Raw genomic sequence first — 72,089 nt, 5'->3', positions numbered from 1 at the left:
AGCACCAGCTGTGTGAGTGGGCTTGACCTTCTCTAACTGCAGGCTCATTCCCCAGTTTACAGGAAGAAGGGAGTGTGTGTTAGTACAAGAGGTGTGCTGTGATAATCATTGTTGAAGAGTTTGAATGTTGTGTGCAAGTTGTGAACGAGGGGCTGCATAGTGGTGTGTGTGTGTGATGTCAAATGTGCTGTTATTGTTGGAGATTGTAGCAGGGACAGGCGTGATGCAATAGGTAAAGTTGCAGCTGTCAAGGTGAGTGGACAGAAGTGACTTGTGAGCTATTTTCTTTTATTGATAACTTTTTGAAACATTTCAGCTGCATCCTTGAAATTCCTGACACCGACCCCTCTCTATACCTTCAACCCACTGGCTGTGGAGGTAATGCCTGAAGGCTTTATGACATAGGCAGAGGGCGAGTGAATCTCTCTCCTACTAAAACCTGGAAGAACTTGGTTATAATCTCTGTATCTCTTCTAGCCATTTTAATCCTTTGACAACTCTCCTTTAAGAGGCAGTTTGCCATTTCAGTAAAATTCGCTTTCTCAAACCCAACACCTGCTCAAATGTGTATCTAATGGGTGCTACAAGTCCACATGCAACCCAGTTTTACAAGCTCCTGCAAGAATGTTGGCTTGTTTTCCTTTCCATGTGAACAGGTACTGGCCCCTGTACTCTTTTCAGAAGTGTCTGAGTTTCTGGACTGCAAACCCCTGGGGTACAGTAAATCTGCAAGAATTAGTGTTACCTATTTCATCGGTCTGTTTCTTGGAATATGAATCAGGGAAGCAAATCACACCCAGCATTTAAAATAATGATTCAATTCCTTTTTAAATTGTGAAGCTTCAGTGCAGGTCTTTGGCTGATTCTGAGGGATGTCACCATGCTGGACAAGTGTAGGAGAGAAGGTAATACAGATCCCGCAGTCACCTTTAAGTGGCACTCAGTTTCCAATTTCAAAAGGCTGTTGATTGCCAAGTTGTAAAACAAAGTTTCTGCAAATTCCCAAGAAGGGCTGAAGTAGAATGAGAGATTGTTAACGGTCTATTCCCCATAATCATACTCAAGTGTGGACAGCCTTTCAGCATTCTTCAAGAAACATGACTCTCATCTTAATGCAAGTTGTTGCCTGTTAATGTTGACCAGCAACCGGTACTCAACAAACTCCGTGGTGAGTTTGAGAATGTGAAAATGATTCACATAAATGTAATCTTCTGAATGGATTAAAAGTTTAAATATTCAAATTAAGTCAATTTAAAAGTGTTTCAGGTAACCAGAGAGTAACTTAAGGATGGACATAACCCACATGTCCCTCATTTACAACTACAAGAATTGAGTATCAGGCATGAACTGCTAGACTGTTGGAACTGGAGTATATATTTCCCACATGTACAAACATGTGTACATAATCATCAACTGCGGGAGTAGGCCATTCAGTCCCTCAAATCTGCTTCACCATTCCATGTGATCATGGCTGATCTGTTTGTAACATAAAATTACATTTCCACCTACCCTGACTACATTTTAACTCTTACTTAACCAGAATCTATCTATCTCCACCTTAAAAGTATTGAAGGATTCCCCCTCCACTACCTCTTCAGGAACAAATTTCCAAAGACACACAACACTGCATGAGAAAATAATTGGCCCAATCCCTGTTTTAATGGGAAACCCATAGTTTGAGATTCTGCCATAAAAAGAAACATCCTTTCCACATTGATCCTATTAAGACACTGTAAGATTTTATGTATTTTAATCAAGCAGTTTCTTACACTCTTAAATGCAGTATATATAATTTGGACCTAAATGATCCAAACTTTCCATATACGACAACCCACCCATTCAAGGTATTAGTCTGGTAGACTTTCTCTGAAAAGCCTGTAACACATTACCATCATTTCTTAAACAAGACGACTGCACTGTGTGCAGTATTCCAGATATGATCTCAACTGTGCCCCAATTCCTCGGGGACAATTTCCCCATCTCCAGTTATTCATCTTCAACTCTTGGGATATCAAGCCAGTGCTGTAACTCACCCTGCATTATCCCCCAAGGTGTTCATTCTTCGTGTGAGTTGAGACATGAGTCAGTTGAGTCATGGTAGTCAATGGCAAGACCAAACTAAATCCCTTTTCTCACCTCTACTCACACTGCCCATCTTTTGACAGCATCATTCAATAGCAATCATCAGCATGAACTCAGGCTCATCTCTTTCATAGAGACACAGAGATGTCCAGCACAGAAACACAATCTTCGGTCTAACTCGTCCATCCAACTAGATATTCCACACTAATCTCATATACTCATTCAAAATACTTCTGAATGTTGTAATTGTACCAGCCACCATCACCTCCTCTGACAGCTTCTTCCATTCACACACCACCCTCTGTGTGATGAAGTTGTCCCTTAGAGCCCTTTTAAATCTTTCCCTTTTCATCTTAAACCTATGCCCTCTTATTTTGGACTCCCCTACCCTGAGGAAAAGATCTTGACTATTCACCTTATCCGTGGAAAGCATAGGTAACTCACACAAAGCAAGGATCAAACCTGGGATCTTCCAGCTCAATATGGATCAATACCAGACTAGATACAATAGTGCAAAGGTAATGTTGTTTACTTTCACCCTGTCTTATTTCCTTTGCTTCAGCCTCTATTGGATTATATTACTTCAATAATATAGCTTTATATTGTGTCTGTGCCTCCCGCTCTATTTATTCTCTTGAAGCAATATAAGCTGTTGTGGTTCTGTTTGCCGAGCTGGAAGTTTTTGTTGCAAACGTTTCATCCCCTGGCTAGGCGACATCATCAGTGCTTGGGAGCCTCCTGCGAAGTGCTTCTTTGATGTTTCCTCCAGTGTTTATAGTGGTCTGTCCCTGCCGCTTCCGGTTGTCAGTTTCAGCTGTCTGCTGTAGTGGTTGGTATATTGGGTCCAGGTCGATGTGTTTGTTGATAGAGTTTGTGGATGAATGCCATGCCTCTAGGAATTCCCTGGCTGTTCTCTGTCTGGCTTGCCCTATGATAGTAGTGTTGTCCCAGTCGAATTCAGGTTGCTTGTTGTCTGCGTGTGTGGCTACTAAGGATAGCTGGTCGTGTCGTTTCATGGCTAGTTGATGTTCATGTATGCGGATTGTTAGCTGTCTTCCTGTTTGTCCTATATAGTGTTTTGTGCAGTCCTTGCATGGTATTTTGTACACTACATTAGTTTTGCTCACGTTGGGTATCGGGTCCTTCGTTCTGGTGAGTTGTTGTCTGAGCGTGGCTGTTGGTTTGTGTGCCGTTATGAGTCCTAGGGGTCGCAGTAGTCTGGCTGTCAGTTCTGAGATGCTCCTGATGTATGGTAGTGTGGCTAGTCCTTTTGGTTGTGGTATGTCCTCGTTCCGTGGTCTTTCTCTTAGGCATCTGTTGATGAAGTTGCTCGGGTATCCGTTTTGGCGAATACCTTGTATAGGTGTTCCTCTTCTTCTTTTTGCAGTTCTGGTGTACTGCAGTGTGTTGTGGCCCTTTTGAATAGTGTCCTGATGCAGCTTCGTTTGTGTGTGTTGGGGTTATTACTTTCATAGTTTAGGACTTGGTCTGTGTGTGTGGCTTTCCTGTATACCTTTGTGGTGAATTCTCCGTTCGGTGTTCTCTGTACCATCACGTCTAGGAATGGGAGTTGGCTATCCTTTTCTTCTTCTCTCGTGAATCGGATTCCTGTGAGTGTGGCGTTGATGATCCGGTGTGTTTTTTCTATTTCCGTGTTTTTAATGATTACAAACGTGTCATCGACATATCTGACCCAGAGTTTGGGTTGAATTTGTGGTAGGACTGTTTGTTCTAACCTTTGCATAATTGCCTCTGCTCTGAGTCCCGAGATTGGTGATCCCATGGGTGTTCCGTTGATTTGTTCGTATATCTGGTTGTTGAATGTGAAGTGTGTTGTGAGGCACAAGTCCAGTAGCTTAAGTATGCCGTCTTTGTTGATAGGTTCAGCGTCCAGTTTTCTGTTCTGTATGTCCAGTAGGTTGGCTATTGTTTCTCTGGCTAGGGTTTTGTCAATCGAAGTGAACAGTGCCGTCACGTCGAATGATATCATGGTTTCTTCTTTGTCTATGTGTATATTTCTGATGATGTCCAAGAATTCCTGTGTTGATTGTATAGAGTGTTTGGATCCGCTGACCAGGTGTTTCAGTTTCTATTGTAGTTCTTTGGCCAGTTTGTATGATGGTGTCCCTGGTAGTGATACTGTGGTTCTGAGTGGGATGTCTGGTTTGTGTACTTTAGGTAATCCATAGAATCTCGGGGTGTTGTTGCTTTCCGGTTTCATTCTTTGTAGGTCAGCTCTGGTTATCTGTATGTTTTTTTTGTAGATTCCTTAGTGTGTTATTTATCCTATTGGTGAGTTGTGGTGTGGGGTCAAATTCCTTCATTTGGTAGGTGTTGATATCTGCAATATAAGCTAATTATTGCATAGCACCAGGTCCAGTTGACCTTAGGAGAAAGTAACCAATAGGAGGTACTATAAATTCAATCTTGTAAACTAAGCATTTAATCTGCGATTAGTAAGTCCAATAATAGAAATGCAGATTTTCCCATTAGTGTGGGAAGCTTGGAAGTCATACAGAGTGACATCAAAGAAAGGGCATTAAACACTAATTAAAGCATGGGGTTTGAGGAATTACAGGAGCACATGACAAGTGCAATGATGTTACATCTCGACTCTGCAGTGACAGCCAAAGATTATAGGTTTACGTCTCATTTGTTGTTGCTAATTAATTAACTTTGAAAGGCCTTCAATCACAAAATAATTGATTAAGTGAGCTTAATTTTCTGTGGCCTCGCATGCGACTGTTCCGTCAGATTATTGGACAGGATTATCTGGTGAGTGAGAATGTCTGTGTCAGCAAATTTGATGCTGGCACTGTTTTTATTGAGATGCTGTTTCCAGAGCACCAGTTTTTCTGGCGGATTTGTTTGCTGAGTTTCTCATCTACTTCAGTCGGCATGTATCTCTTCTGTCTACCTGGGAGAGTATTAGGTCTCAAACCACCTAAAATTAGTAAATGCTGGTCGGTATTGGACAATCATCAAATTGCACTTTTGATTTGCCCATCAGCAGATTTTTTTTTCCCTCTGGTTTTGCCCATTCCTCCCTATGGGAGGAATTGTACCTCATGCTGACCTGTTTCAGATTTGCACTGTGAGTGCTATAAACATGATGGCAATGATGAAAAGGGAAGCCTGTAAATTTAGGCAATCAGAACTAATAAAGTGCTGGGAACGCATGTCTGCCAACGTCAGAAAGAGGAAAGGGAGCCTTTTATTTTTGGTGTGCTGCAATGAAGGTGAAATGCAGCTTGACTAACGTTCCACCCTCAAGCCACACCACTAAATCAGATTAACAGCTGGGAAATCTCACTGCTCTATGAGGGATCTTGCTGTGCACAAAATGGCAGAATTGTGGCTCAGTGGTTAGCACTGCTGCCTCACGGCATCAGGGACCCGGGTTCAATTACACGCTCGGGTGACTGTGTGGAATTTGCATATCCTCCCCGTGCTGATGTAGGTTTCCTCTGGTTTCCTCCCATAAACCAAAGAGGTGCAGGTTAGGTGGGTTGGCCATGCTAAATTGCGCACAGTGTCCAGGACTGTTCAGGCTAAGTGGTTTAGCCAGGGGAACTGCAGAGTTACGGGGATAGGGTATGGAATGGGTCTGGATGGGGTGATCTTTGGAGAGTTGGTGCGGACTCGATGAACTAAATGGCCTGTTTTCACACTGTAGGGATTCTATGGCCTAACCTCTATAACTAGTCTCTGTGTGTCAAAATAGTTAATTGCCTATGAAGTAAATTCCTATAAATGCAAGTCTTCCCAACACTTCCAGCACTTTTGTATTTTGTTTTGCAAATTAGCAATTTCTTTCACTTAAGACCATAAGACATAGGAGCGGAAGTAAGGCCATTCGGCCCATCGAGTCCACTCCGCCATTCAATCATGGCTGATGGGTATTTCAACTCCACTTACCCGCATTCTCCCTGTAGCCCTTAGTTCCTTGTGACTTATCCATCTTTGAACACAGAGGTCAATATGCATTCATTCTTCACAAATAAGAAGTTTTGATTGCTTCTGCTGGCTGTTCAGTGTCTCTATTGCCATGATGTCATTGGGCATCAGGGCGACTTGACTGTCTCCTGGTGTCTGAACTGAAATTGGTACAGTGTCCAAATTTAAGTTGCACATTTCAAGGGTATCAATGAAGGAGCGCCTGTCCATTCTATAATCATAGGGGTTTCTATGAAGAGACAGACTGATTTAGCCCTGAAGATTTATTTATTGAGAGGTTTTCCAGTTGTAAGTGAAACAAACAGGGCATGGAACATGGCCAGTTAGCACATTTAGTCACTTGGAGTGATTTGTCAAGAGTCAACTAAAGTTCAATATTGCACAGGAGAGAGAAATGCCAAGGTGCCTGAGTCAAACATAAAAGTTTAATTTAATCTTGGTCTTGAGGGATGAACTAGCAACCCATTAAGAAATTTAAATTGTATAACATGTTACAAAAAATGCAGAGGATTGTTGCACCTAAAAGGGCTGCTGTGGCTCTGTTAACAAGGTAAGATTCATTTAACATCTTTCTAAAAACATGTTGAAATATATATATATGTGTGTTTTTTAGTTATTTAGTTAACACTGTGAAAAGTAAGGGATTTTGGGGCAAAATTCCTTAGTTCCTGTAAAATGTCAATGTGACCTTTGAAGTTCCACAGTGGGTGATTTTCAATTTCAGAGCCATTGTTAAAGTAATGAAATCTATACACAAAACAAACCTGAAAACAGATTTCATTTGAAAGCTGGAAGGTCTTCAGATAATGAAATGCAAATCAAGATTTATTTATGGAACGACTGATTGTGTCTGCAAGGAAGACCAAGATCACGCAAGGGTTGAGAAAAAAAATACCATTTGCCCCATTCATCAGGCTCCTGATGGAATATTGCACAGAAATGATCCTAGGCCTCAAAAGATCCTCAAAGGAAACTCCAAAACCCTCACTCTTCATTGTTTACCATTCAACGTTCTCCATGGAACAGGAATAGTTATGTCATGTGGAAATTTGGGCAACATGAATTATCACCAAACCCAATTGCAGCACAATATTTATAAAAGACTTAAATATCTCAAATGTCAGCTGTTACACTTGATATTGTACTTCTCCCTAGAACAATAGCATAATGCCATCCAGTGCATTGATCCACCAATGGTACCAAAGGAACACTCCATTATCCGTCTTCTTATTTTCTGTTCCATCATTCTGTGTGACAATAAGTGAGAGGATTGACTTCATTTAACTTTCTGTATGGGACAAACCTCATCATGAACTTTCAGGTTCGGATCTGTAGATGTGAGCTGAAAATGTAAGCTGTGTGTATCAGAAATTTTGCACAACAGCTGATCTTCGTCAATGGTCCAAAGTGATTATTTGATTTCTCGGCTGTGCATAACAGGGAAATGACCAACAATACAGCAGTTGCTAAAATAAAACCTAAGAACTTCAAGAATAAGAGCTGAAGGAAGCTTTTCCATAATCTGGTTGATCCATAATCTCAACTCTACTTTGCCATCCAAATACCATATTCTTAGAGTTCAAAAATCCATCAATCCTAACCTGAATGTTCTCAATGGTTGAATATCCACAGTCCTCTTTGGTGGAGCATTCCAAACATTCATAACCATCTGAGTGAAATATTTCTCCTCAACCAGCAGTGTATCAGTGCTGTCCACTGCTTTTCATCATTTATACAAATGATTTGAATGTGAATACAGGAGGTATGGTTAGTAAGTTTGCAGATGACACCAAAATTGGTGGTGTAATCGACAGTGATGAAGCACAACAGGACCTTGGGCCAATGGGCTGAGGAATGACAGATGGAATTTAATTTAGATAAATGTGAGGTGTCGCATTTTAGTAAGGCAAACCAAGGCAGGACTTACACAATTATTGGTAGGGCCGTGGGGAGTATTGCCAAACAAGGAAACTTAGGAGTGCAGGGACATAGTTCCTTGAAAGTGGAGTTGCAGGTGGACAGGGTGATGAAGAACCCATTTGACATGCTTGCCTTCATTGGTCAGAATATTGAGTATGGGAGTTGGGACATCATGTTGCAGATATGTGAGACATTGTAACGGCCACTTGTGGAATACTGCGTACAATTCTGGTAGCCCTTCTATAGGAAGGATGTTATTAAACTTGAGAGGGTGCAGAAAAAGATTTACAAGGATGTGGCTGGGACTGGAGGGTTTGAGGTATAGTAAGAAGATGAATAGGCTGAACAATCAGATACTGAGGGGGGACCTTAAAGATGTTTATAAAATCATGAAGGGCATGGATAGGATGAATAGCCAAAGTCTTTTCCCTAAGATGGGAGAGTCCAAAAGTAGAGGACATATATTTAAGGTGAGAGTGGCAAGATTTAAAAAGGATCTGAAGGGTAATCTCTACACTCAGAGGATGGTGCGTGTATGGAAGGCGCTGCCAGAGGAAGTGGTGGAGGCTGGTACACTTACAACATTTAAAAGGCACCTGGAGAGGTATATGAACAGGAAGGGTTTAGAGGGATTTGGGCCAAATGCCGGCAGATGGGATCATGTCAGATTGGACTATCTGGTCAGCATGGATGAGTTGGATTGAAGGGTCTGTTTCTGTGCTGTACGACTCTATGACTCTGTATCAATTTACAATGACAGACCCGATTTCTCCTTCTAGATTCAGCAGCCTGGAGAGTGACCCTCTTTGTATTTATTCTGTTAGCCCTCTTCGAGTACAATCACTTCTTTATGTTTTTCTCGATTTCTGTGATCCCAGTAATTCAATCTAGTGAACTTTTATTACACCATTTCTATATTACTATATTGGCAGTATCATTATTATAGCTTTTGCATGAGAAACATTTCTTCCAGTTCCTCTCTCACGCATTGGATGGTATATGAAGAAAATGTTTTCTAATCGATAGCTAGTCATACTTTTCCCCAGCATCTAACTTTTCACTCTCTTTCTTCTGTCCCTCGATGCTACTACAGTTAGTGAACCTTTGAACGTTCCTCTCTCTGTTCTTCCAAAGGCACACAATCTTCCAGCTTTGAAACAGTCCCATTGTGCTTAGACCATTTCTAATGTATTCTTTTCCAATAACTTGAAATTATGGAATTTCTTCCCTGACATACTTGGTAATTCCTTCCAACTATAAGCCTCAGGTATTTACAAACTGTCCCACAATTAATGTTAATTTCTTCACCCAGATCATCTTCCATTCTACCTTTTAAATGTAAAGGTTTTCTGACAGTCTCCGCTTAACCTGTGACTCTTGGGCTCCATTGAGATTCTGATTGACATACTGTCAGCTCCTCCATATTGATTGTTGTTATTGATTCCCTTTTCCTGCAGTCTGTCTAACAAGCCTTACATGCCATTTCTTCTTGTAGCTTGACAGACATTGTAACTAACCGAAATTCCAAACAGAGAACGCTGAAAATCCTCAACTAAACAAAATACCTGTGCAAAGCGAAACAAAGAGTTTCTGAGCTTTAAACAGAATTGGAAACCTTCCATTTTAAGCAAGTGCAGAGGCAAGGAAAGAGTCTGGGCAGGCAAGGAGAAACCAAGAGGGAAGTTCTGTGTTAGGGTAAAAAGCAGAAGTGATTAAATGGACAACAGCAACCTCAGACAGAATGCTCAGCCTGAGGTGGAGAGAGACACAAAAACCTGCCAATGCTGGAATCCAAAGTACCTTCCCTCGTCCTGAAGAAGGGTTACATCTGAAACGTTGATTCCTCTACCTTCTGTTGCAGCCTGGCTTGCTGTGTTCTTCCAGCCTCCTGCTTGTCTGCTATGATCTCCAGCATTTGTTGTTTACAGTACTGTACAGACTCCCTTCCCAGCCGCTCCCCCTCCCTGCCACTCCTCCCAGCCACCAACCGGATCCATTCCTCCCACTGACCAACCAGGTCGTACCCTCTACCTGTCTCCACCTATCCCCACTTCACCACCCTGCCCTCACCACCCCCTTTACCTGCAGCTCCCCCCACACCCAACCCCAGTCCAGAAGAAGGGTTACACCCGAAATGTCGCCTTCTCTACCTCCTGCTGCTTGCTGTGTTCACCCAGCTTCCTGCCTGTCTGGCCAGAGGTGGAGGCGAGTTTGGAGTTGGGTGTATCAGCAAATTCCTGCCGTTTGCCAGCCTGCCAGATGCGCTTGCCTCCAGTTAATTTTCAAGAAAAAGCCTCTGCAAGTGGAGGGTAGGACATTGACAGCTTGCCCATTGCCAGCAACAGGCTGTCACTTATGTCGATTAGAGTGCCAGTTGAGGTCAAACCACAGACCACCCAGATGACCCCTCACAATCCAATATGCTGCTACCTGAAGACAGAAGGCTATCACTGGGGGCTAGCAGAGGACATCCTGCAAACCAGCCCAGTGTAGACCTGCCAGGCTGTAAGGGCACAAGGCTGGCATGCTCCCCCCCCCCCTCTGCTATGATGAATGTGGTCCCAGCACATTTTGAAGTATTTACAGGTCTTTGCAAGGCCAACCTTAAATGGACAGAGCTCCTGAAAGGTGCCTCATTTGTCACACCTTCCTTGAAAACCTCCTCCAGAGGTCCTGCCACAGCCACCAGTGGGCTCCCAACCCTGGAACCATACACAGCATGAGCCATGAAAAGGTGGAGGAAATGGTCATGATCTGACATTTGTGAATTTAACGCCGACTTTGGAGGTTTGAAAATGTCTTGACTTTGCATTGTGTTTCATTGAAGCAGAGTTAGACTGAGGACAGAGAGGTCAGAATGAACTTCCCAAGTGAAATTGGGATTTATTTGTCCTTTCTAAAATTTAGTTAGAGTCAGCACAGAGTCCTACAGCATAGAGACAGTCCCACTGGCCCAAACAAGTCCATGCCAACCAAAATGTCCATCCACACTAAACCCATTTCCCTACACCTGGCACGTATCCTTCTAATCCTTTCCTAAGCATGTGTTTGTCCAAATGCCTTTTGCTGTAATTACTGCTTACAAGGTAGTCTCTGCAGCACGAGGAAGACCCAAATGAAGATTGGGCAATCACTTTACTGAACAGTGAGAGACAATAGGGTAGTGGTACTGTTGCTGAACTAATAATCTCAAAGTTCCAGTGTAATGCTCTGGGAGCCTGGATATAAATCCCACCATAACAGATACATGTTGAGGGACGTGCTGAAGCTTGGGGTAGCTGCCGCCACGGTGGGAAAAGACCACCGTGTAACATCTGCCTGCCTAAGAAGAACAGATAGCCCACCCAGTCATTTGGGCTCCACTGACGCCTCAGCAGAAGAGCTGGATAGTAAATGTACAGACTTATATATAGGAAAAATACATTTCGATGTCTGTATGTAAAGCAATGTAATGTGTGCACAAGAAAGACATGACCAATTATATAGAGATCCAAATAATTTTATGAATAAAGTATATTTTTGAAATAATTAAAACTAAATCCTACCATAACAGATTCAATCAAAAAAATGTCTGGTATAAAAAGCTTGTATATTGGCAACCATATTCTGGGAGGCCTGGTGTGGACTCAATGGGCTGAATGGCCTGCTTCTGTGCTGTAGAGATTCTATCATTCTGTATAGCTATGGTTCATTGCTGTTAAAACCCATCTGATTCACTAGTATCCTTCAGGAAAAAGAAATCTGCCATCCTTGTCTAGCCTGCATCTAACTCCAGAACCACTGAAGTATAGTTGACTCTTAACTATTCTCTGGGAAATTAGCGAAGGGCCATAAATGCTGGCCTTGCCAGTGATGGCCAAATCCCATGGATGAATAAAAAAGGTCTCCTGCTGTAACCCAGAACTTCCAGTTAAATGCCATATTAATTCAGTCTGCTCTCTCTCTACAGATGCTGCCTGTCCTCAGAAATACTTGCACTGCGTTCTCAGATTTCCAACTTTCAGTATTTGGTCCAAAGACATTTGTATGAGAATGTCCAGTTATCCAACTACATTAAAGTGCTTTCTATACAGTGCCTGAAATCTGTGGGATCAGGGTGAGAAATAGTATACCTTCTGAACCAAACTGATTGAAGCAGCGTTAAAGACAGCACGAGTCTGACTCAGGAAATTACAGTGTCAAATCAGATACAGGAAGGGAGATAAAGGCAAAGAAAAGATTGATTAAGAATGAGATAGCAAGAAAAATTGCATTTTAAAAAAAAATCCCTCACCACAATTATAATCTAAAGGTGCGTGACGCCCTATTTATTAAACTTAATTTTCATGACCTGAAAAGGTATTTGGCAGGAAAGAAAAATGACCATTCCATTAAAAGTGCACTTACACTGTAAAAGATTAGTCCCAACTTTTTTCTGTGCGTTTACTGTATGGTAAAATCACTATTGTTCCTCAGGGCCGATCTCTCAGTAGAGAAAGACAACTGAGGGTGTCCATGCCTCAGGCAAGTGGAAAGGTTGAGAAGACAGGACCTTCCTGATAACCTCAGCTGGAAGAGGAATTGAACCTGCACTGTTGGAATTAGCCTGTGGCACAAGCAGGTGGGATTGGTTTAGCTTGGTTTAGAATGGGAGGCATGGACTGGTTGGATCCAAAGGGTCTGTTTCTATGCCTTGATGAACCTGTGTCTCTACTGCAAACCAGCCACTCAGCCAACCTCCAAATGTATAAAGCAAATTCAAATCTTTCCTGTACTTCAACAGTGAGTCTCTTCGATTGTGTTGCAGCCTCTGGACAAGATAAGCATCGAGAACAGCAACTTGCTGATTTATGCATTTAATGATGTATGTGCAGTCGCTTAAAGTCAATGTCCAGTTTATACTTCAGTAACAGTGAGTGCTGATTGCCTTGCCTGTTTATAAACCAGGACGTCCAGACAATTAAGCCTTTGTTTCAAAAAGTACACTCATTTTAGGATCACTCCATCATTTGCAACAAAGCATCACAGTTGATCAATCACAACCACCTCGGCCAGCAACTGTCTAACCTGCTGCTCTACAAACCTGCTTCGACATTGGAAGCTGTTTTATAGTGAATGTTACATGCTACAACTGGGACTGTTGCCCTTAGTAATGTTACTGGATCCAGTTAGAAGCAAGATACTAAGTAGTATTAGTCCCAACGGTGCGGCTGTCAGATGTATTTGTACCATGACCCTTCCATCGCTGTGTCAAGTTCCTGACTTAATGAGGTATGTTCGTTTTGCAGTGAATCATTCGTGTGAGACTTGAATGATGGCTTTCCAGTAAGGTTCCATTCTAGTTATTTTGTTCACTCCTTGAATTGCAAGAAAGACATTTAAATCATTTAAGGACAAAAATAATTTCTTGTTCTTGGCATCAAGGCCCTGGTGAGCCATTGCCGGGGGATATTTGCTCTCATCAACGCAGGTATGTTCTTTCTGAGTGCATTCTTAAAACTGGACATCAAAACAGGGTTGAAGTATGTAATTAGCTCGCTGAGCTGGAAGGTTTGTTTTCAGATGTTTCGTCACTGTGACTAAATAACATCATCAGTGAGAGTCTCCAGTGAAGCACTGATGGTATGTCCTGCCTCTCTATTTAGAGGTCTTGGTTTCTTAAGTTGGGTGATGTCATTTCCAGTTCCTTTCTTCAAGGGAAGGTAAATGGGATCTAAATCAATGTGTTTATTGATGGAGTTCTGGTTAGAATGCCATGCCTCTAAGAATTCTCATGCATGTCTTTGTTTCGCTTGTCCTAGAATGTGTGTGTTGTCCAGTCAAAGTGGTATCCTTCTTTGCCTATATGTCTGGAAACTAGTGATAGTGGGTCGTGTCATTTGGTGGCTAGTTGGTTTTCATGTATCCTGGTGGCAAGTTTCCTGTTAGTTTGTCCGATGTCGTGTTTTTTTTGTTCTTGCGTGGTATCTTGTAAATGACGTTAGTTTTGCTGGTAGTATCTAATGGTGCTTTAGGTTCATTAGTCGCTGTTTAAGTGTGTTGGTAGGTTTCTGGGCTACCATGATGCCAAGTGGTCTGAGTAGTCTGGAAATCATTTCTGATATGTCTGTGATGTAAGGTTTTGGTTGCGTTGTGTCTGCTTGTTTGAGTTTGTTTCTGAGGAATTGGCGGATTGGGTTTATTGGGTACCTATTTTTCTTGAAAACGTTGTATAGATATTTTTCTTCTGCTGTGTGTAGTTCTTGGCTGCTGCAGTATGGTGTAGCTCGTTGCAGTAATGTCCATTTGTGGGTGTTGGGATGATTGCTTCTGAAGTTAAGTATTTGGTCTGTGATTGTTGTTTTTCTGTAGATGCTCATTCGAAGCTCTCCCTTGACTGTATGTTCAACTGTCATGCCTAGGAATGGGAGTCTGTTCTCGTTCTCCTCCTCTTTTGTGAATTTTATGCCTGTCAGGATATTGTTGATGGTGTTGAATGTTTCCTCCAATTTGTTCTGTTTTCTGATAACAAAGGTGTCATCCACGTAGCAGACCCAAAGGTTGGGTTGGATAGATGGGAGGGCAGCTTGTATAAGTCTCTGCATTACTGCTTCCGTTATGAGCCCTGATATTGGTGATTCCATAGGTGTTCCATTGACTTGTTTGTAGGTTTTGTTATTGAATGTGAGATGAGGCACAGGTCCTCTAGCTTGAGGATGTTGTCTTTGCTGATGAAATTGGTGTTGTCTGTGTTTGTGGTCCTGGCTTTCCCAGTAGTGATGCCAGTATTTCTTTGACCAGGTTGATGTTAATTGATGTGAAAAGGACGACAACGTGAAAGGAAACCATTATTTCGTCCTCTTCTACCTTAGTGTCTTTGATGGTGTTCAGGAACTCTTGAGTGGAGTGAATGGAGTGGTGTGAATCTTCAATTAGGTGTTTTAGTTTTTGGTGGAGTTTCTTGGCTAGTCTGTATGTTGGTGTACCAAATAGGGAGACTATGGATCTGAGGCATGCCACTTGGCATCATGGTAGCCCACAAACCTATCAACATACTTAAACAGTGATTAATGAACCTAAAGGATTCATTAGATACTACCAGCAAAACCACCTTAAGAAACCAAGACCTATAAATAGAGAGACAGGGTATACCACCAGCGCTTCACCGGAGACTCTCACTGATGGTGTTACCTAGTCATGGTGACGAAATGTCTGAAAACAAACCTTCCAGCTCAGCAAGCTAACTTACATACTTATCATCAATCTGAGCTACAAATTTTCTCAAAAATCGCTAACAGGTTTGAAGGTTTAGGTTGAGAAGGATTGAATGTAAAGGAAAGAAAATGATGATTACTGTGAGCAAAATAATGGGTTGGGCTAGAATTGAAATATTATATGTCAATGAGGACTCTTCACTGGATGCCATGCCAAATATGATGCCAAATTAAACCAATTCCTTCTGCCTGCCCCTAGTCCATATTCCTCCATCCCTGTATATTGATGTGCTTATCTAAAAGTCCCTTAAATGCCCTGATCATATCTGCCTCCACTCCCACCCCTGTCAGTGCATTCCAGACTCCTACCACTCTCTGTGTAAAAGACTTGCCCCTCACATCTCTTCTGAACTTTTCCCCTCTCACTTTAAATTCATGCTCCCTATTATTAGACATTTCAACTCTGGGAAAAAGATTCTGACCATCAACCCTATCTATGCATCTCATAATTTTATAAACTTCTATCAAGTTTCCCCTCAGCCTCTGTCAGTCCAGAGAAAACAACCTGCAATTTTCTAGCCTCTACATATAGCTCATACTCTCTAATCCAGGCAGCAGCATCCTGATAAACCACTTCTCCAAAGCCTCTACATCCTTCGTGTAATGAGGCGACCAGAATTAAATGCAATACTCTAAGTGTGGCTTAGCCAAAGTCTTATAAAGCTGCAACCTGACATCCTGACCCTTGTACTCAATTCCCCAAACAATACAGGCAACCATGCCCTATATCTTCTTTACCACCCTATCTACTTGTCTGGCCACTTTCAGGGAGCAGTGGAATGGAACCCCAAATTGCCCATTACCAGAGGCATAGACTAATCATGAGAGATTTAACGCAGATTTATTCATGTCACAGCAGGGATGAAAAATTTGAATTATAAAGAAAATCAGCAGGAACTGTTTTCTCTCTGACAATGAAGATTGAGGGGAGATTTGATAGACATTTTCAAAATGATAAAAGAAATAGACATGGTAACAGTATGAAGGAAGATTATTTCCATTTGTAAGTAAATTGAAAGCAAGGGATCTCAAGAACACTAGATACATAAAGCAGGAGACGAGAGGAAAATTTTATTAAATCAGGTTTTTGGATCGGGGCGAAGTTTTGCCGTAGTTAATGCATTGGCTTTTTAAAATATATAAGATAATCAGATATAGATGCATGCAAAAGGTTGTGAGAAGAAAGCAGGGAAATGGGACTGTGCGAGATAAGTTTAAATACATCACAAATTTGAAGGATAGTCTCTTCCTATGCTGAAACTTCTGTGTTTTTAATATCATTGCATATCGTGCTTAGGGCAATTCCTCCTCACAAGTTTAAGATTGGGGTCAACCCCAGTTCTGTTATGTTAATGATAATCATTTTTCAGGAATTGATTAACTCCACAAGCTAGTTTATTTAAAACAGTAAAACATATAATAAGTTAAAAAGTAGGCATTGCAGTAGCTAACTCTTTGAGCAGCTTGCAAATAGAAAGCAAGATCATTAGCTGGCTGTGTTGAAACATTATATTTACACAGCAGATTACTCATAAACTGGATACACATATTGAAAGTTCCACTTAATGATATTCAGAGCACATCTATAAATATTATGATATAGTTTGGGAATCCAATCAGGACTGCTGAAGTTGAACCATCATCTACTTTTTCATCTCGTTTGTATCTGGCTTAGTGTTACAACTTAGAGAGTAGACAAGGTTAATGCAGTAGATGTAATTTATTTTTAGAATCTCAAAGGCTCCTGAAAATGTGCCAGATAATGGATTAATGAATAAGGTAATAGCATGAGCTTAACAGGATACTTTGCAGAATGGATAGGTGGCTGGTTGCAAAATAGGAGGCAGAGCATTGCGTTAAAAAGTAACTGCTCAAAGTAGAGGAAGCTGAAAATTGGGATCTCACAAAGATCAGTGCTAAGAGAATGACTAACAATTTTTATTAATGATCTAGTCTTTGGAATCAATAATAATTTTTATATTTGTAGATGGTACCAAATAATGGGGAAAGGAGGGGTATGTGGGGTAATTGTCCTTTTTAAGATGGACTGCGACAAATCAATAAACTTCCTGACTAGGCATATAATTCTGGATTAGCTCACTGAGCTGAAAGGTTCGTTTTCAGACGTTTCGTCACCATACTGGATAACATCATCAGTGAGCCTCCAGTGAAGCACCGGTGTTAGTGACCCACTTTCTATTTATGTGTTTAGGTTTCCTTGGGTTAGTGATCACCGAAAGCGGGTCACTAACACCGGTGCTTTACCGGAGGCTCACTAATGATGTTACCTAGTATGGTGACAGAATGTCTGAAAATAGAACCTTCCAGCCCAGTAAGCAAACTTATATCCAGAACCTCAACCTGAGCTACAAGTCATCTCAAAACTCACTAGGCACATAATGAGTGAATTAATTTCAATATAGATAAAAGTGTGAGGTTTGTGAGAAAAATGAAGAGACATAAGTTATTTGGAAAGTCTAAATGGAGTAAAGCAGCAAAGTGAAGTGGCAGAAATCACTTAAAGTAGCAATACAGATTAATAAGGCCAAGGATAAGGATTAATGTCCAGAACTGAAAAGGTGAGAGGTTAGATTAAACATGAACTTTGGTTAGATCATACTCAGTTTATAATGTATATCGTACTATCACACGATAGAACAGAAAAATATAAATCCAGCAAAGGGGATGTGGAAACACATGATAAATGATAACAAAATATGTGAACTTGTGCCTTCTGGGATAGATTAAATAGGTTGGATTTCTTCATCATCATTGACCTCCAGGAGGTGAAGCAGTGATTTAATTGAATATTTTAGACCAGAGGAGGTTCACTCAGCTGATCCCAGGTATGGAAGGACTGTCTGATGAAAGGTTGAGTAGATTAGATTAGATTACATTAGATTACATTACAGTGTGGAAACAGGCCCTTCGGCCCAACAAGTCCACACCGACCCGCCGAAGCGAAACCCACCCATACCCCTACATTTACCCCTTACCTAACACTAGGGGCAATTTAGCATGGCCAATTCACCTGACCCTGCACATCTTTTGTGACTGTGGGAGGAAACCGGAGCACCCGGAGGAAACCCACGCAGACACGGGGAGAACGTGCAAACCCGGGTCTCAGGCGCTGTGAGGCAGCAGTGCTAACCACTGTGCCACCGTGCCGCCCATTTCTGTTCTCCTAAAATCTGCTAGAGGTCTTTAAAATGATGTAACTTTGTTTAAGTTGACACAGAGAGAATGTTTAGATTTCTCAGGTTGACTAAGACTGGAGCCATCAAATATGCGATAGATACCAAGAAATTAATGGGGAATTCAGGAGAAAGTACTTTGGCCGAGTGAAGTGAGAATGCGGAACTTGCTACCACAATGAGGGGATGAGGTGAATGGTTTGGTTCATTTAGTGGGATGTCAGATAAGGATTTGACGGACAAGGAAACAGAAAACTCCAGAACACAAGAATTAGATACAGGCAAAGGCAAAGAACCATTGAGTCTGCCCTGCCATTCATAGAACATAGAAAGGTACAGCACAGAACAGGCCCTTTTGCCCACAATGTTGTGCTGAGGTTTAATCCTAATGTAAAATATAGTAACTTAACCTACATACCCCTCAACTCACTGCTATCCATGTGCATGTCCAGCAGTCGCTTAAATGTCCCTAAAGACTCTACTTCCACCACCACAGCTGGCAACGCATTCCATGCATTCACAACTCTCTGTGTAAAGAACCTATCTCTGATGTCGCCTTTATACCTTCCTCCTAATATCTTCAAACTATGACTTCTCGTACCAGTCAATCCTGCCCTGGGGAAAAGTCTCTGGCTACTGACTCTATCTATTTCACTCATTATTTTGTACACCTTGATCAGGTCTCTTATCTTCCTCCTTCTGTCCAGAGAGAAAAGTCTAAGCTTGTGAGCGGCATGGTGGCTCAGTGGTTAGCACTGCTGCCTCACAACACCAGGGACCCAGGTTCAATTCCCACCTCGGGCAACCGTCTGTGTGGAATTTGCACATTCTCCCTGTGTCTGCGTGGGTTTCCTCCCACAATCCAAAGATGTGCAGGTTAGGTGAGTTGGCCGTGCTAAATTGCCCGTAATGTTAGGTGTCGGGGAATGGGTCTGGATGGGCTGCTCTTTGGAGGGTCAGTGTGGACTTGTTGGGCTGAAGGGCCTGTTTCCACACTGTAGGGAATCTAATCTAAAATTATTCAACCTTTCTTTATAAGGCAAGCCCTCCAGTCCAGGCAGCATCCTGGTAAACCTTCTTTGCACCCTCTCCAAAGCCTCTGTATCTTTCCTATAGTCGGGCGACCAGAACTGGACACAATATTCCAAGTGTGGTCTCACCAGGCACTTGTAGAGCTGCAGCAAAACCTCGCAGCTCTTAAACTCGATACCCCTGCTAATGAAAGCCAAAACACCATTTGCTTTCTTAACAACCCTATCCACTTGGGTGGCAACTTTGAGGGATCTATGTACTTGCACAGCCAGATCCCTCTCTTCCTCCACACTGCCAAGAATTCTGTCTTTAATCCTCTATTCAGCATTTGAGTTCAACCTTCCAAAATGCATCAGGTTGAACTCCATCTCCCATTTTTCAGCCCTGCTCTGCATCCTGTCTATGTCGCGCTGCAGCCTGCAGTAGCCCTCTATACTATCGAAAACACCTCCAACCCGTGTGTCATCTGCAAATTTACTAACCCACCCCTCAGCCTCCTCATCCAAGTCATTTATAAAAACTACAAAGAGCAGAGGCACAAGAACAGAGCCCAGCGGGACCCCACTCACCACTGACTTCCAGGCAGAATACTTTCCATCTACAACCACTCTCTGCCTTCTGTCAGCCAGCCAATTCTGAATCCAGATAGTCAAATCTCCCTGTATCCTATACTTCCTGACTTTATGAATGAGCCTACCATGGGGAACTTTATCAAATGCCTTGCTGAAATCCATATACACCACATCCACTGCTCGACCGTCGTCGACCTGTCTTGACACCTCTTGACACCATTGCTATGATCATGGATGATCGTGGGCTTCAGTTCCACTTTCCCACCTGTTCCCTACATCTACTAAATCCCAGGAGACCAGAAATCTCTCCATGGGTATTATAAGGAATAGGAGAGAATTAGCGCCATTTGGTCCATCAGGTCTGCTTCACCATTTGATCATGGCTGATTTGTTTCTCAACCCTATTCTCCTGCCTTCTGCCTATAATCCTTGATTCCCTTAACAATCAAGAACCTATCTATCTGTCTGAAACACACTCAATGACTTGGCCTCCACAGGCGTCTGCAGCAATGAATTCCACAGATTCCACCCTCTGGTTGAAGAAATTCCTCCACATCTCAGATCTAAATGGTAATCCCTTCACTCTGATGTTCTGCCCTCAGGTCTTAGTTTCTTCCACTAATGGAAAAATCTTCTCAACGTCCATTAAATCCAGGCTTCTCAGTACCCTGTAAGTTTCAATCGGCTTCCCAAACACCACTCCACCATGACTCATCCCTCTAAACTTCAAAGAGTACAGCCTCCCCACTGTAAAGAGTTTCAATAATATTTAGATGGTGTTTAGACTCTCAGAGCTGGATGTTAAGAGTGGAATTCTTTTCCTTTTGATGCTGATAAGAGTTTGAGAAGAAACAATGAAGGAATCTCAAATGGAGCATAAACTCTGGAATGGACTTGTTGAGCCAAATGGCTTGTTCCTATGACTTATACTGAGTGTCATTCTATGCAATTATACAGTACAAGGTGACTGAGATAGAGACAGTAACAGTGTGCCAATCATTGCTGTACAGGAGTTATAAAAACACAAGCCCTTCTTTTATTTACCGTTGACAAGGTTTGTGGATAGTTCTCGGAACATAGCTGCCAACCTGTCAACTCAAAAACATAATGTGACTGAAAGGTATTTCAGAATAAAGAGCCATGACTGAAAACATTGCATCCAAATGCCTGATATCTGCTCACTTTCTTCCTGCTAACTTAGATTTCTCGATTCTTGCTGATATTTTGGGACTGTTAGTTCACTTTCTGCTAGGGAATAAAGCAAAATTGTGGCTTTACACACTTTGGAAAGCTCAGATTCATCGAAATGTATCTCCTGAGCTGAGGTTTCCCCCTTTCCTGCAAATACAGTTTTTTCACAATTTCTAATACATTTCAAAAAACTGAAAAATGTACTTTTGGAGCTGAAGACTGTTTATTCAAGAATGTTATACTCAGATAAATTTTAAGTATTAAAATATAGTAAGTTATGAGTTCTTAATTGACTGGATTTTTGCATCATCAGAACAGCCTGAGAAAAATTGTATTAACTCAACTATCATGGTTCAATAAAATAATAACATAAGCAATAATGAATTAAAAGCTTGCAACAACATAAAATTATTGAAGCGAGCATCAAGAACATTATAATGGAAAAAGGCACTGATGTAGAGAAAATAGTAAGATTCATTTGTGCAGTGTTCATCAACTGCACAAACTTGTTACACTGAGTTTTCAAATTAAGATGGAAAAACATATTAATTAGCGAAGAAATAATGAAAAGGTGAAATAAGAAGAAAAAAAAGGAAACCAAGCAAACATTTATACATTTTCAGTCTCTTACTTTCAACCCTGACTGCCTGTTCATAAATGAAACCTGCTGTTTCTCACTCAATAGAACCAATAGCCCCTTCACTACCTCACTTTACCTTTCCCAATTTATTCCTCTTCTCCCGCTTTTCCCCTCCAATTTCATCCTTACCCTCAATCGCATCCTTCTCCTTGCCTTATATTCACCCACTTTACTTAATGCCAATTATCCCCTGTCAGACCAGTCCCAGTCCACTGATGAAACATGGAATTGTCTGCTCTCGTTGGTGGGCCAACACATGGATGGAAAGCGCAGGAAACCAGGTGAGATGATGGTGTAACTAAACCCCATTGCCTTCCCAAGACTTAAGGCATTAAGTTCTGGGTGGGAAAGCCAACAGTGAACCTTCCTGCCTTGGCCTGCCTCCAATTTGTGCACAATAATGGCTGAGTAACGGGATTATGCCAGACGTGTGTGGACCTGTTAGCTGTAAGTACGCAGCCAACTTGTCACCTCTGGGGTTGGGTGTGGAGTCCCTCGATTAGAGGCCCTCAGTGCCTGATTGACAGACTGGAGATTGGGAAAGGTGGGAGGTGGGGGTGGGGAGAGTGCGGTGCCAATCACAATAAAACCTGCATACCCTATCTTGGTGAAATCCCCCCCCCCCCAATTCTACCTTCCCCTTTCTCTCTCCCTCCCTCTGTCTCTCGCAGACGCACTCTTGTCCTTTGCCACTTCCACCATAGCCCTTTGTACAATGGAAGCAGAGTATTTTATCCACTCAGTAGTCACTTCCTCTAATATGGGGAGGCGATGGCCTAGTGGTATTATCACTGGACTGTTAAACTAGAGACACATGTAACTTTCTGGAGATCTGGGTTTGAATCCCACCACGGCAGATGTGGAATTTGAATTCAATAAAAATCTGGAATTGCGAGTTTAATGAAGATTGGGAATCTATTGCCAGTTGTTGGAGAGAAACCCCTCTGACTCACTAAGGGAAGAAGACTGCCATCCTCACCCGGTCTGGCCTACATGTGACTGCAGACCCACAGCAATGTTAAAGACCATTAACTGTCTTCTGGGCAATAAATGCTGGCCTAGTCAGTGACACTCACATCCTGTGAATGAATAATATGCCCAAAAAAAGGGTAGAAATTGAGGCTATTGGTGTTAGGAATGTGTGAAAGTGAGGAGCAGCGTTCTGTAAATTCATTAACCCATTGAACATGGGGAGAGGTGGATGAGTGATGAATAATAATGCCAGTGGTTTCCACTAATAAGTATGAACTAGACAAAAAAAGCTCTCAAAAGAGTTGACTATTGGCTGAGAAAGATCTAAAGGGGAGCATTTATGCTTTGGCTGTGTTTAATATTAAATAATTTACTAACATTGATTCAGGGTTTTTTGATGTTAGAGAGCAAAGATTTATCAGAACAACTGGCATTTATATAGCACATTTAACATAATAAAACACTTTATGGCACTTCAACGAGGCAAAATGCGACACAAAGCCACAAAAAGAAAAATATGATTGCCCTTTGATGAGGGGAGTTTAGAAGAACAAGAGGTGACATCACTGGAGACAAACAAGATTCTGAAGGGACTAAAATAAAGCAAAGAACTGTGTATGTTGGAAATCTGAAACTAAAACAGGAAGTGCTGAAGAAACTGGCAGCATCTGTAGATGGAGAAACAGAGCTAATGTTTCAAGTCCAACGACCCTGTTTCAGAACTGGCACTTCTGAAAAAGGGTCTAAACATTAAATCTGCTTTCTCTCCACAGACACTGCCAGACCTGCTCAGTTTCTCCTGCAGTTTTTGTTTTTGTTTCAGGTTCTTCAGCGGCTTGGTAGCGTAAACAATGAGATATTGTGTCTCCTGCTCAGGGAATCTGAAGCACAGGGGTAGAGTCTCAGAATATGGGCCTGAACATTTAGGACTGAGATGAGGAGAAGGTTTTGTCACTCAAATGGTACAAATCAGAGAAATTCTCTACCCCAGGGAATGTGGATACTCCATGGCTGAATATATTTAAGGCTGAGGCAGACAGATTTTTGGTCTCTCAGGAAATCAAGGTGTATAGGAAATGGGGAGGAAACTGAAGACAAAGTCCAAGATCAGCCGGGATTTTATTAAATTATGGAGCGTGTTCAATGACTGGATGATCTGCTCATATTCTCGTGTGACTCGGGCAGATGGCCAAAAATATGGTCAGAGGGCTGGGTTTTTGGAAGGGTCTTGAAAGAAGAAAGTGAGGTGAAGATACAAAAAGGTTTAGAGAGGAAGTTTCCAAGTGCAGGGCCTAGGCAACTGAAGATTCAGCCACCCATGGTGAAGTGATTAAATTCAGGGGTGCATGGTGAATGCAATTGGAAGAGGACTGTGGGGCCGGTGAAAATTACAGAGATAAAGAGGAGATGCCAGGGAGGGATTTATAAACAAGGGTGAGAACTTTAAAATTGTCACTTTGCTAAAGTATGGGCCGGTCTAGTTAAGTGAACAGAGTGGATTTAATATGGGTTAATACATGGGAACGAGTTTTACATGAACTCAGGTTTATAGAGGGTAGAACATGGCAAGTTAGCTCGAGGAAACATTGGCACGGACAAGGGTTTTAGCAGAAGACCTGAGGCAGGAATAGAGTCAGTCTGTATTATAGAGGTGGGAATAGGGAGACTTTGTGATGACATAGATATATTGTTGAAAAGTTCTCTCTGGATCAAATATGATACAAAGGTTGTGAACAGTCAGGTTCAATCTCAATCAGTTGCCAGAAGAAGAGGAAGCCAATGGTTAGAGATTTGGGTTATGACTTTAACTCTGTAAAAGTGGATGGCTCGTAAGTAGCTTTGATAAGGCCCAAATGGCTTTGATCTTGCCAATGTTTAATGACTTGGATGAAGGAAGTGAGGCCACAAAGAGGCTGCTGAGGTATATAGCCAGGTTAAGTGAGTGAGAAAATAATCTTGGCAGATGGAACATAATATGAGGTAATGCACAAGAAGAATAGACAAGGTGAATATCATTTAATAGAGAAGCTACTGCACAGAAGGAGTTGAATGCTCTCATGCATAAATCATAAAAATCTCACATATAAATTCATTCAGAAAGTAAATAGAATATTGGCCTTTATTTCAATGGGAAATTTTGCGAAGACTATACAAGCCACTAGTTAGACCACACCTGGAATACTGGAAAGATATATTAGCATTGAAGGCAGTCCACTGAAGGTTCACGAGGTTGATCCAAGGCTGCCTTATGAGGAGAGATTGAGTAGCTTGGGCCTGTGAGAAAGTGGGGACTGCAGATGCTGGAGATCAGAGTCAAGAGTGTGTTTCTGTGCTTTCCCAGCAACACATTAGATTCGACCTGTTTTCACTGGTGTTTAGAAGAATGAGAAGCAATTTTACTGAAATATACAAGGTTCTCCTTATGGGAGAGTTTAGGTCCCGAGGGCATAATCTCAGAGTAAGGGTTCGTCCATTTAAGACAAAGAGATGAGGAGGAATTTCTAATCTCAGATCATAGTGCTTTTGTGGACTTGTTTACTACAGAGTGCTATCACGGGTGGGTCATTAAGTACATTCAAGGCTAAGAGAGACAGACCTAGAGGGAATCAAGAGTTATAAGGAAAAGGCAGGAAAATTGAGTTAAGGGTTGTCAGATCAGCTGTGATCTCATTGAATGGCAGAGTAGACTCGATGGGCTGAATGGTCTACTTCTGCTCCTACATTGGATGATCTTATTTAAATTGAGAAAATGTATGCTCATTCAGCATGGGATATAGAATAAACTGTTCACACACTCACATCTTCCATGTTACTGTCTACTTCAACACCTCTTCTATAAAACAAAATATTTATTGGTTGCGGGTCAACACTTCCCCAGTCTTTTCTCTTGGTTATAAGTTATAAATTGTATAAATGAATTGTAATCCAATAACATTATCAGATGAAACCTTATTGATGTTTAAGCACTTACCTTTTAGTTTGAAAATCTAATTTCTCCAACTATTTTAAGGATTTTCTATTTTGTCATTTCAAATCATTAGCAGTGGATTACCTGACAGACTCTGACAATACTGCTGTGACAAATCAATGTTTGTAATGAGAACTGTCACACACCAAGAACTATAGCAATTGGTTAAAAAAGAAAGAAACTGATAAAAGGAATGAAGGAGAGAACAAGGAGTTGATACATAAATTATTGGAGAAACTCAGAAGGTCTGGCAGCATCAGTGGAGAGATAAACACAGTTAACGTCTTGAGTTCAGTCAGACTCTAGTTTATTTGTGGGCGGCACGGTGGCACAGTGGTTAGCACTGCTGCCTCACAGCGCCTGAGACCCGGGTTCAATTCCCGCCTCAGGCGACTGACTGTGTGGAGTTTGCACGTTCTCCCCGTGTCTGCGTGGGTTTCCTCCGGGTGCTCCGGTTTCCTCCCACAGTCCAAAGATGTGCAGGGTCAGGTGAATTGGCCATGCTAAATTGTCCGTAGTGTTAGGTAAGGGGTAAATGTAGGGGTATGGGTGGGTTCGCTTCGGCGGGTCGGTGTGGACTTGTTGGGCCGAAGGGCCTGTTTCCACACTGTAATGTAATCTAATCTAATCTTATTTCAGATGTCATACATTCATGTTATTTTTCTTTTATTAATCTGGGGATGATTGCGAGCTCCAAGGACTATTGTACTGAACTTTGTTGTGGAGGTGCCGGTGTTGGACTAGGGTGGACAAGGTCAGAAGTCACATGACAACAGGTTATTGTCCAACAGGTTTATCTGAAAACACAAGCGTTCAGAGCGCCGCTCCTTCATCAGGTGAAGTCACTTTGTTGACCAGAACTTAGGAAGCTCGAAAGGCCATGGTTTCGTTATGAATCATGTTGATTTTCAGAATGATATAGTCACTTTCCCTCAATTTAAAGATTTTAACATGGAATGAAAGTATGATAAGATAACATGAAAATAAACAAATGATGTGCAACTCCTCTGTTGATGTCAAATTAACCGCAGTTCATTTTTTTATGTGTAGGTTTCACCAAGGACAAATAGATTGGTAAACACTATCAGATTTAGCACAAGACGATGGTAGGAAATGAAGTACAATCATTGACCTGAGAGCTTATGAACAAATTGATTCCAGACAATGTCACTAATGAGAAGGTTTGCTGACCCACCAACTAGTCCTTGATAATCAGTATCCTTAAGGTGAAGGTGGTAAAGAAACTGCAGTTTGAATTAAATAACCTGAGTATGCTGCTTGCTAAATAAGAAATGAGTAACAGCCTTACTGAAAAAAATATCAGTTGTAGATCAGAATCTGTCTAAAACAAGCCTACATAATACAAGGCCTCTGTTCCTAACCTCGTGCCTCACCTTCTTCTATCTGTACACAAGGGGCCATCAAGATAGATGGCAGGAGGACTTATGCCATGACCCTGTACAGTCTGGGATGTCAGAAGCTCCCAGAAGCAGATGGATGCTTTTGACTAATATCCTTCTGAGCAGGCTATGTGTCCATAAGCTCTTCTGATTGCTTGTAAAGAATAGCTGTGAGAATTAATGTCTTAATGCAGGCCACAAGGAGTTCATCAAGTTCCTGCATCTAACCCTTGATTCCAATGCAAGTCACTACCAATGAGTCGCCCTGCTCTGGAAAAGTGCCACACATCGTTCTCAAGAGGGATATTAACCAGTGCGTCTCCATTTGGCTAGTTCCTCCTACAATCTACACAGGCCAGACTCTGAGCTCTGTGAAGATGATGTGCACTGCATCACTCTGCATTGGAGCACACAGATTGTAATACACACTGCACCAACCAATACTGCCTTAGCTTTCACAAAACAAAAGCAATCAGCTTTGTTTTTCAACAGCCGAACAACATAATAGCCTGACATAAACTGTCTCAGTGAGGTACCAGCCAGTGATAGAAAGTTTTCCCAGAGTCTCACTTACAATGTCCAAAGCAAAAGCTTCAAAGTGATTCTCTTTGTTGTAAATATTTGCTTCCTTGCCTGCTTTTTCTGGAAATTAGAAGCAGATCACAGGACTACTTTGCGCTAATTGTCTATCTTTCGCATAATCTCACTCCCATTGTGCTCAGCGATGTTTTAGAATCAAACAGCTTGTCTGAGTGAGTCATCCTACCCATAAACAACTCACAGCAAGAAACACACAACAAAGAACCTCAGCAAGAATTTAAACAGAAAAAATAGGTCCCAGCTTCCGGACTGCACAGACATAAACTATCAGAGTGATGTAATAATAGGCACCTTCAACTTTGGAAGGTGGGATACAGCAAATGATATGTCCAATGATACTGCACTTAAGGCCGGTGAACAACATGTCATTCCTCCTTGTAGAGAGAGCCACTTGAATTAATAAAACCTGCCAGTCTCAGAAGTAGTTTGCAATCATCAAATACACATTAATTGCGAGGGAAGGACAAACTAGTTGCATGTGGACAGCATTGAGCCAGCTTAAATACTGGAAAAATAGAATGGAAATATGTATTTAAAGGTTCTGGCTTCATGTTCTACACCAGGCCTGAGCACAAATGGAGAGCTTTACCCCCATGAAATACTGAAGGAACACGATGCAGTTAGATGTGCCATGTTTCAATTTAAAAGCAAACTGAGGCCTTACTGCTATGGACCAGACAAAAACCCCTCAAATAGATTAAGAATTTAGCCTCAATTCCAACTTCTTCTTATTTAAAAGCTTAATATAAAGTGTTAACGTTTCAGATGCAATTCGATTGGTCAAACTACTCAACATTAAGAAAAACACAATTTAATACAACAAAAGAAAAAAAGACTTCAATGTAACTCTATTGGAAAACTTCGAAGAATAATGGATTGGTTAGCTACTAAACAATAACTGTTCCAATAGAATAACATCTTATAAACACAGGGAGAAGATGAGGAGTGCAAATGCTGGAAATCAGGATCAAGAGTGTGGCTTTGGAAAAACACAGCCAGTCAGGCAGCATCTGAGGAGCAGGAGAGTTGATGCTTCGAGCATATGGAAGTTAGAAAGCCACAACCGGATCAGTTCCATGTTTTACTTCTCTTTCAAGGCATACAGGGGACTCAAGGGTTAAACGTTCCACTACCAAAGAGACTCACTGCAGTATCAATTGCATGTCAATCCTCTTACAGAATAGACAGAACATCTCAGTAGGGAGGAGGCTGATTCTATAAAGAAGGGATCCATTGGAGCCACACATGTTGATTCCTCTGCATCCTCAGCCAAAGGTATTTGTCGTCCCCATACAAGACTGATAGTCTTGGACACAACCCTGTTAAATTGTCTTGTACTCCCATTATCTTGCTTCCCCTATGTATTAGCATAGGTATGTGAATCCCCCATTGAGAACAGGCAAAACACCTCTGTTTTAACCTCTTCCCATCAACACATGATCATGAAGAATACGATAATCAGCCCCTGTATTCCATTCACTCGTTATCACAGGATATCGACATTCACCGGGCCTTGTAAAATTATAATTGCCCATCTTAAAGAATGTAACAACAGTCAACCATATGACTTATATACCTTTTATATTATTCCTATAAAAAGTACTGCCTTTGTGTGTAGAGCAGAGATTCGTAGAGAAGTGTCACCACAAGTAGACACACGACTACTTTTGGGGACATTGAGAATTTCTCGCTGGCTGTCCAATAACAAAGCATCTACCGTTGTACTGAAACTTGTGTCATCTGGATTTGTGGAACAAAATATATATAAGCCATTCATCAGTAACCATTTTATAAACACACTCTTGGCAAAAGACACATTAGAAAATAGATTATCTGACATGCAACTCCATCAGGAAAAACATCAAGAGAAAATTGGGAGACAGTGTAGCATGGAGCAATGTACTACAGCAACAGACCCAGCAACAGCTGCTACTAAAAAACTAACAAGCTATAAATCCTGGTTCTCTGGGAGTTTGACTACACCCATTCAGGCTGCTTCTATTGTTACAATATCTGTGTACCTCTGTCTCAAAGCCTTCCTTTAAAAAAACAACAAGGACAACATGGAACTCTTAAAGCCATGATACCTGAAGTTCTGAAGAAGAGTCACTGGACTCAAAACATTAATTCTCCTCTATCTCTACAGATGCTGCCAGATCTGCTGAGCTTCTCCGGCAATTTCTGGTTGTGTTTGAGGTCCCACCTACCTGTTCAGGTTGATATAAAAGACAAAAACAGAAATTGCTGGAAAAGCTCAGCAGGTCTGGCAGCATCTGTGAAGAGAAGTCAGAGTTAATGTTTCTGCTCTGGTGAGCCTTCCTCAGAAGGGTCCTCAGATATACAGGATCACTGCCATGGTAGATATGACATCTGATGTCAGTATGAATTGGGATGCTATCAGAAGATTGCAGGTTTAAAGTTCTGCTTTAATTGTTTTCCGCAGATGAATCTGTTGAAGAGGTTCTTGTTGTATAAATGGTAGTGTCTTCATCTCTGGTCCAGGAGGTGTAGGTTCATGTCCCACTTGCTCCAGAGGTATACAATAATATCTCTGAACAGGTTGATGAGAAAATATCTATAAATGATCCCAAGGCAATACCGATTATCCGAACGAGACAGGCGGGGAGTATTTTGTTTGGATAACTGATTGTTTGGATAACAGATAACATTTTTATGGGACCTTGAGATCTTGTTCAGATAATCCAAAATTCAGAAAATTGACATTCGGATACCAAGGTTGCTCTGCACTTCAAATAAGAGCTAGGCTATTCCAGTGCCCTGGCCAATGTTTATCCATCAATAACTGTCATTGAAAGACATTAACTGGTCATTATCACACTGAGGGAGTTTGCTGTGTGTGAATTAGCTGTTGTGTTTCCTATTACAACTGTGACTGGACTTCAAAATCACTTTATGGGACGTTAATTCCTTCGAGATTTCTAGTGGTCATGAAAAGTGTGATCAAAATGTGTGTCTTTTATCTTACAGCTTTCCTTGATCAACTTAAAGGATTAGGCATTGTTTCTACAAAACTTACTCTCAGGAAATTAAGGAGACAGTATTGAGTCTGAGGTAGGTAGCACACGTAATGGCTGAATAGCTTATCCTCACTCTGCCTCATTATGTTCAAGTGTAAATAGAGTTGCCAACATTCCAGGATTGCCCAGGAATTAAAGGTTGATGTTGTGCTCATTGCTGCTAGTAACCTGCACAAATATGGTCCCCGGTAGCTGGTCTGGAGTCACATGTAGGGCAATTACCAGGTAAACTTCCCTAAAGTATTTCTATTAGCGAAACAGATGGATTTTTTACAATGATAATTGATGATCGATGTATAAGTCACTATTAAAGCTGCGTACAACTATCGGCTCTGCATCTTATACATTTAATTGAAATCCCACAAACTGCAATTGGAAACACAAACTGATGTTGAGGGGGAAAAATCTCAGTAGATCTGTGGAGAGAAAGTAAAGGTAACATTTCAGGTCCCATGACCTTTCTTTAGAACTTCAGTTGCATTGGGTTTGAGAGGTTCTTCTTTCACAGATACATCTTAGACCCACCATTACATAATGTGGCAATCTGAAATAAAAGCAGAAATTTCTGGAGAAACATAGGTGTGGAGTGGGAAGCACAGTAATAGTTCAGGTCACTGACTTTTCATGGTAATGTTGCCCATGTCTGTTCCCTCAGTGGCCGTCTTACAGCCAAAAGAGAAAATGCTGGAACATCTCAGCAGGTCTGGCAGCATCTGTAAGGAGAGAAAAGAGCTGCCGTTTCGAGTCTAACTGACCCTTTGTCAAAGTCTTACAGGTGCCTTTTGCCTGATGTGGTACTGAGCTACCCCACTGGCTGCAGCAAAAACTCGTGGAACACTGCTGAGTTTCATTGGAACATCAGCTGATCGCCTTGCAGGATGATCTTGAGCAGATCTCATGTGTTTGGTGTCGGTCTGCAGCATCTTGGCATGATCCTTGGCAGTGCGGGCTGGCAGACTCTCAGACAGAAGCAAGGGCACTGGCAGAGGGTTCATGTTCGATGCTAACACTAGTACCCTACCAACCCTAATAAGATTATGCAACACAAATTGCTCGATTGCCAGGACAGACTGCAAAACCCTTGTGGTCTGCATCCATACTGCCTGTCCTGTGATAATCACGCATCCTGTCATGTTTGTCTGAACATAACTGCAGCCTTGGGTGACTTCCAGATATACTGCAGCAGCAGTGAGACCTCAAGTCTCCAGACATGAGAAAGCTAGCACAGGATTGTAAAGGGTGTTGATAGAGTACATAGGGAGAATGTCGACAGAAGATACATTGAAGATGCTTGGCAAAAATCAGGGTGGGGGGAGCGGAATGTGGAGAAGTTTGTTACACTGTGAGTTGCTTTGATCTGGTGTGTGTTGACTTAAAGAGTGGTGGAAGAAGAGTCTACAATAGCTCTCAAAAAGGACCGGGATATGTGGAGAAGGAGAAAGCTGCAGGAGAGAGCAGGGGAGTGGAACTCATTGATTGGCTCTTGCAAAGAGTTGATGTTGGTGTGATGGGCCAAATGGCCTCCTTCTGTTATGTCTCCTTATACGAAAAAGGCATGATGTAAGTGCAAGCTGTCACTGCATACAGAAAGTGCCAAAGGTTTATCACATTGGATTTATCTCCCTCAAAGTGATGTGTTAGATGTTGAGAAAGGTAAAAAAAATTGGATGAATTTGACCAGAGAGATGTTCACCTCCTTCTCAGCAATTTAGTTGTGGATGGGAAAGTCTTCTGATGATCTTCCTGACCCAGGATTAGTCAATTAACGAATACTTAAAGGCTTCAATCAACCATTGGCTCAATTACCTCATCAACTGAGAACAATATCTGCCTTCTCTATAGAGTGTTCATTTGCCCCTCTCTGGACACTGTTGGGAGCTCATCTAATTAGGGCTAGGCTCAGGAGTGGCAGCTGAAGGCTACCTTTTTGCCTTTGTCTCTGTTCCCCCACGCCCCCCTATCCCTATGACCCTCACCCCTCCCTTGCTTAAACACCCACCCAAAAACACTTTCTTGCAGATCCTGGTTTCTGCGATTACGCAACTTGGGCCTCCGGTGGTATTTTATAACTCCCAGCAGTAGCTAGCCTCTGATTGGTCAACAACTTCAAACAAGACGGGACATCTTGGTCAGAGCACCTGATAGTTCCAGAAACCTGTCAGTCAGCACTTAGCGTTCTGATTGGCACATGATCCAGCTGGTTTTGTCATTGGCGGGGTGGTGTGAGTGAGAGAGATGCAGAGTTGGAGGACAATGCTTGGGTGATAGGGATGAAGAGGTCTTGAGGGGGGAGGCCAGTGTCATGGAAGTAGCAGAGGGGTGTGATGCACCCTTAAAAGTGCCCCCACTTTCACGCTGAACAAAAAGTGGACAATTCCAGCTTTCATCTGGGGAAACTAAAGTTGGTCCAGGAAGTGAAAATTAGGCAAGTAAAAGAAAATAGCCTCCCCTCCACCTCAAACTCTCTCTGCCTCACTCCATAACCATATACACCGAAACCCTTCACCTTAAACTTTGTGTGGTAAACAATTTGCAGTCACGACTCGGTTCAATCAGAAATTTCGTCTCGGTATTTGTGCCAAATATTCATTCCCACATGAATAAGTTGGAACACAATGGTTTCATTAGTTCAAGCAATTTTTGTAATTTTGGCTTTTAGCCTGAGACGCAGCAGAGCAAGGTGATACAGACCACGATTCGTAAGATCAATACAAGCTAGCTGGTATGAGTGTTTTTCATAAATCTGATGTGTTTTCTATCAATGTGACAATTTCGATTTTATTGCCACAGCTTCAGATGCCAAACATAATGACCTCTCACTTCCCTCATTCCCTTCCTTCCATTAACTTTTCAAACAAAGCAGGGAACTGCTTTTATGTCTGATAGGATTCTGGAAGAAAGAGAATAGTTGTAGCACAATGAAACTTTTGAATGGTGTTGGAACAATTAAATTTTTTCTGAAAAATGATTCAGAAGATAAAGAGATAGTTCACTTAAGGAACTGTGCCAGGATAAAGCAGACTCTCAGTCTTTTCATTGCTGTTCTCCCCATCCACTTACCATGTCAAGGGCAGATTCGTGTGCAGTTAACTTGAGAACGCTATAGGTTTGTGGGAGCACTGCATAGTTTCAGCTCACAGAGATGTGGCTGAATTCACATCTAGGCTGTTGAATTCAAAAGCATAGTGATCTGTCCAATGACATTAGGAATGAAATCAGTCTCAGTCAAGGGGAAACTGCATCTCAAAAAGCCATTACATGCTACAGAATCGCAACTTCCATTCACAAAACTACTGATCCAAGCCTACACTGGTACATCAGCACACAGTAATCCATCAAACCAATGCTGTTTTTATTGAGAAACGAGAGTAAGAATTCAAGGCTCAAGGTACAGGTCACCACCACTCACAGTCCCCTCCAACACTTACTATCCCAGCACTGTGAAGAACAGAATACTCATGAAGTAATGAGGGACAGGAGTCAACTATTTAGTTCCTTACGTCTGCTTCATCAGTCAGTTTGTACAGACCTGAAAATATTTTAATAAGGTAGCCTAGACACTAATGTTTTCTTATATTAAAGGCAATTGTAAAGTGTCTGTTCCAGATGCAATGTGACTGGTCAAAACTACTCGACATTAAGCAAAACACAATTCATATAGTTAAACTACAACCAAAGAGAGAGGAATTTAGAATGACTTAACTCTGTTGGAAAACTTAACCAAGTAACAGATACAGTAACTATTACTAATTAACTGTTCCCATATCATAACATCCATAAACACACCCCTTGGCAAAAAGGAGAATTGAGATACAGATTCTCACATGCAGTTCTCCCATTCAGGAGGTAAAAAGCATTAAGAGAAAATTCATAGAGAGTAGCAGTCAGGAGACAGTCACTGGAGCCTCTGACTCTGTTGAGATCCCAGTAGCTTCTGCTTAAAGATAAAACTAAAAATCCTGATCTGTGAGAGCTGGCCACTACACCCATTCAGGTGGTTAAAAAAAGAACCCAAGACATCCCGAGCTGTTTACTCCAGTGGTTCCGATAGACTGCTTGATGCCTCTGCCTTACAACTTCTCTTTAAAAAAAAAGCAAGACAATATAATTCATAAAGGCACAGCATCTTCACAGTTCGCTGCAACGTTCATGATCGTGCAATCTGGTATTATTACGTATTACATACCTTGTTTTATTTTATCTAAAAATAAATGGTAACTTGCAACTTGCATTGTTTTATTTGTACCATCATTGCAATTTTGCACTTGCTGCTATGATGATTTTTCAATAAATGTAATAGCTATTTACTGACACCCGGTCCCCCATTGAATGGCCAAGACTTGATTTAAGATGACAGACCCTTTATTCTGTTCACTGGCCCAGAGCCTGGACATGTAAACGCTTGCGCAATACAAGAGGACAGGAACAGTCCGATAGGTTTTCAGAGTTCTGAGGTCAAGTGGAAAATTTGAGCAGATTAGAGTGCTGTCAGCACAGAGAGGATGGAGGAAGAGGGAGGAATTTATTCGGGATTGTAGCTGGAGTTTGGGAACCAGAAGGAAGAAAGCTGCAGTGACGTAATGTCCAAGTTATAGGAACTGAGGCAAAGGCACTTACCGCTGAACTTGGAGACAGTAACCCACAAGCATCCAGCAATCACTCCAGCATGGATTTTTCCTCAACTAATAGCAGTTTATAATCTGGCACTAAATGAAGGCATCTCCAGGCCTCCAGTAGCAAGATAGAATAAATAATAACACCAAAGTATTCTTACAGACAGCAAACCAGAAATATAACCACTGATCATCCCCCACATTTAATGGACGTGTTTACTGTATATGGTTAAATAAGTGTCTGTCATTGGATTTAAATTGAAGCCAAAACGTTAACATCAGAGAAAATTGAAAAGAAATGACCTGCTTACTCTAGAGTTGAGTTTTACAGACTAGAAAGACCCAGGTTATGTTCTTAATTTCTACAGACTTTGCTGTTTTCAGCAAATGGAAGAAGGGCAAGTTTAACTAACCTCAGCAACTTGGGCTGGATAAGGCAAGGCAAAAAGATTCCTGCTTTCAATTGCCTGTTTGTATTAGTCTGTCCTGGTCAGTGTAGTCATGTGGGCTCTACCATGAAGCACACACACTTCAGACGACATTCTAAGCTTCATTCCAGCAAAGACTTTACATTGCTCAGTCCACATGATGTCCGAATTGGAGGGTGTCTGGAACTGATGTAAAAGCACAATAGTAAACCTGTGAACTCCTACTAAGAAGAGAAATGATGTGGAGGAGCTGGTGTTGGACTGGGGTGGGCAAAGTTAAAAAATCACTCAACACCAGGTTATAGACCAACAGCTTCACAACCACCTGATGAAGAAGTAGCGCTTCAAAAGCTAGTGCTTCTAAACAAACCTGTTGGACTATAACCTGGTGTTGCGTGTTTGTTAACTTTGAGGGAAGAAACACTGCTTCAGAGGAAATAGCTGCAACTTTCCCCTACCAGCTTGTGTTCAAATAATTGTGGATTTGAGCTAGAACTGGAAATTCTTCCATGCATGCTAACAGAATTACGCAAGAGCAATGGATTTGTTGAGCAAGCCAGATACATACAATCCATACATTTGTATCGTTATCCAGCAGAGACTGTTTCAAAATATATTTCACTTTAAAACTCTCTGAAGAGCAGGCAAAATACACAGCAGGTGAACATCATATATTCAATACTGTGGAACGAAGTATAAAAGAGTTCATTGATCAATATGTAACATCATTAACTAGCTTGCAAAACTTGCGAATTTGCGCAATTAAAGGATGAGACAGGATTGATTCAGCAACAAGTGATCCAAAAGTGAAAGCATTCCTACTGAGAGAAGACAAGCCAAAACTCAGGAGAGCAATTCATCTTTGCAGAAGTGTCAAAGTTATGAATCAAGAGCGAGGGTATATTAATAACAGGATAGACCATTCTGTTAACAGATACTTTAGGTACCCTGGACAGAACAAGTTCAGAGCATAAAAATGTGTTGCGGGAAAAGCGCAGCAGGTCAGGCAGCATCAAAGGAGCAGGAGAATCGATGTTTCGGGCATGAGCCCTTCTTCAGGAATGAGGAGGGAGTGCCAAGCAGGCTAAGATAAAAGATAGGGAGGAGGGACTTGGGGGAGGGGCGTTGGGAATACGATAGGTGGAAGGAGGTTAAGGTGAGGGTTATAGGCCGGAGAGGGGGTGGGGGTGGAGAGGTCGGAAAGAAGATTGCAGGTCAAGAAGGCGGTGCTGAGTCTGAGGGTTGGGACTGAGAAAAGGTGGGGGGAGGGGAAATGAGGAAGCTGGAGAAATCTGCATTCATCCCTTGTGGTTGGAGGGTTCCTAGGCGGAAGATTAGATTAGATTAGATTAGATTACTTACAGTGTGGAAACAGGCCCTTCAGCCCAACAAGTCCACACCGACCCGCCGAAGCGTAACCCACCCATTCCCCTACATTTACCCCTTTATCTAACACTACGGGCAATTTAGCGTGGCCAATTCACCTGACCTGCACATCTTTGGACTGTGGGAGGAAACCGGAGCACCCGGAGGAAACCCACGCAGACACGGGGAGAATGTGCAAACTCCACACAGTCAGTCGCCTGAGGCAGGAATTGAACCCAGGTCTCTGGTGCTGTGAGGCAGCAGTGCTAACCACTGTGCCACCGTGCCGCCGAGAGATGATGCACTCTTCCTCCAGGCGTCGTGTTGCCATGGTCTGGTGATGGAGGAGGCCAAGGACCTGCATGTCCTTGGCGGAGTGGGAGGGGGAGTTAAAGTGTTCAGCCACAGGGCGGTTGGGTTGGTTGGTCCGGGTGTCCCAGAGGTGTTCTCTGAAACGTTCCGCAAGTAGGCAGCCTGTATCCCCAATGTAGAGGAGGCCACATCAGGTGCAGCAGATGCGGTAAATGATGTGTGTGGAGGTGCACGTGAATTTGTGACGGATATGGAAGGATCCCTTGGGGCCTTGGAGGGAAGTGAGGGGGGAGGTGTGGGCGCAAGTTTTGCATTTCTTGCGGTTGCTGGGAGTGGAGGTTGGGTTGGTGGGCGGTGTGGATCTGACGAGGGAGTCGCGGAGGGAGTGGTCTTTCCGGAACGCTGATAGGGGTGGGGAGGGAAATATTTCCTTGGAGGTGGGATCTGTTTGGAGGTGGCAGAAATGACAAAGGATGATACGATGTATCCGGAGGTTGGTGGGGTGGAAGGTGAGGACCAGTGGGGTTCTGTCCTGGTGGCAATTGGAGGGGCGGGGCTCAAGGGCGGAGGAGCAGGAAGTGGAGGAGATGCAGTGGAGAGCATCGTCAACCTCATCTGAGGGGAAACTGTGGTCTTTGAAGAAGGAGGCCATCTGGGTTGTTCAGTATTGGAATTGGTCCTCCTGGGAGCAGATGCGGCGAAGGTGAAGGAATTGGGAATATGGGATGGTGTTTTTACAGGGGGCAGGGTGGGAGGAGGTGTAATCCAGGTGGCTGTGGGAGTCAGTCGGTTTATAGTAAACGTCCGTGTTGAGTCGCTCATCCAAAATAGAAATGGAGAGGTCTAGGAAGGGGAGGGAGGTGTCTGAGACGGTCCAGGTGAATTTGAGGTCGGGGTGGAAGGTGTTGGTAAAGTGGATAAACTGTTCAACCTCCTCGTGGGAGCACGAGGTAGCGCCGATACAGTCATCAATGTAGCGGAGGAAAAGGTGGGGGGTGGTGCCAGTGTAGCTGCGGAAGATAGACTGTTCCACATATCCAACAAAGAGGCAGGCATAGCTGGGGCCCATGCGGGTGCCCATGGCTACTCCTTTGGTTTGGAGGAAGTGGGAGGATTGGAAAGAAAAGTTATTCAGAGTGAGGACCAGTTCAGTCAGTCGAAGGAGGGTGTCAGTGGAAGGGTACTGGTTGGTACGGCAGGAAAGGAAGAAGCGGAGGGCTTTGAGTCCTTCGTGATGGGGGATGGAGGTTACAGGGACTGGATGTCCATGGTGAAGATAAGGCGTTGGGGGCCGAGAAAGTGAAAATCATGGAGAAGGTGGAGTGCGTGGGTGGTGTCCTGAACGTAGGTGGGGAGTTCTTGGACTAAGGGGGACAGGACCGTGTCAAGGTATGCAGAGATGAGTTCGGTGGGGCAGGAGCAAGCTGAGACAATGGGTCGGCCGGGGCAGTCAGGTTTGTGGATTTTGGGCAGGAGGTAGAAATGGGCGATGCAGGATTGTGGGACTATGAGGTTGGAGGCGGTGGATGGGAGATCCTCTGAGGTGATGAGGTTATGGATGGTCTGGGAGATGATGGTTTGGTGGTGGGAGGTGGGGTCATGGTCAAGGGGGCAGCAGGAGGAGGTGTCCGCGAGCTGGCATTTAGCCTCAGCAATATAAAGATCGGTGCGCCAAACTACCACCACACCTCCCTTGTCTGTCGGTTTGATAGTGAGGTTGGGGTTGGAGCAGAGGGAGTGGAGGGCTGCACGTTGCGAGGATGAGAGGTTGGAGTGGGTGAGAGGGGTGGACAGGTTGAGGCGGTCAATGTCATGGCGGCAGTTGGCTATGAAGAGACCGAGGGCAGGTAAGAGGTCAGCATGGGGTGTCCAGGTGGATGGGGTGTGTTGGAGGCGGGAGAAGGGGTCGTCAGAGGGTGGGCGGGAGTCCTGTTGAAGAAGTAGGCGGTGGAAGAATTGTTCGATGTCTCGCCGTGTGTTGAACTCGTTAATCCAGGAGCGTAGGGGGATGAAGGTGAGGGCTCTGCTGAGGATAGATCTTTCATCCTCAGAGAGGGGTAGGTTTGGAGGGATGGTGAAAATACGGCAGGGCTGGGAGCTAGGACCTGGTGTGGGGCTGGAGCTGGGATTGGGGGCGGGGTTAGGCATGGGGCGGAGATCGGTGTGGGGGTGGGGTTAGGCGTGGGGGCGGAGTTAGTCGCGGGGCAGAGTTAGTCGTGGGGGCAGAGTTAGTCATGGGGGCGGAGATCGATGTGGAGTGGGGTTAGGTGTGGGGGCAGAGACGCATGCGGCGTGGTCGTTGTGCAGGCGAGTGATATCACTGGGGGGGCGGAAGTGGATGCGGCGACGGTAACTCTGGGGGCGGACGTGGCTGCGGCGAATGTAGAAACGGTGTTGTTCCCGGTGGCTGTGGACCCCGCGGAGGCCGCGAATCTGTTGGCGATGGTCTTCCTGGCGATCGTGGAGGCGGTTGTCTGGGTGACGATCGCGGAGGCTGCGTGGTCGATGGGGGCGGAAGTGACGTCATGGTTGGCGACGGCGGTTGCTGCAGCGGCCGCGTGGTTAATGGCGCCCGAGCGCTTCCGGAGGCCAATGGAAGATTCTGGAACGGTTGAGGAATCCGGAGTGTGGGGGTAAGTACATGAAAGTTTTTGGTACTTACTGTCTTTAATTTTCGATATGGCTAGGCAGAACTGTTTGTTTAGTGTATGGATTCTTCTGTGGATGAAGAACAGTAGAGGTCCTTTGCAGGTCTGTGAGAGTGTTGTCCTGAGCTGGGGTAGGGCTGACTGTAGGGAATGTAGGTAGTGGCGCATGGCTGCAAGCGTGGAGCGGAGGATCCGGAGGGAGGTCTGTTGCTGGAGGCTTCGGATTTGTTGTAGGTACTGGTTGTCCTGGTTGGGTCCAAATTTTGTTGGTCTGAACGTAGTCAGGAGTCCATGTGGGGTCAGTCGGTTCCATAGACAGGTGCTGAGGAAGGAGATGTGGCTGTCATAGCGAGTCTGTTTGAGGATGTGGCTGAAGAGATTCAGGGCAGATGACCTGGGGAACAAGTACAGACAAAGGACAGGATGCAATCACTGCAGAAGGCAACATGTAAAAATGAGAATATGTCCAGCGTGGAGAAACCAGTGCTCTTACTGCAAGAAGTTAAATCATTTTGCACACAAGTGTATGTCTAAAAGGAAACACAGTGTGGACAGCACGGTAGCTCAGTGGTTAGCACTGCTGCCTCACAGCACCAGGGACCCAGATTCAATTCCAGCCTTGGTTGACTGTCTTTGTGGAGTTTGTATATTCTTCCTGTCTCTATGTGGGTCTCCTCCCATAAACCAAAGATGTGCAGGTTTAGCGGATTGGCCATGCTAAATTGCCCATAGTGTCCAAGGATGTGCAGGCTAGGTGGATTAGTCACAGGAAATGCAGGGATAGGGTAGGGGTGCATCTGGGTAGGATGCACTTTGGAGGGTCAGTGCGGACTCAATAGGATGAATGGCCTGCTTCAACACTTTAGGGATTGTATGAACAAGCAAGCAAAAATGGCCAGTGATGAAAAAGTGGCCGAAGATTCTGACAAATTACTATACACCATGCAACAGGTTGGTCAAGTTGATCGGTGAGGCATGTTTGTGACTGTTGCAATGTGGACTGTAGAAGAAGAACATCAGGCCAATATAGTGTGTCAGGTAAACTCCATTGCACCTTTACAGACATATGCAGAGTATTTCAAAATAGCAATCCATAACCAAGCCCCTCAAATAAGGTTATGTCTATATGATGGCACCATACCTGTGCCAAGAGAACAAATTATTCTACGAGTCCATTTCAATAACATGACTGAGGATCTGGAGTTCCAGATCATCGATGGTAAGCAAATGCCTATCATTTCAGTTGCGTAACTCTAAAGCTTGGACTGGTAGACCTCAATATGCCCCAAATGAGATTTCCAATGGGTAGAAGCACACTAAAATATTGACTGTGAAACACTTTATAGCTGAGTACAAAGATGGGGTCAGCAGGTTAGGATGTCTTCCAGGAGAGTAGCTTTTTGAAGTAGCTGAGACAGCAAATCTAATTTAACACCTGCTAAAGAAAGTTTCAGCTGCCCTCCATGCCAGCCTGAAAGATGGGATAGAGATTTCACAAAAATGAGGGTAATCAAAAAGTGAGAACTACAGAATGGATTAGCAGCATGTGAGAAGCGAGCAGAGGAAAGTTGAGAGATTATAAGAACTTAAATAAAGCCCTGAAGAGATCTGACACTACCCCATGTTAACCATTGAAGGAATTTTGCCACATCTTGGGAATTGTTCACCACCTGGGATGTGAAGGATGGTTACTGTGAAGTGAAGTTGGATGAAAGTAACAGCATTCTAACTTTATCCTGGAAGCCTTTTGCAACATACAGATGGTTGCTTCTCGGCCATTTTCAGTGCTGTAGAAGGACATCAACACAAACAATATCAAATAAATTCTGATATTCCTGACGTGGAAACTGTGATTTAATTGATACTAACTCTCTGTAAGTCACGCCGTTTATCGTGCGTTCAAGTCTATCTCCAGGATTAAGGCTTGGACTCTAGTGCACTACTGTATGTGTGCTGCTGGAAGATAAAAAGTGAAAGCTAGATCCTGCCAGCCCTTTCTGGTAGTCATCAAAGATCACATGACTCTGTTTCGAAGAACAGCTTTTGGTTGAAGTACTGGAAGTTACGGGTCTTTTACAGAACTCCATCCCATCATCTTGCAGGAGAAACATTTAGAGAAGCAACCAGAATTAAATAAAAAAGCAACGAAACCCGAAACATTTCATGGAAATTGTCTGGAGACCTTTCCTAAAGTAAATGATCAAAGCTTATAGAGAATTTGCAATTTAATTTGATTAATAGAACCGTCTTGAAAAGTGACAGGATCTGTTTGTACAAACCAGACCAAGCTTAGGTACTGAAGCAACTGAGGTATAACCTTTCAGCCTGACAAGATGAACGACACTGTCAAGCACACAATATTAAGAAATTACACAGCAGCGTTTTTCTATTTCAGTGGAGGACAGGGAGGAAGCAGACAGCCAGTGTCACACAGTGGATTTCGAAGTACACCCACAAGAAATTCTTGTGGAGCACTGACTTCTACTTTCCCACAAGCTGGATAAATATCGAAATGCCCTTGCTATTTTTTATATTAAAAAATTGATTTGCAATCAGTTCAGGTGTTTGCCTCAACTCAACGCAAGAGACTAATATGTGGTAACTTATTGTAGCCATTGAAACCATTGACTATGTTATTGACTATGTTAACCTGGGCCAAGCAGGCAGCCCTGGCTGACAAATTTAAACAGGGTTTGCTGCCCTTTCCCCTGTACATAGTGGGGTCTTTTTGTGAACTGCTGCTTTGTTCATTGTTAACTGTAATTTTTACTGTTTAACAAAATAAAAAATGAAAAAATAATAACGGGATAACTCTAGTTTTCTTTGCTCTGTGTGTGCCTTCACTTTTTTTGATGTTTGGACTGAGCCATTGTGGCTCAGTAGTTAGCACTGCTGCCTCACAGCGCCAGGGATCCGAGTCCAATTCCCACTTCGGGCGACTGTCCGTGTTGAGTTTGCACGGTCTGCCCATGACTGCGTGAGTTTCCTCTGAGTGCTCCGGTTTCCTCCCACAATCCAAAGATGTGCAGGTGAGGTGAAATGGCCATGCTAAGTTGCCCATAGTGTTAGGTACGTTAGTCAGGAGAAAATGTAGAGGAATAGGTCTGGGTGGGTTGCTCTTCAGTGGGTTGGTGTCGGCTTGTTGGGCCAAAGGGCCTGTTTCCATACTGTAGGAAATCTAATCTAAAATAGAAATCTTAAATAAACAGGGGATATTCAAGGTTCGTCCTCATTTCCCTTTGAACTGGTTGTATGGTAGGGTTGGGGGTCTGGCCTTGCCACCCCTTTCCCCTGTCAATTGTTGTTTCTTGTATATGGCTGTTTATGTTGACGAGGAGAAAGTGAGGACTGCAGATGCTGGAGATCAGAGCTGAAAAATGTGTTGCTGGAAAAGCGCAGCAGGTCAGGCAGCATCCAAGAAGCAGGAGAATCGACGTTTCGGGCATAAGCCCTTCTTCAGGCTTATGCCCGAAACGTCGATTCTCCTGCTCCTTGGATGCTGCTTGAGCTGCCCTTTTCCAGCAACACATTTTTCAGCTGTTTATGTTAACTGTTTGTTGGTAACTTGTACCGTTTAATAAAAAAATATATAAACAGGAGATTTAGAATTTTCTGACTTCAGGGACTGACTCTGAGGCTGGCTGGTCACTGCCAGTGTACTGTGCACTTGTCAGTAAAGGTTGATGTAGTGATGGTAAACCAGCCCTCTGTGCAGTTATCACACTTATCAAAAGCCTATTGACAATCCAAGAAGCTGACATCTACTGAAATACCCTCATTTACCTTTCTGAAAGAATTCCATGAGGTCAGTTAAAGAGGGAGTCAGAATGCATACTATTTCATTACATTTTCTGCCTCTAGGTACTCTCCAATGCTTTTCAATTCCAGTTCCCTTCCTGTCACTAAAACTGAACTTACCAGTTTTGTGCTGCCTCCCTGTTGGTCTGACATCCAAGTGGCATATCGATGTGCTTCTGCATGTTTTCCTTTGGGGTGTATTCAGCAGTTCCACGCTCACAGCAAGGAGCTGTGCACAAAACAAATCCAAATTGAGCTCCCGTGGAGTGGGATTCCCTGCTCAGAACAGTGCATCCACTCGGTTTGTGTATGTAGGAAAATGAAAGCATGCTGACCGACCTGGTCTCCACAATAGCAGCAGCAACAGTGAATGACAATCCTTTCCATTGTATAGTCAAAGTCAGACTGGTGTTTTGTAAATTCTTAGAAAGCTTTCTGTTGCATTTTAACCATTCTTTTAAGAAAGATGAGGATCATATTGAACTGAAAATGGATTAGAAGGGTGCACTGTTTAGAACATTTGCCCACAAACAAATTTTAGATTTTGCCCACTTAGGGATTTGACCAATTATAGTGATCTGTACCATAGAGTCATGGAATCCCTACAGTGTGGAAGCAGGCCATTCAACCCACTGACCTGCTGAAGAGCATCGCACCCAAACCCACCTCCCTACCCTACCCCTGTAACTCTGCGTTTCCCATGGCTAGTCCACCTAACGTACACATCTCTGGACACTATGGGACCATTTAGCATGGCCAATCCACCTAACCTTTGTACTGTGGGAGGAAACTAGTGCACCCAAAGGAAACACACGGAGAACGTGCAAACTCCATAAAGACAGTCACCGAAGCTGGAATGGAAGCCGGGTCCCTGGAACTGTGTGGCAGCAGTGCTGACCAGTATCTCGTTTGATATTTGATGCTATTCACCCAAGTTTCTTTCATCAACAAAGAATAACTACTTATTACAAATAAAACCTACACAAGCAAAGATTATTGAAGAGAAAAAGTTAGACTGTGCTATTCTAAAACATCCCAAAATAACATGAGGCAAATATGAATAACATGAAAACAAATCAAACCTCAACAGTGATCAAGATAGACCCCATGGATTTTTCAGAAACACCTCCCTCCCCCACCATCTGACATTAGTAAAGCTTTGGGTAATCAAATTTCAGTGAATTAACCATGTTAAATTGACCATAGTGTTAGGTATGTTAGTCAGAGGGAAAGGGTCTGGGTGAGTTATTCCTCAGCGGGTCGGAGTAGACTTGTTGGGCCGAAGGGCCAGTTTCCACACTGTAGGGAAGCTAATCTAATCTAAAGTCCCACACAGCGGGTTCCAAGTGATCACTTCTGAAGATTCGGCCTTAAAACCCTCCCAAAAATCATTTTGTTGTGGACTGTCTCGACAACTGCTCACACCAGTCAAATGTGGCAATCCTTTGGAAACATCTGTTCCCTGAAAGTTACAACACTGACTGTTAGAGCATAAATTGCACACCACAAAGAAGAAGGAATTCATCACATACCGAAATCAATCTAATCAAAATCCTAAATGAATTCACCAAGGTGGATGGGATGAATTTGGAATAGAATGGAGGTATTCAGTATGTTCTGGCCTCCCTTTAGTCTCAGTTTGTCTTTGTCATAGCATTCAAATAATTTGCCTTACCTGCTGTATTCTACCAGTATTCTGGATGTCTTAGAGTATACAGCATGGAAACAGACCTTGCAGTCCAACTCATCCACGCTGATCAAATATGCCAATATAACCTCATCCTGTTTGCCATCATTTGTGCTATTTCCCTCGAAGTCCTTCCTATTCATAGATCCATGTAGTTACAGTAAAATAATTCAAACTTTTTATTCAGACTACATACATTACTGCACTTACTGTGCTAAAGTATAAGACCTACCACTGCATGAGATTACATGTTTCAGTTTAACATCTAGCAGGAAAGACTGAGCATCAGAATGGGTAAAATTAAACATGGGGATGACTTATTGTTTGTCTTTACATTATGTGGACTTTTATAATGTGGGTGGGAAGGAATTCAAAACCAAAGGCATAAAATTGTCACCAATAAAACCGAAATAGAACCCAAGACAAGCCTCTTGGCTCCAAATGCAATAAGAATGTGAAACTCTCTACAACATGGAGCAGTTCAGTGTGATTTGGAGATGCCGGTGTTGGACTGGGGTGTACAAAGTTTTATAACACAGTTCGGCTGAAGAAGAGATGTTGGATTTGGAAAGCATTTGCTGGAAACAACTTCATTTTAGTCTACAATTCAAGCATCCCCTGCCTTTACTGAGCTGAGAGACCTGAGCCCATTTCATGTGCTCATTACGAATGCAAATTTCATGCAAGAAAATTGAATGAGCAATTCAGTGGCATTTGTGCAAGGTTTGCTTTGCTCTCCTTGTGTGGCCATTTGGAAAAGAAATGAGAAAAGTTGATTGCTTTTATTTGCAATGTTTGCAGTAAAATTGCAATAGGGTCCTTTCTTTGCCATCTTTATATTTGGTATTCAAACCAATTTTTAGGGACCATTTTGTTCCATTCCTGTGGTAAGTTTGTTTTTAGAGTTCCTCACATTTCATGGTTGAGATGTTATGGGATGAAAGAAGGCATGCCAGCAAGATTAAGAGGCTTCTGACCATCTGCAAGCTTTGGCTCTTTTCTCTGCCAATGACAGAGGACAACTGCTGCAACTCGCTTTGGGTCAACAGGGCAGAACTCTACCATCTGTAGCAAAGATATCTGCAGCCAACTTGAACAATGCAAGGGCTGCACTGCCAATGCTTGGCAAGGTCACCTCAATCTCAACTGTTATACCACTGACTGCCATGCATTTTCAAAACAATGATTAACGGATCTGGGATTTGCTGGATGGGGCAGAATTTATTGTACATTCCTAAATACCCTCAACAACCCCTCCCCACCCACCTCCACCCCCATCTCGCAAAGGAAAAAGATAATGGTGAGCCGCTTTCTTGAACTGCTGTAATCTATGTAACCCTGTGATGCTATTCGGGGTTAGTCGGCTCAGTTGGACGGACGGCTAGTTTGCAAGTACAGTGATGCCAACAGCTAACACATTCAATTCCCATGCCAACTGAAGTCATAATGAAGACCCCACTTTCTTAACCTTGATATGGAGATGCTGGGGTTAGACTGGGGTGGACAAAGTCACATGACACCAGGTTATCACCCATCAGGAGTTTTGAAAATCACAAACCTTTGGGCGCTGCACCTTCGTCAGGTGAAGTGACTTCAGTAGAGGTGCAGAGGTGTGTTTGTGGCATGTCAGGTGTATGCCATCCTGTAGCAGGTGTTAACATGTAATATGTTTTTCATGCCATGAATACTTTACATACATGGTAAAAGTGAGGGCTGCAGATGCTGGAGATCTGAGATGAAAATGTGTTGCTGGAAAGGCGCAGCAGATCAGGCAGCATCCAAGGAGCAGGAGAATCGACGTTTCGGGCATGAGCCCTTCTGCATGGTGAAGGCAGCAATGCACGTGAATCTCATGGCACCTCGTTCACGTTGTTTAAGGGTGACATGTGCCAGTTGGCTTTGCGCGGTTGTCTAAGTTCAGTCCCTTTCCTTTCCTTGTTTAACTCTGTGGCTCAGGGGAGACAGCAGGAGAATGGCAGCTTGTGTAGCACTTGGAGCCAGAAAGGGAGAGTGAAGAGATGGGAAGGTGGGCAGGTGTTGTTGAGTGAAGGGCCTGGCATCCTGGCTGAGCTTGTGGGTGATGGGATAAACAGTCAATCACAATAAGATAATGAGACAGGGTGGCGTCATTACTGTCCATTTAAAGGTCCATCGCAGGGTATTAGCTGCCAGAGCTTGGGCCACATCAAACATTTCAATTCTGAGGGTGACTTCAGACATTATTCTTTACAATGCATGGAAGGGAGAACCAGCTACCAGTACAACCATGCTCCACAGAGATGCAAGTCTACGACTGGATTCTTTGAGGAGAAAGTGAGGTCTGCAGATGCTGGAGATCAGAGCTGAAAATGTGTTGCTGGAAAAGCGCAGCAGGTCAGGCAGCATCCAGAGAACAGGAGAATCGACGTTTCGGGCATAAGCCCTTCTTCAGGAATGAGGAAGGTTTGTCCAGCAGGCTAAGATAAAAGGTAGGGAGGAGGGATCCAGCAGGCTAAGATAAAAGGTAGGGAGGAGGGAGACTAAGATAAAAGGTAGGGAGGAGGGAGGCTAAGATAAAAGGTAGGGAGGAGGGAAGGACTGGATTCTAACATGGACATTGAAATAAAGAGGGAACGCAAAAATACAGCATTGTTTCTTCGACAATAGACATTTCCCTAACTCCCCTTGAACCATGAATATGTGCCAACCATGAGGTGTGCCTGTCCATTAGGTTTCTGACTAAGCTAGTCTCTAGAATTAATGGTGATGCATACATGAATAAAGTGAAACTAATGTAATGTGAGGGAAAATTAAACATGAACATCCCCTGTGCTATCGTTGATTCTCAATAAGTCTGATGTTAATGGAAATGGAGTTGGGCCAGAACATGGGGACTACAATAAACCACCCTCACCCGGTTTGACCCGGAGGCTCTTTTGTAGCTCACCTGCACCTGCTGCATTGTCAGCTGTTGATGGGGTGCACCTCTGAAACTCTCCCCCTGCCTTACGATTGTATGTCTCCATTGGCATTTTTAACCTAATCATGTTGGAAATACAAAACTAGCAAGCGAGCATATGTGGTTCCTGAGATAACTCCACAAAGATCAACAAGTCACCTTTTATTGACACGTGGAGAGTCTTTGACACTGATCCAGCTCCCTCAGAGCCAGCTCACAGAGTGAACAGAACCTCTGACACTCCTGTTTATTTTTTTTTATTTTATTAAACAAATTACAAAAACAGTTTACAACAAACAGTTACATTTACAGCTGCATACAAGAGATAGCAATTTTACAAGGGAGAGGAGCAGCAAAGCCAGGCGCCAAATCCTACCGTTCAAACAGTTTACAGCGACATGAGGACAAATCGCAAATCCAAGTTTCACATATAAAAATATAAAGAGACATCAACAATGACATTTGTACATTAGACAATACTGTTACATACAAAAGTGCAGACAATACAGACCCAGCAAGCCCCCGCCCCCCCACCTTCTGACCACTCTAAGGCAGCCCTCCCCTACCCACCTTCCAGCTCTCAGTCCACCCCATGGCCCTTCCAGTTCTCGGTCCGCCCTGACACACCTTTCGACCATCTCTAGGACAGCCCGCCCCGGTACCCGCCCGGAGTGACAGCGGTCAGGACAGCATACCCACCTTCCGGCTTCACTAACAACCCTCAGCACCTTTCGACCACACTCCTGTTTTTTTTTAATAGGAAAACACCATAGTGTCCAGTGACAAGCACTGCCCTTCACATCAAAGGGCAATGCTCATACCTGTTTATTTTTTTTTCTAACTGCGGTAGTACTTATTATTTTTTTTTCCCCAGCACCCATGGTGTGTATGTGCAGGTGCACACTCCTGTTTATTTTTTTTGTGTGTGGGCATGTGTGAGACACATTGAAAGACACAAGGTGCTCGAATCTTTATTCAGTTTCCACCACCAGGAAGAAAGGAAACACCCGAATGGCCAGTGACAAGCAGTGCCATTAACACTCCTGTTTTTTTCTCTCTTTTTTCTTTTTTTTCTTTTCTTCTTTTTCCTTTTTTTCTGTTTATTTCTTTTTGTTTCTTTTTTTCTTTTTTTTTAGGAAAACACCCGAGTGGCCACTGACAAGCAGTGCCCCACAATCCTGTTTAATTTATTTTTTGTTTTTTTTGTTTTAACCCCCACACTACTGCCGAACTGCGGTAGTGCTTATTTTTTTCCCCAGCACCCATGGTGTGTGTGCGCAGGTGCACACTCCTGTTTATTTTTTTTTTCTCTTTTTTTTAAAAATTCACACACAGAAAATTAATGGACCCAGATGGGGAACTTGTAAAGTTTGGGGAGTGAAAAAACCGTACCAAGGCCACTATCCCGTCACCAAGTCACCCTTTATTTACTTATGCAAAGTACACTGGCTAAAGCCAGGCAGCTCAGAGTCAGTCCTTGGACTAAGGAGATTTTAAATCCCCTGTTTATGTACGTTTTTTTCACAGAGGCAACCCTCAGAGGCAGCTCTCAGAGTGAACAGAGCCTCTGACACTCCTGTTTTTTTTTTCTTGTTTTAAAAAAATTACCCCCACACTACCCCCCGCCTAACTGCGGTAGTGCTTAAATTTTCCCCAGCACCCATGGTGTGTGTGTGCAGGTGTGAGACACAGTGAGAGACACAAAGTGCACGAATCTTTATTCAATTTCCACCACCAGGAAGATAGGAAAACACCCGAGTGGCCAGTGACAAACACTGCCCTTCACGTCAAAGGGCAGTGCTGTGTGATCAAAAACAGTGAAGGGGAGGGTAGGGACTAAATCAAAATAGAGTTGGAGGGAGAAATGATGCACTCCACTCCCTGCGGCGCCCACCTCTCCCTGAACAACTCCAGGGTGTTGGTCGACACCGTGTGCTCCTTCTCCAAGGTCACCCGGGCTCTAACGTAACCGCGGAAGAGGGGCAGGCAGTCGGCCCTAACGACCCCCTCCACGGTCCGCTGCCTGGACCTGTTGATGGCCAGTTTGGCCAGGCCCAGGAGCAGACCCACGAGGAGGTCTTCAGACCTGCCCTCCCTCCTCTGTACCGGGTGCCCAAAGATCAGGAGCGTGGGACTGAAGTGCAGCCAAAAACAGAGGAGAAGGTTTTTAAGAAAATCAAAAAGGGAGTGCAAACGCCCACACCCAATATATACGTGGTCCACGGACTCCACAGCGCCACAGAACAAGCAGTTGGGCTGGGAGTCTGTGAACCACCGCAATCTGCGGTTGCAGGGGACTGCTGCGTGCAGCAACCTCCACCCCAGAACCACACTCCTGTTTATTTTTTTTTATATACCTTCAAAATAGGCACTAATCTGGTTATATATTTTTTTCTTTTTTTTTCCTTTCCTTTTTTTCTTTTTTAACCCCCACACTACCACCTAAGTGCGGTAGTGCTTATTTTTTCCCCAGCACCCATGGTGTGTGTGTGCAGGTGTGAGACACAGTGAAAGACACAAAGTGCATGAATCTTTATTCAAATTCCACCACCAGGAAGATAGGAAAACACCCGGGTGGCCAGTGACAAACACTGCCCTTCACATCAAAGGGCAGTGCTGTGTGATCAAAACAGTGAAGGGGAGAGTAGGGACCACACTCCTGTTTATTTATTTTTTTTTAACAACTCCAGGGTTCACTCCTGGTCTTTTTTTTTCTTTCTTTTTTTTTTCTTTTTCTTTTTTTCTCTTTTGTTTATTTTTTTTTAACCCCCACACTACCACCTAAGTGCAGTAGTGCTTATTTTTTCCGCAGCACCCATGGTGTGTGTGTGCAGGTGTGAGACACAGTGAAAGACACAAAGTGCACGAATCTTTATTCAAATTCCACCACCAGGAAGATAGGAAAACTCCCGGGTGGCCAGTGACAAACACTGCCCTTCACATCAAAGGGCAGTACTGTGTGATCAAAAACAGTGAAGGGGAGGGTAGGGACCACACTCCTGTTTATTTATTTTCTTTTCTTTTCTCCTGTTTATATATATATTTTTTTTCTCTTTAACCCCCACACTACCACCTAAGTGCGGTAGTGCTTATTTTATCCCCAGCACCCATGGTGTGTGTGTGCAGGTGTGAAACACAGTGAAGGACACAAAGTGCACGAATTTTTTATTCAATTTCCACCACCAGGAAGATAGGAAAACACCCGGGTGGCCAGTGACAAACACTGCCCTTCACATCAAAGGGCAGTGCTGTGTGATCAAAAACAGTGAAGGGGAGGGTAGGGACCACATTCCTGTTTATCGCTGTTAGCCAGGGCTCCATGATTGGACCAGGTTAACAGCCCCAAATCAGTTGTCCAATGGGCTGGCCCTGTTACAATCACTACAGCTCCCACTCCATGTTCTGCCTTCAGGAAAAGCACGCCAAGGTTAAAATTCCACCCAGTGTGTTGGAGCTGCTCTTGCAGCCACAGTATGTATATGCCTGCTCCAGTTACATTTCTGCGACCTGAGGATATTGACAATCAGGCACTCAATGATAGCCATATCGTTTAATGCCAAGATGAGATGGGTATATCCTCTTTCGTTATAGAAAATATTACCTGATCTTTGTGGATTGTGACTTAAATTTAATTGGGTCTAAAAAAAAATCCCATTACAATGTGGTTCAGTGGTTAGCACTATTGCCTCACAGCGCCAGGGACCCAGGATTGATTCCGGCCTCGGGGACTTCATGTGTGGATTTTGCACATTCTCCCCGTGTCTGTGTGGGTTTCCACCCACTTTCCAAAAGATGTGCTGATTAGGTGAATTGGCCATGCTAAATTGCCCATAGTGTTAGGTGTATTAGTCAGTGGTAAATGGAGGGAAAATGAGTCTGGGTGGGTTACTCATCGGAGGGTCAGTGTGGAGTTTGCACATTCTCCCCATGTCTGTGTGGGTTTCCTCTGGCTGCTCTGGTTTCCACCCACAGAACTAAGATGTGCAAGTCAGGTGGACTGGCCATGGGAGGGTTACAGAGATGGAGGGAGAGGTTGGTGGGATGCCTTTTGAAGGAGTCAGTGTGGACTTGATGGGTCGAATGGCCTGCTTCCACACAGTAGGGATTCTATGAAGTTAGTAAGCATTGAAACCTGATTGTTGGCAGAAGTTTTTTTTGTGTGATAAATGTCCTCTACTTGTCCTGAGAGTGTGTGCAGGAGGCTAGGTTATCACTGTCAGAAAAACTAACATAAATTGATTAGCCTTTTTCTATTAATGCTCTTGACAGTGTGATATCTGAGGTGTCAGAGATGCAATAGATCACCACTCAGACTCCTGTGGCTTTGTTCATAATTAGTTGATCAAATGGTTTTTTTTTACTTGAATGTATTCATGATGAGGTTACAGCCTGAATTAGCAGTATCAACAGGCATTGCTGCAATGATATTAGAGCTAAGAGTTTATTGAGAATTTAAAAGCAGCAGGACATACTCACTGATTTCAATGGATTGGGTAATTATAAGCACACCCATTGGCTACAATCGATTGGGACTAATGTGTGTAATGTGCGTGTGTGGTGCATTTGAACATGTCTGTAGATGCTAGCTCCTTTTCCAAATCCTTCACTTTGCCATATCTCAGTATATTAAAATAAAACTCATATCCCAAATTCTTCAGATAGTAGTTTGGCCAAAAGTTTTGAACAGCTGTTAAATGGGTACAGTGTCAATGTAGCTTGCCTGTTTAAAAGTCCAATTTTTCCACACTACATTGGTTTGAACTGCTGGCTACCACAATTTGAACATGATAATCCAGACACCAGCAGATTTAACACAGAAGGGCTGATTTGTGCTATTTTTATGGAGCAGTATATGCGTGCATCTCATACCCACATATGCAAAAGGTATAGAGTGCTGTGGCAGGCACACATTGGCACGTTGCAGAATGGCTCAGGGGTTGGAGGAGAGAGTACAGGTGTTCTCAGATGCGGCACTACAGGTTCTGGTGGAGGTGATCAGGGGACAATGGGAGCTGGATACAGAGAAATCGAAAACAAGGCGGTCGGACACAAAGCAATTTGCAAAAGAAGCAAATGCAATGGAAAAACAAGTTATTTCACACAGTGTGTAGCTAGGTCATGGAGTACATTGCTTAGAAGTGTAGTGGAGCATTCTAGAAAGCATTAGGTGATTTTCTTTTATCAGAAACAATGTGTAAGGTTACAGGAAAAAGCAACAGCACAAAGTCATAAGGCCCATTTGGAGAACTAGCACTGAGACAATGGGCAGAACGGCTCCTTCCTGCGCTTCAACAATGTAGTGATTTTGTGCTCCGTGCCCATAGAGGAGGTGGGTGAGGGAGAGGTGGATGGAGGTGAAGCTGGGCTGTATGTGGGATGGATGGAGACCAGGTCATCCTCCTTCTCCAGCCAACACTGTCTCCTGCAGCACCAGGGGGTGACCTTCATATCCATGGCCTCATGTCCTCCCCCATTCCTCAACCAATGAGAACAGTTGATGAGATGCCATTGACACCTAAGCAGCCATCTCCCGTGGTGAATCCTACCAATGCAGAGCAGCTCTGTTTTTAGTCGCTTTTGGGCAAGTTCCTCAGTGAATTTGCGGAATAAATGTGACACGATTATTGGTGACACTTAGAAAAATAATCCAGAAAAATCTTCTGCTGCATACAGAGATCCTCATCCCAGCTCTAGTAGCCAGTGAACATGAATGATGAGGATCCCTTGGAGAGGTGTTTGGAATTACTGTCTCCTAACTTGCTGCCATTAGGAACGAGTGTTCACTGAGGCTTCAGCTGCCAAAATGTTCTGCTGTTTCTTCAGTGAGGCTAATGGGCATTTGAGTAGAAATCAGTCTTTTAGTGAGCCTTTGGAAAGCCATTTACTGCATGGAGAGGTGACAGCCCAGTGGTATTACTACTGGATTAAAATCAACGAGGTAAAAACAATGACTGCAGATGCTGGAAACCAGATTCTGGATTAGTGGTGCTGGAAGAGCACAGCAGTTCAGGAAGCGTCCAAGGAGCTTCGAAATCGACCTTTCGGGCAAAAACCCTTCATCAGGAATAAAGGCAGAGAGCCTGGAGCGTGGAGAGATAAGCTAGAGGAGGGTGGGGGTGGGGAGAGAGTAGCATAGAGTACAATGGGTGAGTGGGGGAGGGGATGAAGGTGATAGGTCAGGGAGGAGGGTGGAGTGGATAGGTGGAAAAGGAGATAGGCAGGTAGGACAAGCCATGGGGACAGTGCTGAGCTGGAAGTTTGGAACTAGGGTGAGGTGGGGGAAGGGGAAATGAGGAAACTGTTGAAGTCCACATTGATGTCCTGGGGTTGAAGTGTTCCAAGGCGGAAGATGAGGCGTTCTTCCTCCAGGCGTCTGGTGGTGAGGGAGCGGCGGTGGAGGAGGCCTAGGACTTCCATGTCCTCGGCAGAGCGGGAGGGGGAGTTGAAATGTTGGGCCACGGGGCGGTTTGGTTGATTGGTGCGGGTGTCCCGGAGATGTTCCCTAAAGCACTCTGCTAGGAGGCGCCCAGTCTCCCCAATGTAGAGGAGACCGCATCGGGAGCAACGGATACAATAAATGATATTAGTGGATGTGCAGGTAAAACTTTGATGGATGTGGAAGGCTCCTTTAGGGCCTTAGATAGAGGTGAGGGAGGAGGTGTGGGTGCAGGTTTTACAGTTCCTGCAGTGGCAGGGGAAAGTGCCAGGATGGGAGGGTGGGTCGTAGGGGGGCGTGGACCTGACCAGGTAGTCACGGAGGGAACGGTCTTGGCGGAAAGGGGTGGGGAGGGAAATATATTCCTGGTGGTGGGGTCTTTTTGGAGGTGGCGGAAATGTCGGCGGATGATTTGGTTTATGCGAAGGTTGGTAGGGTGGAAGGTGAGCACCAGGGACGTTCTGTCCTTGTTATGGTTGGAGGGGTGAGGTCTGAGGGCGGAGGTGTGGGATGTAGACAAGATGCGTTGGAGGGCATCTTTAACCACGTGGGAAGGGAAATTGCGGTCTCTAAAGAAGGAGGCCATTTGGTGTTTTCTGATTGTTAATCTCAAGACACACACCATATCCTGGGGATCTGGGTTCAAATCCTGCTATAGTAGATGGTGGAATTTGAATTCAGTTCAATAAAAATATGCAATTAAGAGTCTAACAGTGAATCAATTGTTGGGGAAAAAAACTGAATCCCTCCTTACCTGCTGTTTCTAGACCCACAGCAATGTGGTTGTTCCCCCATTAGGAATGAGTGATAAAAGTGATGTCCCCAGCCTGTGAACAAATTTTGTTTTAAAAAAACTAAAATGACGTCTTCCACCAAATTTAAAACGAAACAGTTGTTTCAGCTCAAGACTCCATCTTGGCCTCGGTGATACCTGAAGTACCCTTCCTCAGTTATCAGCCACAGAAATGCTTGAAGGCTCTGCGAGGGGACAATGTGGCCCTCTGTCTCCTTTCTCTGAAGTACTCTCCCTCATCTCCCAGGCACAGATGCCATTCTCTGAGACGTGGAGCCTGACTCGTGAATCACTGCGTTATGTTCTTGGCTCAAAAAGCATTGCTTTGATACACGGGGATTTGTCCTAACAACATTGAAACAACTTTTGGACAGTGCTTATCACAATCATTTCACCTCAAAGGAAAGGCTAATGCATCCATGGCCTTTTCCAGTTTGTTATTAAGTTCAATTTTCCACAATTTTAATGACATAACCTCCTCCCTTCTACTTGCACAGTCTACATTATTGGTTAACCCAATGGGGAATATTCAAGAACAATTTTGAACAGCAGCACTTGCTGTGACTGACTGTTAGCTCCTCAGATACTGTTCATGAATACTTGGAGAGCAGCCATGTCTGACTTGGACACTGGTTCTGTCTATCTCCCTCCTTCCCGATGCTGCCTCATTGTCTCCTGGTTCTTTATCACATCCACTGCTAATTGCAATGTCTTTTAGGAAAATTGAACATTATAACTGGAATTTTTGCTTTTCACTGAATTGTAACCTTGGTCACTGCTTTTAAAAAATGCATTTATATAGTGCCCTTCACAACCAGTGGACATTAAATACATTTTAACTGTAGTAATTACTGTAATGTAAGAATCGCAACAGTTAATTTGTGTACAGTAAATTGCCACAAACAACAATGGGATAATTAGCAGATCATCTATTTCTGCGGTGTTCGTTAAAGGATAAAACTTGACCAGAACACCAGTAAGACGGCAATGGAGTAGCGTTTCTAAGTACGTGGGCTCATCCACTCCATCCACTTTTCTTTTCATTCCCTTACTTTTTTTTTCTCTCTTAGCTTTTTTTTTATTTACCTCTCTTTGAAGAGCTCCGTTGCGGCAAAATCATTAGATTGAATGTGCCCAGTAGCATGTACTCAAGTGGGCCCAGCAGTGTGGAGTCAATTGGGCCCAGCAGCACAGGCTTGAGTGCGTCCAGGAGCATGGACTCAAGTGGGCCCAGCAGCACAGACTTAAGTGGGCCCAGCAGTGCAGACTTAAGTGGGCCCAGCAGTGCAGACTTGAGTGGGCCGAGCAGTGCAGACTTGAGTGGGTCCAGCAGCATGGACTCAAGTGGGCCCAGCGGCGCAGACTTAAGTGGGCCCAGCAGTGCAGACTTGAGTGGGCCCAGCAGTGCAGACTTGAGTGGGTTCAGCAGCATGGACTCAAGTGGGCCCAGCAGCATGGATCGAGTGGGCCCAGCAGCATGGATTGAGTGGGCCCAGCAGCATGGGCTTGAGTGGGCCCAAAAGCATGGATCGAGTGGGCCCAGCAGCATGGACTCAAGTGGGCCCAACAGCATGGATCGAGCGGGTCCAGCAGCATGGATCAAGTGGGCCCAGCAGCATGGATCGAGCGGGCCCAGCAGCATGGACTCAAGTGGGCCCAACAGCATGGATCGAGCGGGTCCAGCAGCATGGATCGAGTGGGCCCAGCAGCATGGATCGAGTGGGCCCAGCAGCATGGATCGAGTGGACCCAGCAGCATGGACTCAAGTGGACCCAACAGCATTGATCGAGCGGGTCCAGCAGCATGGATCGAGTGGGCCCAGCAGCATGGATCGAGCGGGCCCAGCAGCATGGACTGAGCGGGCCCAGCAGCATGGACTGAGCGGGCCCAGCAGCATGGATCGAGCGGGCCCAGCAGCATGGATCGAGTGGGCCCAGCAGCATGGATCGAGCAGGACCAGCAGCATGGACACAAGTGGGCCCAGCAGCATGGATCGAGTGGGCCCAGCAGCATGGATCGAGCGGGCCTAACAGCATGGACTCAAGTGGGCCCAACAGCATGGATCGCGTGGGCCCAGCAGCATGGATCGAGCAGGCCCAGCAGCATGGATCGAGCGGGCACAACAGCAAGGATCGAGTGGACCCAACAGCATGGATCGAGTGGACCCAGCAGCATGGATCGAGTGGGCCCAGCAGCACGGACTCAAGTGGGCTCAGCAGCATGGATCGAGTGGGCCCAGCAGCATGGATCGAGTGGGTCCAACAGCATGGATCGAGTGGACCCAACAGCATGGATCGATTGGACCCAGCAGCATGGATCGAGTGGGCCCAGCAGCATGGATTGAGTGGGCCCAACAGCATGGATCGAGTGGACCCAACAGCATGGATCGAGTGGGTCCAGCAGCATGGATCGAGTGGGCCCAGCAGCATGGACTCAAGTGGGCTCAGCAGCATGGATCGAGTGGGCCCAGCAGCATGGATCGAGTGGGTCCAGCTGCATGGATCGAGTGGGTCCAGCAGCATGGATCGAGTGGGCCCAACAGCATGGATCGAGCGGGCCCAGCAGCATGGATCGAGCGGGCCCAGCAGCATGGACTGAGCGGGCCCAGCAGCATGGATTGAGCGGGCCCAGCAGCATGGATTGAGTGGGCCCAGCAGCATGGACTGAGCGGGCCCAGCAGCATGGATTGAGTGGGCCCAACAGCATGGATCGAGCGGGCCCAGCAGCATGGATCGAGCGGGCCCAGCAGCATGGATTGAGTGGGCCCAGCAGCATGGATCGAGTGGCAACATTCTACAACACTTTTCACTGTATTTTCTAACAAAATAGAAGTGACAATAAATCAAATCAACTCAATAACTGGCCTGATTTTTGAAATAGTACCATGTATAGTCAGCTGAAAAAGCAGGGGAGCTCCCACTTTAATGGTTCATCCAAGAAGTGATCCCTCTGACAATATGGCATTTCCTCACTACTGCATGAGGATATCAAATTTGTTTGCCATTTGGATGTAGGTTTGCTCGTTCAGCTGGAAGGTTCATTTACAGACAATTCGTCTCCATACTAGGTAACATCTTGAGTGAGCATCCGGATGAAGCAGTGGTGGTGTGGCCCTCTTTCTATTTATATGTTTGGGATTCCTTGGGGTTGATGATATAAATTTCTGTGGTGACCATCATTTTCTATGGTGATGTCATTTCCAGTTTGCCATGTTTAAGCCCTGGAGTGGGTTTTAAAGACTCAGAGTGCTACCCACTGAGACAAGCAAGGTTCTTGACCTAATCTAGGCACAGCCTTTGTTGGTTCCCTCTTTACGATTCAAATCTTTAACCTGCCTCAATACCTGATTCATTAAAGCCTCGAATATGTTAGTAATACAAGGCCCACCTCACAGAAGACTCCAGGTATCGCTTGATCACCATCATGGGCACTCTCCTTTACTACGTGTGCCTGACAAGACCGCTAGCCATAAGGTCTGGCTGGAAAAAAAAACAAATAAAGCTGTGGGAGCTGGGCAATGTCCAACAAGAAAAGGCCATCAACATACAGAGGAAAGGGACACCCCTGAGGAAGCACCATGGATGTTTTCCCTCTGACTCTGTTTCCAGACTGTGCTAGTGTTTAGCTTCACATTAATTAAACTGCCCGAGGGGATAAAGGCACTCTCAGTTTTGACTTTGCCCAGGTTGGATGTTTTGTCTTTTGAGAGGGCACAGTGGATAGTCGCTTGAATTATTGTCCACTTTGGCACACAGAGTTTCAGCATATGGAGACAAATTACAGTATTCCGAGGGGCAGAGAGATGCCTTGGGGCAAGAATCACAAAATGTTGGTTTGCAGGTGCAGCAAGTGATTAGGAAGGCAAATGGAATCTTGCCATTCATTATGAAGGGAATGGAACATAAAAGGAAGGAAGATTTTCTATAAAAACAGAAAATGCCAGAAAAGCTCAACAGTTCTGGCAGCATCTGTGGAGAGAAATCAGAATTAATGTTTAAGGTCGAGTGACCTTCCTCAGAACCTAGACAGACCTTGGAGGAAGGGTCACTCGATCCTGAAATGTTAACTCTGATTTCTTTCCACAGATGCCACCAGACCTGCTGAACGTTTCAGGCAATTTCTGCTTTATTTTCTGACTTAGAGCATCCACAATTCTTTCGGTTTTTATGAACATTTGGCCCTTCAGCCCAACAAGTCCACACTGACCCTCTGAAAGTAATCCACCCAGACCCATTCCCCTACCCTACATTTACCCCTGACTAATGCATCTAACATTATGGGCAGTTTCCCATGGGCAATTCACCTGACCTGCATGTCTATTGACAGTGGGAGGAAATCCAGGCAGACACAAAGGGAATGTGCAAACTCCACACAGATAGTTGCCTGATGCGGGAATCAAACCTGGGTCCCTGGCGCTGTGAGGCAGCAGTGCTAACCACTGAGCCACTGTACCACCATAATAGAAAGATGTAAAGTGGTCTTATTAAAACATATTGGATTCTGAGGGACCTAACAGGGTGGATGCTAACAGGATGTTTCCCTTTGTGAGTTGAGAGTAGAATTCAGGCACACAGTTTTAAATATGAGGGGTTTCCAAATTAAGGAGATAAGGAGGATTATTTTTCTCTGAGGATTGTGGAACTTGGGAGCTCTCTTCCCAGAAAACAGTAGAGGAGAGATCACTTAATACATTTACAGCTGGAGTAGGTTGATTCATGCCTAACAAGGAAGTCAATGGCAATCAGGATTGGGTGGAACCGTACACTTGAAGTCCAACCAGACCAGCCTCAACTTATATTTTGTGATAATATTTGTGTCTACTTAAAATGCAGAGGCTGTTTTATCAGTTCCTCTTATGTCTGAGCCTGGTTCTAATGTCAGCCAGCGCTGTGCTGCTACTATCAGAGGAAATGGTTGAGCAGGCAAATGTTAACACTTTGCCTCTTTAGCGCTGGTGAGTGGGTCTTTAATCTAATACAGCAAGCAATCTTACATTCAATAACAAAATCTCAACTCAATGACTGAAACAAAAAATGGATGGAAACATGTTGATCGGCCGAGACTCAGGCATTTGTTTTTAGATTGGAAGCAGGAAGTTAAACTGGCCTTGTTTATTAGTGCACTGTCTGATGCTGGTTGCTGGCAATACTACATTCACAGACATGATGCACTTGTTTCATTGCCTCGGGCAGGCAATCTCTGGACAGATTTGCTCTCACCCACCTCCAGACCTGCTGCGTTCTGGTGTGCATTTGAAAAATGAGACAGATTAAACTTCAGCTAACAGGGTATGAAATCTTCAATAGGAATATATCTTAAAAAGTAAACACAATAGGGTGCTATTTCCAAACAGCTCAGGTACAAAAGAGGTAAAGATGGAGTCTTAAGTTGAAATGCTGGGTTAGTTCGAAAGACATCGTTTTGGTAAGGAAGTTGAGCTGTGCTGGGAGAGGTTGCCTATGGGGCTGTTCAAGGGTAGATTGTATTTATCCATTTATTCTGCTAATCCTCCAAGGATTTCATCAGTGAGTGCCATATCTCTCCATCTTATTGGAGTCCCCAGGAGCAAGTCCTTGATGCTGAGGATCTTCCTCTGGGGAGTTTTTGGCCTTGGTGAAGAACGGGACGAGGAGTATAAGGCCAAACAGGACAGCACCAGAGGATCAAGAGCTATGGACCAGACCAAGCGCCCTCAAAATATATTAACAAAATAGCCTACACCACAACATTTCCTTAATTTAGAAGAGGCAAGTGTAAGGCATGGTGTTCTGGATCCAATTCGATTGGTAAGTTTATCAGGCTCGAAGCAAAACATACTTAACTCATACTCTATAGATAAAATACAATAAAAGAAAGAAGAATTGGAATACCTTAAATCTATTGGAAGACTTGACAGAATAATAGATTATTTATCTCCTAAACAGCAACTGTTCCAATATAGTAACATCCCATAAACACACCCTTGGCAAAGGCAAATTCAGTAAAATAGATTATCTCCCATATAATTCTGTAGTCCAGGAGGAAAGAACATCAAGAGAAAACTCAGAAAGAGAGGGAGAGAGAGAGAGAGAGAGAGAAAGAGACAGAGGGAGAATTCAAGTGTTTTGCTGTAGCAGGGAGAGAGGTATAACAGCTTCCAAATCTCAACAGCTACTGAGTTGAAATTAAACACTTGGTTCTGTGGGAGCTTGACCCCAAACCTTCAGTCAGCTACTGTTGTTCCAATGTCTTTTTTTAAGAACCCAGGGCATCACAAGCTGTTTACTTTATTGGCTGGGAGCAGACCACTGTCTCAAGCTGTCTTCAAAAAAAAAGACAAAATACAATTCTTAAAGCCAGAGTATTGTCAGAGAGGATACTCACCCTTTTGAACATCTTCCAACAAGTACCACATCCAAGAACAGGAGCCCTCTCTCCTTCAGTCATAGAAACACAGAAAATAGGAGCAGCAGGCCATTCAACCCCTCACAGAAAATAGGAGCAACAGGCCATTCAGTCCCTTAAAGTAAATAGGAGCAGCAGGCCATTCAACCCCTCACAGAAAATAGGAGCAGCAGGCCATCCAGTCACTTAAAGTAAATAGGAGCAGCAGGCCATTCAGTCCCTTAAAGTAAATAGGAGCATCAGGCCATTCAGTCCCTTAAAGTAAATAGGAGCATCAGGCCATTCAGTCCCTTAAAGGAAATAGGAGTATCAGGCCATTCAGTCCCTTAAAGGAAATAGGAGTATCAGGCCATTCAGTCCCTTAAAGGAAATAGGAGTATCAGGCCATTCAGTCCCTTAAAGGAAATAGGAGTATCAGGCCATTCAGTCCCTTAAAGAAAATAGGAGCATCAGGCCATTCAGCCCCTTAAGGAAAATAGGAGCAACAGGCCATTCAGCCCCTCAAGACTGCTCCACCATTCAATATGATCTTGACTGATCATCCAATTTAATCCCCTTTTCCGATTTTCTCCCCATACCCTTTAATCTCTTTAGCCCGAAGAACTATGTCTATCACTAGTCGTTGAGCTATTGTATAATATGGCACTGTGTACCAGCCACAGCTGGGGGAATTGTGTGTGGGGGTGCCATGCATTGGGTTGAGGAAAATTGGGTCCAATTGTCATTTGAGTACAAAACAGCAGGGGTGAAAATAGGTCTGCCCTGTTTCTAGGGCACAAGTGTTTGAAACTGCTGTCTCACCCATATTGGTTCAATGGTGATGGGCAGCACACAAGCTTAATGCACCACCGTCACCAACGTGATTGTAGCATGGTCTGAGTGGATGTATCTCTGCTGCTCCTATCCCGAGGAAAAGACCTTGACTATTTATCCATTGCCCTTCATGATTTTACAGACATCTATAAGGTCACCTCTTAGCCTCTGATGTTCCAGGGAAAATAAACACAGTTTATTCAGCCTCTCCCTACAGCTCAAACTTTCCAACCCCAGCAACATCCTTGTAAATCTTTTCTAAGCCCTTTCAAGTTTAACAACGTCTTTCCTATCGTAGGGAGACCAGAACTGAACACATAATTCCATCTTGCAGGTCAATGGCTGTTGTTCACAGAATGACAAACAATATATTGGCCTGCATCAGCATGGTCTAAATTTGCTGCATTACTGGTGCTCTATTAGCTATATTAATAGGATAGGCTCCCTCTACAGGCTCGCGCTACACTCTGGTGATGCCTGCAAGGTCCCTTTCTCAAGAGATCCATGCTGGAAGCAACTGATCATGCAGCTCACTGCAGTTGAATTTCACCAAACCCCTGTCAGGCACACCTCTAGATGAAATTCACCCCAAAACTGTCCATTTAGTAGTTCCAGGCAAATTCAGCAATGTTAATCAGCAATTAGCATCAAAACTCTGTGCCAAAACTGGACACTTAAATAGACAAGTTCAATTAACACAGCACGTTTTCATCCTTTAGCCAAAAAGAATTCTGATTATCTTTTCCATTATGCACTATCCATCTGTATAATTCCTAAATTAGATATACAAACTGCCGAAAAGTTAAATTCCCAGAGGCAGGAGCTATGATGCACTTTTTCACATTTCAGTTTCTCAAATCACTTTACCCACAATGCTATCTTTGGAACAGATTGACTTGTTATGATTGAAGGTTATAGGCTGAAGCCCCACTCCAGACACTTGAGTCGAAAAATGTCTTGCACTTAATATTCTGAGCTCATCATCTCAGTGACTGGCTGGAGCTATTTTCCCTGGAATGTCAGAGGCTGAGGGGTGACATTATAAAGGTTTCAAAAATCATGAGGAGCATGGATAGGGTCTTTCCCCAGGATAGAGGAGTCCAAAACTAGAGGGCGTGGGTTTAAGATGAGATGGGAAAGAGTTATAAGGGACCTAAGGGCAATTTTTCACGCAGCGTGTGATGCGTATATGGAATGAGCTGCGAGAGAAGTGGTGGAGGCTGGTACAATTACAACATTTAAAGGCATCTGGATCGGTATATGAATAGGATGGGTTAAGAGGGATATGGGCCAAATGCTGGCAAATGGGACTAGATTAATTTAGGATATCTGGTCAGCATGGACGAGTTGGACCAAAGGGTCAGTTTCAGTACTGTACACTTCTATGACTCAATGACTGATAACTCAATGAATTATTCATAGAGGGCAGTATCGTCAAAGAGGCATATTTGGAATAATTGGTTAAACCTAGGCCCTGACTGTCCTTTGTTATCACATTGCTTCCTCTGAGAACTTGCTGTATGCAAATTGACAGCAGCACTTTTTAAAAAATCATTCATTCGGGAGAGAAGGACGTTGCTGGCTAGGCAAGCATTTATTACCCGACCTTTATTGCTCAGAGGGCAGTTAAGGGTCAACCACGTTGCTGTGGGTGTGGAGATAGCATGTAGGCCAGACCAGGTAAGGATAGCAAGAGAAAGTGAGGACTACAGATGCTGGAGATCAGAGTCGAAAAGTATGGCGCTGGGAAAGCACAGCCTGTCAGGCAACATCCGAGGAGCAGGAGAATCAATATTTCGAGCATAAGCCCTTCATCAGGAACCGGGGACAGAATCAAGGGGGTGGAGAGATAAATGGGACTGGGGGAAGGTAGCTGGGAAGGTGATAGGTAGATGAAGGTTGGGGGTGATGGTGATGGGTCAGAGAGAAAGGTAGAGTAGATAGATGGGAAGGGAGATAGACAGGCCAGTTTAAGAGGTTGGTGCTGAGTTAGAGGGTTGGGTCTGGGATTAGGTGGGGGCAGGGGAAATGAGGAAACTGGTGAAATCAACATTTATCCCATGTGGTTGGAGGGTTCCAAGGAAGAAGATGAGGGGTTCTTCCCCCAGGCGTCAGGTGGCTAGAGTTTGACGGTAGAGGAGGCCAAGGACTTGCATGACCTTGGCAGAGTGGGAGGGGGAGTTGAAGTGTTTGACCACAGGGTGGTGGGGTTATTTGGTGCAAGTGCCCCAGAGATGTTCTCTGAAATGTTCCGCAAGTTGGTGTCCTGTTTCCCCAAAGTAGAGGAGACCACATCAGGAGCAATGGACACAGTAGATGACATGTGTGGAAGTACAGGTAAATCTCTGTCAGATGTGGAAGGATACTTTGGGGCCTTGGATGGAGGTGAGGGGGGGAGGTATGGGTGCAGGTTTTACATCTTTTGCGTGGAAAGGGAATGTGCTGGGAGTGGATAGTGGGTACGTGGGAGGAGTGGACCCAACAAGGGAGTCACGGAGGGAATGGTCTCTGCACAACATAGATAGGGATGGGGAGGAAAAGTATCTCTAGTGGTGGGGTCTGCTTGTAGCTGGCAGAAATGGCAGAAGATGATGCATTGCATCCGGAGATTGGCGGGATGGAAGGTGAAGACTGGGGATTCTGCTCTTGTTGCAATTGGAGGGGTGGAGTTCAAAGGCAGAGGTGCTGGAAGTGGAGGAGATGCACTGGAGAGCATCGTGGAGCCTGCAAAAACATTATCCCTTACTCCAAATTCCTCTGCCTCAGTCATATTCCATCCCAGGAGGACCAGTTCCACCATAAAACATCCCAGACGGCCTCCTTCTTCAAGGACTGAGTCAGAACACCACAGCATGAGGTAGGATGCAAGTTTAGTGGAAGCTGATGTGAAAGGTAGTGGTGCTGAAAGGCTTCACTTTGGAGAGTGTTTCAGTCTCCAGCTAATCTGACAAAGTCATGCAGGTTTGGTTAAGGATCAGGACCTGGAGTACAGGCCAGTGTCCAAAGATTCCTCATAGACTGAATAACATTGTCTATCTTACTAATGTAACTTGTCCTTATTGCTTTCATGCAACAAATTACATCTTGTTTAGACAAGGGCCTCTGATTATGAAGGCTCGCCTGTGATTGTTCCTCTACTACTGCAAACCAAAAAGATCCTTCAATCCTGATAAGGAATGAGGAACAGTGATAGCATCCTTCTATTCATAAGGAGAGAGTGTGGTGAGATCCTGGAGGATTGGTAAATGTGGACCAGCATCTTCAATACGATCCAATATGAACAGGGAGACTTTGCACCAACAATAGCTATGCCAAATTTTCATCTTTCATAATACCTCTCACTCTCATTCCAGAAGGATGACTCCCAAAATAGAGCAAGAAGTGTCAAGATGTTATTCAGCTCCTCATCCCCTGTGAGGAGAGAATCACGATTCTGACTGTCTCGAGCAGGGCCTGAACTGGTATCGGAGGCTGCCCTTGACTTTCTGTGCCTGGAAACCCCTGAGCAAAGGCTATCCTCCCTTGACTTGATAATCTTGTCAAGCATTCTGGCCTTTGTGTGTGCATTAAATATTCATGGAAAAAAAAGCAGTATTATAAGCCCAATATTTCTGGCTGAGAGAGCGAAGTGAAGAAAGCTAGGCAGTGTGAGGCAGGGATGATATAAGCATCCAAATAGGCTAGAGTGAGTGATGGTATTGAGAGCAAGTGATGAGCCCAAAGATACAGCCTGTACAGTCCATGAGCTAAGTGCATGACCCAGTGCACCCAGTGTCCTTGCTGCAGCATTACAATGAGAGTTACTAGTGCAGCCTGAGGCGCAGCACTGAAGTACAGAAACATTCTGTGAGTGGATCAGAGACATGCCATGAAGGTTCTTAGAGGTTGGCGACATGTGCCAGATGTCAATATCTCTGGATATGAGCTGCACATAGTTGGTACCCATAGAACATGTCCTGAGGTGATGGTGCACTGAGTGAAGGTGATTTGGAGCAGAGGTCTGAATTTGCCACTTGCTCTCTCTGGTTTCCATATGAAGTTTTCCCGATGGCTAGTTTGTATGGTGAGCTTGGTAAAATAAATTGGAAGAAACACACTTAGCCTCACAACGAGAATCACTCCACCAAACGTGGTCTATAAGCCGTAAAGTTCAGCCCATGGTCTTTACAATCAGCACATTCATTGTCTACTGACGCTTCTAATGGCAATCTCAGGTATAAGAAAGGCGCTAGTAGAGCTGACAGTCAGCCTCCCACTACACCGCCCTCTCCAGTCTGTCAATGAAACAGCACTGTAACAGTGCAAATACAAAACACGCTCTGGAGCATCCGGCCTGGAGACAATGCAAATATGGACAAGGGCTCCAGCTACAGTCTTAGAGTCATAGACTCATACTGCACAGAATAGGCTCTTTGGTCCATTGACTGTCTGTCAACCTACTTTCTAATCCTACTTTCCAGCATTTGGCCCACAGCCTTGATTGTCATAAAATTTCAAGCACTCATCCACATATTTTTTAAAGGTTGTGAGGTTTCCCATCTCCACTACTCTCCAGGCAGTGTATTCCAGATTCCTATCACCTTTTGGGTGAAAAGCTTTTCCACCAATCCCCTCTAAAGCTCTGCCTATCACCTTAAAACTATGCCCCCTTGTTATTGACCTTTCAACTAAAGGAAACAGCTGCTTTCTATCCACCCTGTCCATGCTGCTCATAATTTTATGCACTTCAATTGGGTCCCCCCTCAGCCTTCTCTGCATCAAAGAAAATGACCCAATCTTATCCAACCTGTCTACATCGCTGAAATGCTCCACCCAAGGCAATACTTGGTTTGCCCTCCTCTTCAATCCCTATAGTGCAACCGCATCCTTCCTACAGTGCAGTGACCAGAACTATATGCAGGGCTCCAGCTGTGGCCTGACCAAAGTTCTGTACAGCTGCAAAATAACATCACTGCTCATATAAACTGTGGCGCACGTGATAAAGGCAAGCATCCTTTGTGCCTTCTTACCCACCCCATTAATCTGTTCTACTGCCTCCAGCGATATGTGGACAAGCTACCCAAGATCCTTCTGTTCCTCTGAGCTTCTGAGTGTCCTACCATTCATTGAGTACTCCCTTGTCTTGTTACTTCTTCCAAAGTGCATCACCTCACACTTTTCAGGGTTAAATTCCATCTGCCACTGATCTGCCAATCTAACTAACTCATCTATATCACCCTGTAGCCTAAGGCCTTCTTTCTCACTGTTAGCCACGCAGCCAATCTTCATATCACTCCCACTTTCTCATCCAAATCAAACATATGTATCATAAACAACAAGTGATCCAGCACTGACCGGCCTTCAATCACACAATAGCCTTCACCACAACCCTCTGTCTTCCACCACTCTGCTAATTTTGGATCCAACTTGCAAAATTACCCTGGAATCCATGTGCTTTTACCTTCTGGATCAATCTCCTGTGTGGGTCTTTGTCAAAGGCTTTGCCAAAATCCATGGCTAGGCCGGGGCAGAAACAGGCATTGTTTTAGAGGATTTAGTAGGCAGTTTCACTGATGGTTAAGACATGGGATTGGAAGCTACCAGGCTGAAGTTATGCATCTTTGGGTTCAGTATAATCAGGTTGATTGCAGGCCACTGAAACAAGCACCAATTTGTGGATGGAACTACTTAAAATGTCAGAATTTCTGTGACATACATGAGTTACAGTCTAAAGAAATAGCAGTCATTCTCAAGATGGAGGAAGTCAGAGAGTGAAGAGGTAGAACTGAATATTATCTTGCCACTCTGGAACTGGACCCTTGTCTATTGGATGGTGTTGACAGGATAAGCATGAATACATAACCAACAGTCAGAAACATTCTGCTCGGTGGCAAAATTGTTTCTGAAGAATGTATTTTTGATTTTGCAACACAGTTGGAATCCTCCATCAGACTATGTCACACAGGCTGACTACAGTGGCCTGAATTGAATCTGCACACTACACTGGCCTTTCACGTTCTCAATGGAATAACTTTATAAATGAGGCTTATTACGAGACAGCACAGTGTCGCATTTGCAGGTAGTGTATTATTGACTGGTAGGATGTATGCTCAAAATGCAAAGCATGAAGTGCCGAGTTCCCACTTTCAGGTATATATTTAGGGTAAGGTGATGAATGAAAATATAAGGCTAGGAGGGGACCAAATATTTGCTTGTACAGAGCGTACGTTAATATCAGGTCTGACTGATCTTGCACACTTAATGTTAAGAGAATTAGATGCCTACAGGGAAGTCTGAGAGAAACTTGGTGCCTCTTCTTTTAGAGGCAATCAATGTATGATCATCTAGAGTAGGAAACTAAAAGGCTCATATTTAGAAGTCATTAATAAAGCCATAATCATAGAGATGTACAGCATGGAAACAGACCCTTCAGTTCAACCCGTCCATGCCGACCAGATATCCCAACCCAATCTAATCCCACCTGCCAGCACCCGGCTCATATCCCTCCAAACCCTTCCTGTTCATATACTGATTGTCATTGTTTTGTGCCAACTGTGAAGCTAATCCATTGTGCACTCAGCCATTTTTGCAGATTACAGGGGATTTAAAAAGCTCAAGATCATGTTAGTTAGGAAACTGTTATGGAAGCTACCCATCCAAATGCCTCTAAACCTAACCAATGTCCTGTACAGCCGCAACATGACCTCCCAACTCCTGTATGTTCTACTCCAGTAAGCCAACTGGGTGATGCTGGAACCAGTCTTTTCTAGGTCTTATTTTATTTACAGAAGGGAAAATTAAAACCAAAAAGCTCTTAAATCAACCATCCCCAATTTTAGTAAATCTTTAAATATGCTCAAATCCTCAGTTAATGCTTTCAATTATATTTAATTAAATGCAACTTTCTTACAATTAACAAATGATACTTATTCTTCCTTTCATTTTTTTAAAGATATGTTAACCTTCATCCTTAGATCATTTCCTATAACATTCCTGGTATTCCTGAAGTCAAATGGCAGAAGATGGATACCAATGTTCTTGAATTACACTTCCCATTTGTCCACCCACTAAGGCACAACATGAAACTTGATTTAATTCCCCCATGATGCCCAACACATTTCCACCATCCATGAATCTCAGTGATTGGTGGGTCCCATCATTATAAATTGTTTGGCATTAAAGCCCTTTTAAGAATGCGTCTCTCCTATTAAAACTTTCTCTTGTGCATTCTCTTCTATGTAATCATCAAATGGAGAAGTTTTAATTACGCAGAGTGGAGTCACTTACACAAGTGAGTGGAAATAGCTTCCATAACAGTTTCCTAACTAACATGATCTTGAGCTTTTTAAATCCCCTGTAATCTGCAAAAATGGCTGAGTGCACAATGGATTAGCTTCACAGTTGGCAAACACAATGACAATCATTACCCTTCACCTTGAGAACACTGCAGGCAGACATTGGAACGTTTGTTTTTCCTAATGTGGGTATGAGTGACTGCCAGTGGACATGAAGCGTGGATGGTGGAGGACGTGCTGCTAAATTAGCAACTGAATCAATTACCATTCCCTTGAAAAGTCCAGTCATGGTGCTTAACCCAAAGGATGCACTTCTTAAGGGACTGGGGGCTACTTACAGAGTGGAACTGCACATCAGTGAGGATTGCATGAAGATGGAAGAGGAGACGAAGGAGGAGAAGGAAGAGGAAAAGATAACAAAGAAACACATGATGAACCTTGATCTGGGAGTCCAGAATGCAGCACTCTACATATTACATTGGAGTAATTTTCCCTCCCTTTCCAGAATTATTCATTCCTGGGTTAGGCTACTGCCTATTATTTCACCCAAATAGTTATTCTTCAACTGTGGCTCAAGATAGTGGGTATCAGCAAAATATGTGCCTGTGGGCGTGTTACATTTTACAGTTTTCAACTATTTTGCCATGCAATGAGTTAGGTTTCAATGATATCTCATGTAGGTTTACAAAGGTTTCAGATATAAATTGCAGATTGATGGAAGATGTATCGTCGTTCTCAGTGAATTGGCTCATGCCTTCTAGTCCGATAATGGAAGGATGGCTAACCATTTCCTGTCAACTCTCTGGGCTCAATGATTTGAAGAGCATGAGTAATTTTGAAAATAGCACAAGTTAATCTCCAAACTTTTCCCTCACTCAGGATAGCAGGGTGAGGCGAACAGTAACTAGTTTATATAGACAGTTATACTGGCTGAATACTGGGCAAGTAAGTGGCAAAGCTGTCTTAAAACCTGTCCAGTGAAAAAATTGTCAAATAACAAGAGGAAGAAAACCAACTGTGGCTAAGATGGCTGTCAAATTCCATGGAAACGTAATACCTGGGAAAAAGTGGGATTTTGACATTCTGAATGATGTGTTTTTGTATTTACAGAGTCATAGAGATGTACAGCATGGAAACAGGCCCTTCGGTCCAATTAGTCCATGCCGACCAGATATCCCAACCCAATCTAGTCCCACCTGCCAGCACCCGGTCCATATCCCTCCAAACCCTTCCTATTCATAGACCCATCCAAATGTCTTTTAAATGTTGCAATTGTACCAGCCTCCACCACATCCTCTGGCAGCTCATTCCATACATGTACCACCCTCTGCGTGAAAAAGTTGCCCCTTCGGTCTCTTTTCTATCTTTCCCCTCTCACCTTAAACCTATGCCCTCTAGTTCTGGACTCCCCCACCCCAGGGAAAAGACTTTGCCTATTTATCCCATCCATGCCCCTCATAATTTTATAAACCTCTATAAGGTCACCCCTCAGCCTCCATTATGATTAATGATTTCATGGCAGTTTGTACTGTGGACAGATTCAGTTCAAATGCATCTCTATTTGTTCACTGTACAATTATAAAGCACACCAGTCCAACCTGTCCAGATCTGTCTGTAATTTCCTTCATGTTCTGGATTAATGTAGGACTGTCAGTGAGGACATACACAACAAATAATGTGCGCAGTATCTATAATGAGCAGCAGGCGGGCTCACTGTTACAGGCCTACCTCACCCTTTGGTGCACTTGGATGATGGGCAGTTTGGATGAGGAGCAGAAAGCCAGGATCCATTTAGATAATAC

This window comes from Chiloscyllium plagiosum, unplaced genomic scaffold, assembly GCF_037043375.1.
Source record: "Chiloscyllium plagiosum isolate Xiang-an unplaced genomic scaffold, Cpla_swu_hap1 HiC_scaffold_37, whole genome shotgun sequence".
Classification (NCBI taxonomy): domain Eukaryota; kingdom Metazoa; phylum Chordata; class Chondrichthyes; order Orectolobiformes; family Hemiscylliidae; genus Chiloscyllium; species Chiloscyllium plagiosum.
Note: the sequence above shows the minus strand (reverse complement) of the source record.